The sequence below is a fragment of the Poecilia mexicana genome, unplaced genomic scaffold (assembly GCF_051168715.1).
Source record: "Poecilia mexicana isolate PSO_F unplaced genomic scaffold, ASM5116871v1 scaffold_23, whole genome shotgun sequence".
Lineage (NCBI taxonomy): Eukaryota > Metazoa > Chordata > Actinopteri > Cyprinodontiformes > Poeciliidae > Poecilia > Poecilia mexicana.
The window spans coordinates 13,810,103-13,882,191 of NW_028263392.1; the positions used below are offsets into that span (position 1 = coordinate 13,810,103).

General features: G+C 39.7%; 2 protein-coding genes across 5 annotated transcripts; one reads left to right on the forward strand and one right to left on the reverse strand.

Annotated features, from left to right (window-relative positions):
- Positions 1-3,703: 3,703 nt before the first annotated feature.
- ppp1r12a (protein phosphatase 1, regulatory subunit 12A) lies at positions 3,704-50,262 on the reverse strand. 4 transcript variants are annotated; one of them, XM_088003461.1, is made up of 27 exons: positions 49,929-50,262; positions 30,381-30,511; positions 25,558-25,676; positions 22,262-22,421; positions 21,058-21,202; positions 20,906-20,980; positions 20,725-20,816; positions 20,471-20,628; positions 20,254-20,381; positions 19,271-19,378; positions 17,790-18,014; positions 16,186-16,277; positions 15,920-16,033; positions 15,189-15,341; positions 13,734-13,895; positions 13,484-13,651; positions 12,473-12,563; positions 12,051-12,233; positions 11,787-11,955; positions 10,932-11,053; positions 10,762-10,827; positions 10,078-10,094; positions 9,873-9,990; positions 9,686-9,790; positions 9,564-9,611; positions 8,701-8,751; positions 6,578-7,409 (listed from the first exon to the last, which is right to left on the reverse strand). In XM_088003461.1, the coding sequence occupies exons 1-27, from the start codon at positions 50,163-50,165 to the stop codon at positions 7,272-7,274; spliced, it is 3,375 nt and encodes a 1,124-aa protein (XP_087859587.1). In that variant the 5' UTR covers positions 50,166-50,262; the 3' UTR covers positions 6,578-7,271. The 4 variants fall into 4 exon arrangements, with proteins under 4 accessions (XP_014843922.2, XP_014843940.2, XP_087859587.1 ...); XM_014988436.2 differs by lacking the exons at positions 6,578-7,409; positions 19,271-19,378 and adding an exon at positions 3,704-5,443; XM_014988421.2 differs by lacking the exon at positions 19,271-19,378.
- A 15,791-nt stretch (positions 50,263-66,053) lies between these two features.
- On the forward strand, positions 66,054-68,171 carry rps16 (ribosomal protein S16). The gene is made up of 6 exons (XM_014988467.2): positions 66,054-66,126; positions 66,218-66,269; positions 66,913-67,014; positions 67,487-67,583; positions 67,668-67,715; positions 67,986-68,171. Exons 2-6 carry the CDS (start codon positions 66,222-66,224, stop codon positions 68,129-68,131), a joined length of 441 nt encoding a protein of 146 aa, XP_014843953.1. The 5' UTR covers positions 66,054-66,126; positions 66,218-66,221; the 3' UTR covers positions 68,132-68,171.
- The last annotated feature ends 3,918 nt before the right edge of the window (positions 68,172-72,089 follow it).

The window sequence follows — 72,089 nt, forward strand, 5'->3', positions numbered from 1 at the left end:
GATGTTTGGTGAGATGGGAGTGTCAGGGCGCCATCTTTATCTTCTTGTGCTGAGTTGGCAGCACATGGAAGAGAAACATCCTTGAGTTTGCTAAATGATTAATCAACATTTGCATCAGGTCTCTTCTGGTCGCTCTGATGTTTCTAAATCAATAAAATCAGTTTAGATCTTTTAGAAAAAAGATTGTTTCCCAAACATATATTTTTTTTAGTTTTAATTGGATGGTATATCGGGTTTTTTTTGTTTGGTTCTTGGCTCTTTAAAATAGAAAAAAAACAAGATGTCTTACATTTCATTTTGTTTACAAAATGTGTTGTGTGTACACGTGAAATCAGAAGAGCTCTGCTCCCTCAGAACTGACACAAACTCCAGGATTCCTCTGACAGTGCAGGATATTCAGTTTCCTGCCGTTACAACTCAGCCTGAGTGTGAAAGACGTCTCTATATCCTGTTTTCGACATGCATCCACAACAATCTGCCGTTGCCTTGAATTGCATTTCTGTAACCAAGCATGTTTATCTTTGTTTCGGCGACAGACTCGAGTTGTCACATCATCCGGATGCCTCGATTTGTCATTGTTTGTCACTGGAGAGAAACCCTGCTGCTGTTTGTCCTCTGAGCAGCGTGGTTTTGTGCACCGAGTGTGTCTAAGTCTAGCATTTAAGATTGCAGCTGGGGAGGAGGTTTGTTTGGGATGATGTGCTTTCCGGCAGAGGAGACAGGGGCGAATGTGAGCGTCTCAGCGTGTGACTGTATTTGCAAAGGACCAATTTCACGTTCATGAATAATTTCCAGTGTAAAAAAGAGCAAAGTTTCTGTTTGTAATATTTGAGGGGGAAAAAACGTAGGGTGTGAGGTTGTGATGAGTAGTTATGGGTAGTGAGCATCTTCTGCAGGGAGCATGAGTTTTAACAAACAAACTGAAAGTAACTTAAGTATTTGCAATTTTTTCTTTGGAATGCAATTAGAATTATTCACAGAAAATCCCTCTATTAGCAGATTTGTTTTCCTAAGGCATATCTAAAACTAAATCGACTCACAAGTCATGAATTTTAGTTCCCAAAAAGAAGTTCTTATATTTAGTTTCATGCTCTTACCTTAAAAAAAAAGACATTTTATCATGTTAAACCTATAAACGTCAATAAAGTTTATTGACGCAAATGAGCATAACATGAAGTGATAGAAAATGTTTTTTTTTATTTGCAAATAATGTTGCATAAAAACATAAAAGTAGTTTGTGGCAAATTGCGATGTATTTCTAGCAACCATTAATTTACCTTCTTTTCCTCAGATGAATGCTTCTGTGAAGACCTTAGCTTGCAATCGAGGCATGTTCACGTCACAGACAAGACAAGAAGCAGGCTCGTTCAGAGAGGACGACGGAAAATCCAGAGGCAGGACACTTCACTTTATCTGTGTAATTACAGCTCACAGCACGGCTTATCCTCTGAACTTGGGGGTTCTGGATCCAAGCCAGCCTCAGCAGTGACAGCCATGCAACACGTAAAAACAGCAAAGGTGGCTCCTGTGGAACAAGGGGGCATAAATCACAGCCTGGTTCAGCAATGAGAGCTGGCAGCGGATGCTCACCACGGCTTAATTCATGTCATGGTTGTGTGTACACGTTGTCTGATTCTTGGATGCGCTTTATTTGCTTCAGACACGCCGTCATGTGGTGTCAAACAGTGAGGCGGAGCTGAACGACAAAGAGAGCCGAGTCTAAGCTTTGGTTTTCTGTTTGGAGACAGGATGTCAGCTGTCTGTTTCAGTATTCAGATCATATTTACAAGCTGCAGAGAGCACAAAGATTAAACCACGTCTACTGAAGTGCATAGAAAGTACACCACCTACTGGTGTAACACGGCATAGCAGCATGATACTGAAACCAGCGATATAACGACACTTGGGAGGATTCTTACTAATTAATTTATGCTAATTTTGTAATAACTGATAAGTACAAAAAAAATGTATTACCAACTGAATATTTATCAAGAAAGTAAAGAAAAAAAAGTTCTCTCCCTTAAGTGGAGGGAAGACACAACCCCTTTGACCTGAGAGGAGAAAGTTATTTATATATCATGTTAAACAAGCATTTAATATATGTCGATAAATGTGTTAGTTCAAACCATCTCTTGCATCATGAGGAAGCATCTTTTCCCCGAATGCAACGTCTTTCTGCCCAAAAGAGATTTTAAGGAGTAATACTGCCACCTTCCCAGGTTCCTTAAATATAACATCCTACAAAAAAATAAACACTTTAAAAGACAAAGACAAAAAAAAAAAATACATGCAAACATGTTTGTTTCACATCAGCTTATTAAATAACCAATAACCTTGTTACTTCCATAAGAAAGACTCCATCAAATCCTTCATATCCACATCTATTTGCTTAAGTTTAGATGAACAAAAATGCTTTAAGGTCTTACAGCAGGGGTCCTCAAACTTTTTCTGTGAGGGTCACATAACTTTTCCCTTCTGGGGGCCGGAGTCAGTTTGTAACAGAAAAAGTGAGACGATTGCAGGAGTGCCTAAATGTAAAAATTTCTTGTTTTCCTGAAAGCACAATAAAATAACCCTCTCTGAGTTCTTCACAGAAAAAATCCAGTTAACACTATTTATGACATAAATACCATATTTTCCGGACTATAAGCCGCAGATATCTCTGCTGCTCCAGGTTTTCCACAACGATGCAGCAGCAGCAGAAGGGGGCGGACACCCAACATCTGAGTCATAACAGGTCAATTGAATATCACATTTATTACGGTTGAAAAAGAAAAAGTTGCCAAGTTTAGATTTAACTGAACTGATTACTGTAGTTTCCGAACAGTAACTGGAACAGTAAAAGTGCTGATCCTTCCTGTCTGCTACTAGCATGTGCTAAATGAAAATGGGCACTTTATTCTTCTTCTTTAGATTTAAACAGCAGCTTGAATCAATTATTGTTGCACTACTGCCATCTATTGGATCCTAATATATATACCTCAAATTCTCATAATGATCCCAGCATTATTAAAAAAAAAAATTAAATAAATCTTCTTTTTCCCCTCAATGCTATTTAACTGATCAACAACATTCTCAAATTTCAATTCCCTATTAAAACCTAATTCCATTTTAATGGGCACTTTCTTCTATTTCCAATTTTGACTTCCAATGATTCACTTCCTGCTAAAGAGCCCCCTGGTGGTTGAAGAAAAATCCACATATAAGGTGCACCGGGCTATGAGCCGCAAGGTTCATAGCGCAAGGTTCAAAGTAGCGGCTTATAGTCCGGAAAATACGTATATGAAAAAAAAAAATCTAAATACTCTCTGGTATTGTGCAGGGGGCCGGACCAAATGCGGAGGCGGGCCAGAAACTTGACGCAGCCTAGTCAAGTTTCAAAATCTAGGTCTGGGCTTTGACTTGGCCATTCTAACAAGTTAACTCTACATCGCATCATACCAGTCTTTTCAGTTTTATTTGTGCTTTACACTTTTAATCCACCATCTTGGTTTATCATAAATTGTACATAAAACACATGCATTTTTTTTTTGTTGCAACACCACAAAATGTAAAATGCGAAAAAGGCAGTAACATTTTTGGAAGGCACTGCAGTGTTTAGTTTTGACTTAAACCACTGATAAAGTGATTCGTCTAATCAAGTTCTTGTTAAAAAGAAAATAAAAATATATGAACAAACATTAAGGAAATAAGACACGGGAACTTTCCAATGTACAAGTTTATTTTTAATGAACTCTTCAGTGGTTGGTAGTCACAGCACAGCTTGCATGTTTTAAGCCACACACCTATTTTACAAGATGACAGGAAAAAAAAAAGGAAAAAAAAAAAAGCCTATGCCAGAGCAGACAGCCATCAGTCCATCTGCAGTGATCCTTCTTTAAACTTATTGGACTAAAACTTCCTTAAAAGGCCACTGAAATGCATAAAATGTTGAGTGGAACAGCTGATGGTGTTTCGCTTCAACCCCACAAGACTCCTCACATGGCATCGACAGTGCATGTAGACATTGTAGAAAGGACTGGGTTAGAAAGATCTAAGATATCCGTTTATTTTTCATTTTTTCAAACATTTTATTTTAGTGACAATACCTTGCCTATAATACTACAGCTTTTTAAAAAGAATGGGAAACAAAATTAACAGCACTCGTCCAAGATACTGAATACAATGAAAGTGAAATGTAGTGAAGCGATTACTCTTTAGATTTCACTATTATGTGAACCAAAAACCAAAAAAAAAAGAAAAAAAAGAAGCCGTCCTGTTTCAGAGAGACACTCTACTATGTCCAATGTCCTTAAACTATAAAAGGAAAATAATTAAAACACACCTCTTTGTCCTCTGGAATTTGTACGCTTTTAATAGTAACAGACGGGATCCATAAACGCATGCCATGTGCTGCTCTCAAACAAAATACATACAGGTATATACAGAATCACTCAGTACCTGCTAAACAAAGTGAGAAACACAGAGTATAAACCGACTACAAACTTAAAATAAAAAGAAAAAAAAAGGAGTAGAAAGAGAGAGAGATTGAAGCGTCAGGAGTGAAAATCCTACCTGTGTTGGACTCATTAAAGCATTTTTGAAAAGAAAACAAAAGAAAGAAAGAAATGCGTATTGCACATACAGTGAAAGCTTAAACTCCACCAGAACCGCGAGAATTCAAACGTTTCCCTCTTGGAGGAAGATGCACAGAGGGACGAGGGCGGGGGGGAGGTGTGTGCTTCAGAGAGGGGAGGAAAACAAATAATCAGGATAAATTAGGTGAGACAGAAGCCGCAGGGAGCAGATGTCAGGCAGAAGTAGCTCTTAAAAAAAAAAGATGGAGGAGTGAAGGTGGGAGCCACACAGCACACAACACGTTTAGAGGAAAAGGAAGCAAAAAAAAAGAAAAAGAATGTGGCACAAGTAAAAATCAGGTGAAGGATAATATCTGTTCTTCAGTGATAGCTGAGAGGAGATCAATGCAAGTGTTTTTTATGTACAACTAAGGCTTATTGGTTAAATAGTTTTCAGGCTTCCCCGCCCACATCGCTCTCACACAACCCTTCCTGCCTTTATGCTCTGTAAACTCAGCACTTCTGTCAGAGCAGCAGCCACACCAATCAAGAGAACCACAGCCGAGGAGGATGGACGAACGGATGGATGGATGAACAGATGGATGGATGCTGCAGCGGTGGTGGTGAAGAAGGAGCAAAAGGAGAGCCGGGAGGAACTGAAAGCAAAAGGAGGAGTCTCGTCTCTGATGTCTGTTGCAATTAATATCTAAATGTGCAATTCCATTAGTCGCTGCCATGGGGGACTAGCGGGTGCAGAAGACCGGGCGGGGCAGGGCAGGGCGGGGGTGGGGGGTCGGTTTCTACTTGGAAAGCTTGCTAATGACTCGAATGAGCGCTCCGTTCTCGTCCTTTAGTCTCTGGTTGTCTGCTTTCAAGTCTGGGAGCATCTGAAAGGGAAGAACGGGGAAGACGGGGAGGCAGGGGCGAGAGAGAGAGAGAGAGAGAGAGAGAGAGAGAGAGAGAGAGAGCTTAGACGAGTCTCGACACGTTGTTCGACCAGTCAGGCTGCTGGGCAGTGCATTACCAGCAGCCTGAACAAAGCAACCTCAGGAATCACACGGCATCTCACTGTTTGTTTGACAGAAAGTAAAACAGGAATAACGACTTTGATCCGAGTCAAAGGGGAGAAAAGTAAAGGGCGAACACACCACAGGCCAGAGATCCTCAGAAAGCCATGCAGAATCTGAGCGGCTGCTCGCCAGCGGCCGGGAAATCACACAATCCTCAAATCAACTTCAGCTCAGGAGCACAGAACCGGCCGCAGACCCTACTGCTACAGCATGTGGACTGGCTGAGCTCCACAGTTAGTGGAACAAGATGCAACGTTAAATAGGTGATGATGAGAATCATAAACACAGGTTTGGATGTGTGGCGTAACAAACCTGTCATGTAATTCTGGGCTCCAAATATCCAACCTGGATCACAAATCCAGTGGAAACAGGCAGCGTGTACATCGGCATTTAAAAACTAAATTTCATTCGGATTTTGTCTTAATAGTGCTTTCAGGTCTTTCAGTGGATTTTAATGGAGATTCTGACTCATTTTCCCCGACAGTTCAAATCGTTCAATTATTCTTTTAATTCAAGAACTACTTTTTACATTAGAATCTAAAACCTTAGGACGGTTAAAACGAAAACATTTTAAAATAGACCGGTTTAATAACTTCTATATGCTATGAAGAAATGTTCAAACTATAACCTGACTTTCACTCTGTTCGGTTTGCCGTGTGCTTATGGAAATAATTTGCTTTCTGAGTTAGAGAAACGTTTGTATATTGAATAAAGTTCTCAGGTTTCCTCTGAGAAATAAAAACATTCACATTTAGCTTAGATGTTTTATTTTTTTTTTAAATAAACAACGAAACTAAGAGTTGCACAAGTATTAATACCGCTTTCATTTTTCCACATTTTGTCGCATTTCAGCCAGAATTTTACTGGGATTTTAAGTTGAAAGTGGTGCAAACTTATAAAGCTGCTTCTGTGTTGCGAACAGAAAAGTCACACGGCAAAGTCCCCCTACGCTTTTTTTTTTAAAGTTTAGTTTATTTTAAAACTGTAATTTTTTTCTTCTACTTTACAGTTAAGCACTTCTTCGTGTTTTAAGTCCCAATGAAATTCTCTGATGTTTCCCGTCTGGAATGTTGCAAAATGTGAAAAATTCAAGCGGTGTGAATACTTAACGTCCTATTTAAAGTGCACTGGCTGGTAGAGGGGTTCAGTCCGTGACCCTTCGGGTCAAATCAAAGTGATGCCACCGGTAGCTGCTTCATGCAATAAAACCAGAACAAGTCAAACTGATTTACTGAGCTACCTCTGAGGAAAGCATCAAACTAGAAACCACAAAAGGACACTTTCCTTTACAGCGCTTTCAAATACGTAAAAAAAAACAAAACAAAAAACTCACCTTCGCTTTTCTCCAAGTATCTTATTAGCATGTTATTACTATAGCTTGTTAAGCAGTAGTTTTCTGAAAGCCCACCGACAGTAGCGGACTGTAAAAGGAGAGTGTCCTGCTGGGAAAGGCAAACAGCCTCCCCAATCTGAAAACCAAAAGCTCTGGGGAGGCAGAGGAGGAGAAAACAGTCGGAGTGGCGGCTGGACACCTGCCTGTCTACGGGTGCGGGGCAGAGCACAAATGGAGCATGAGAAGAAAGAAGGCAAAAAGGAGGAGGAAGAAGAAGACAGAGGGAGGAGATGGTGGACAGACAGGCGAGGCCTAGAGGTCGCCGGTGGGCAGCTGGCTGCAGGCCGACTGGGAGAGCTTGGCCACAACGCGGGCCAGCGCCCGGTTCTCAGCCTGCAGCCGCTCCTTAACTTGCCGCAGGGCCTGAACCTGCTTTACCTGGGGGAGGTTCTGAAGGGAGGGCGGGGTGGAGGACAGAGACAAAAGGGGAGGAGAAAGAGGGTAAGAGTGGCAGAAGAAGAGAAATGCGTTAAGACCAAAAATCAACAGAGAGGATTAATAAATAAATCGAGAGATAAGACGGGAGCAGGAGGAGGAAAAAAAGGGACAACAGGAGAGGGAGATTATTAGAAAATGGGACAGATTTGGAAAACAGGAATGATTTAGAGCTTTCCGTTTCAGCATGAAGTTTGCAGATAGGATGGTAAAGTGACACTGATAAGATCAACATCCTTTCCTCAAACTGACAGGACAACACGCTTACCAGAACTTAGACATTTTTAAATCCTCCCTCTTCCTTCAATTCATTTTCCAAAAATACAAAAAGGAACTCAACTTATGTTTTTTTTAATTCTCCGTGGATATAGAACCATGGACAGTCGGCTTATTTAGAAACAGACCTCTGCGTCTTCCCAGCTTTACGAATTTTACAAGAAAGTATAGTGGAAGGAAAAAAACAGGGACAATTTAGGATGTTAGCCAAAAACTCCAAAAATTAAAAGTTTAATGGTTATGTATTGCTTTTCTAACTAAAATTTTAAAACAGGATTAAATGTTTGAGATGTGTCACTGTATGGAATTAATGTATTTTATTACTTGATATAACATTTTCATTAAATTCAAATTTCTCAAAGACACGAATGTGTTTTGTTTTAGTGATGCACCAATCGGTCAGTGATCTGAGCTGAAGTCTACGGCTTTGACCAGCAGCTGGCAGGTCAAAAACTGAAAAATAGATTTAATATGTGCATCAAGATTGAAAACACCCACTTCAGTAAACATAACAAAACAGCTAGTTCAAAAACTGGACAAAAATCATAACCATCTGGCCAGACCTGGGTTTTAATACAGCACAGTAAAACAAACTGACTGGTGATCGGAACCGGTCAGTTTTAGGTCGACTGGGAGATTGAAAAAATAAATAAATAAAAACAAGACTTACCCAACTGATGGAACATAAAATTGGCTATTTTAAGTATTACTGTGGTGTTCAAAAATAAAGTCAGAAGAAGCATAGACATCTAGAAAACTATTTAAAAACTAAAGTATGAACAGATATGTCAGCTGTTCACTCAGGCTGGAAGAGTTTCAGCAGATAACAGGAACATGCATCATAGTAACGCTGCTCTGTATTATTTTGAACAGCTAATTAGTGCGTCTCTAATTGCCAAATTCAAAACTTAGGAGGACAAACTCCTTCTGTAACAAATAACGTGAATTTATGCCATGCAACGTTTGGTACCTTGAGTTCCTCCTCCATCTCAGAAATCTTCCTTTCTAGAGCTCTTCTTTCCTGTTGGGACATAAGAGGCGGGTCAACACTGAATTAGAAAAAAAATAAAAAAATACAGACAGATTAAATGATGGTGGCAGATGGTGTTGGGTGATCGCACACACACACACACACACTTCACTCGCATGTCCTGTGAGGGGTGTTCAAGCAACAGCCAGCTCACACCTAAACAGGAAGTGACTGAAACTGAAGTCAACTTTCTACAGGCAGACGGTCAGGCTGCCTCAGCGACTGTTTATTCGGATAATTAAATATGGCTTCCTGAAGTGGATTTAAAATGGAGGAGTTAGAACACAGATTGGCTGGGAAAGAACTAATCAAACTAACTGGTATTTAAAAGCATGAAAACACATGCACAGGGTCTGCTGATGTTTCTTTTTTTCCAGCATAAAATTGGATAAATCCACTTCCACACGTTAAAAACACACAGAGATGGTGACCACACACTGCCACTAATGTTTAAATATAAGTGGAAAAAGGAGAAATAGTAAAAAAAAAAAAAAAAAGTGTAGTGTTCTGGGTGGAGAGCCTGACTGATGCCAGCTACCACAGCACAAAGTGAGCCTACAGGCAGCAGCAGAGAGCAGACTGTTATAAAAAGTCAGGGTAAGATCATACCACCACCCAGTTGGTAAGAGGGCCTGCTTGTTACCTTCAGACATAAACCCATTAGCAGTGTTACTGGGATGTTTCAAATAATGTTTTATTTTAACAACAAATTAGTCTTAAAACACACAGGAAACAGAAAGGATGGTTGATGGTTAACAGAGGAGTGACATAGAGGTGGTTTGGTGGAGTCGTTCTGCCATTACCCTTTTCTCCATCTCAAGCTGGGATCGGTCAGCGTAGCGTTCCTGCCTCTGCGTTAAAAACACGACATCAAACTTTAGTTGTCTTTTCTTTTAAAGATGATGAGCAGTGTAAGTGTGCATACCTGTGTAGCTTTCTCTAACTGTAACTTCAAGTCTGCCAGCTCCAGGTCAGTGTCGCGTAACTGGGCCTTCAGCTTCTCGTTCTCAGCTAAGATCTGCTCATAGAGCTGAGGGAGAAAACAAAAAGTCTCGTTTTTCAGGATTTCTGACATCCAAATTTAAATAAAAAACCTGAAAGTGGATGCTTACCTTTTTGTAGTCGGTGGCGTCGTCTCTATCCAGTCGGCTGGAGTACGGCCTTCGACTCTCACCATAACTACGGCTAAAAAGAGCATCGTTGCGATCCAAATATGAACTGCTCTCATTTCTGCAAATAAATCAAAACAGGTGACATTAGCAACCCAATATTGCAGCTGAGCAACAGCATTCAAAACATGGTGATGCTGCAACTTACCTGGACAATCTGTCACTCTGTAAGGAAACAAACAAAAGAAGTGTCAATATAAAAGAACTGAAAAAGAAATGAAATTAGATTCGTCTCACCTAATCAGCCTACGTAGATTTATTCAGGAACAATAAATGAAATAATATTTGCTACTTTTCAGCTCTCTGTGAGTAGCTGGAGAAGCCGTGACCTAAAGGTCTTCCTGTATCCAGAGATAAACACTCATTTCCTCTGGTAGTTTTGCTGCAGCTCCACCCATCGTAAGTGACGGCAAGCAGCTGGAGTTCCTCCTCTTCTCCCTGATGGCCGACTTCAAACAATAACTGCGCGTCTCTCTCTTCCAAACAGGAAGCTCACCCAGAAACTAATGAGTTTACAAAGCTGCATTTTCGGCCTTATGTTGCATCATTAGTGAACGGCATGACTAATTTAAAAAAAAAAAAAATTTCACTAACGTTCAAAGTATTTTCATTCCAAACATATTATGACACCAAAAACTGAAGCTAACACAGTGTGTTTGATTCCTAAGGTCAACTGAGTGACAGACAATTAACTAAAGATTTAAAGCAAAAGACAAGAATAAGAATAGAAGCCAAAGAGCAGAAATCAAAGACAGAAAGAGCAGGACTACTTTGATTTGACTGACAGGCTGGAGCTCTACTTTTGGCCCTCGGTGTGTGTGAGGTTAGTCACCTGTGGCTCTCCCCTGGTGCTGCCCTCCTCCGAGTCCGACTGCTGCTCAGGGTCATCATCTCCACCCTGGAATTTAAAACCAGACAAAGAGGTCGTCTTGGGTGTCACCATCAGAACATCAAGTGTCCTGACCTGCAGAGTGTAAAAATAAAAATAATAAAAAGTCTTACATCTTGAGTCCAGAAGGAGACCCCAGTGGAACGTCTTTTCTCCCGGGGCCGCCTGCGATCCCGTATGGAGCGGGGCTGAGACTTGTCCTCCCCTTCCTTCTCCTCGTCCTTCCTGTCTGATTCTGTCATCGGAAAAGACATTTTACATTTCTTCACATCAAAAATAAACCTTTAAGATCTCAATATTTCACCTCTAAGTGTATGTATTTATCAGAATTTTGATATTTTAGAATCATTTTCAATGTGAAGTGCGTGTCATCAACAAAGTTTATTGAACTATTCACTAATTTATTGATGCACCAAACATCCAGATTTCCTTAAGAAGTGCCTCTAAAGGCAGCTGAGGCATTCAGCGTGTCCGAAAATAAAACGGAAACACACCTGCATTTTAAAGCACAACATAAAAATATTTATCTGTACTTTATAATTACTGTATGAAAACATATTGAATATTTAAATACAGATGCTAGAAAAGACTTGGGCTGCAACCAACTAAACCATAGACTGTGGATTCAGGTGAACTAAAAACTTTTTTTTTCCTTTCTAAAAATCTGAAGAAATCAACTTACATTTGATTTTTTTAGCAGTGACATTATGAACTTATTGTATATCAAATATCCTAGAAGAGTCCAAGTATAATAGAATGGAAGACAATCATTCTTCTTCTGAAATATAGGAAATAAAACAAAGATGAATTCACAGAATAGTGTTTACGTTGATTATGAGAAGCTATGGTTGTTTCAGAAATGATGCTAAATAGTCTTATCTTATTTTTTCCCACAGGTTTTCATCCACATATCTTTGCCTCAAACAGTGTAGCTCTTATTTATTCTGGTGACTTTGAAGAGGACCGACCTTTTTCTGTGTCTCGAGAGGACCTGCTGTAAGATGAGGTGATCCCCGTCAGGCTGTTGGGCCGGTTGAGGGCGCTGGACCCGGAGGACAACGAAGAGCTGGAGTAGGGAGCAGTGGAGGCAGTGCTGACGGTGGAAATGGAAGAGGAGGAGGACGAAGGTCGATAACGCTGCGGGAAAAACAAGGCGTGGAGAGGAGAAATTAAAAATGTGTTAATTGCAGTCGCCCATCTCAGGAGAGTGATGACCGAGGTGAAGCAGGTACCTCTTCAAAGCTCCGGTACTTCGATCGGTAATCATCCTCCTTGGTCTCCGTCTCCTTCTTCTCCTCCTGCTGCTTCTCCTTGTCTTGCTTCTCTTTCTCCTCCTTCTCCTCTTCGCGGGTCTTTTGGGGACGAGTCCTGCCAATAGTTTTTTCAGCCTCTTGTAGGTCAGTAAGAGTCACACCCTGGGAAAAACAAGGGACACTCTCTCTTTAGAAGAACAATGCCATTAAAAACTGTTTCAGTCCTGCAGCAGCAAAGAAACGTCGCAACATTTAAACCCCGATGCAACGCAAACAGCTTAGGTTCATTTTAATGATAAAAACTCTGCTCCCGATCTATTTTAACATTGGGGAAAAAAAAAAAAAAGACACTTCCATCTGGTGAAGTAATAAAATGGAGTATAAAATCATTACTGGCTGACCTGTGTGGAGCGCCTCGACTGCCGGGCCTGTCTGGATCGAGCTTTCCTCTGAGACTCCGACTCCTCGTCTCGCACTGGTGTCAGGTACGACCTGATGCAGGAAAAAACAAAATCATTTTAAACTTAACTCTTATGTAAGGCGACTCTGCAGAATGAAAATAAAATGATTGTCCTCGTCATCTTGCTCGGTTAAAAAAAAAAAAAAAAAAAGTATTTTTTTTCCTGGCATTTCATCAGAAATGTGATCCAGCTTATTTTTCTTTGTACATTATGTCAAAATAAACCTATAAATTAAACTTGATTAAGCTACAACTGATCTTTTGGGAGCAGAAATGCACCTGAACTGCTGCAGAAAACGAAAATCAAACCAGGAAAATTTTTAAGTAATGTACATATTAATGTTGAATTCTTGGGTAATGTTGGCAGAAATCTCCAAGCTTTCTTAAAGCGGCAGTATTATGTTTATTCCAGCCAAATGGTGCCATTTTGTAGCATAATCAAGTAACTATGTTACCTTCAGTTGTACGACTTACTACTGAGATTAAATTCTAAGTCCATATCACCAACAATTAGACGCATGACAAAAAATTCAGAATGGAGGGAGAAAAAAACAAAAACAAAAACTAGCAACAATTCCCAGTTTAAAACTCAAACTCATCTGCAAAAGAGCAAATGGAAACAACAAAGCGTTGCGGTTGGCAGCGTGCTCCTGTTGGCCACACAGCGATACCAATGACCCTCGGCCTTCAGCCCGCCGTCCTTATATGGGGAAGCAGCTGGAGCGGTCCAGACTGTGGACCTGCTCCCACACAGACAGGTGGCTCGTTTCAGCGAGCCACTCTGCTAAAGCAGACTCTCTCCCTCAGCGTGTGTGGAAAAGGAAGCTACACAGAGGAAGATTCTTAAACTAGAAGCATCTAGATTGAAAACACTTCCTGGTAGAGCCATTTTAGACACATTTTTCAGAACAACCGAGCTGCAGAGGAGGATTAAAAGTGAAGTGAGTTTTACCTGCGTCGTTCCGGGCCGGTGCCGATGCCAGTGAGGGCGGTAGTGGTGGATATGGCGGTGGTGGTAGTGGTAGACGTGGTGGTTGTGGTAGAGCCAGTGTTTATAGTGGGGATAACAGCAGCTGAGTCCTTCTCCTTTTCCCTCTCTGCACTCTCCTCTGACCAGTACCTGTTACCACAGCGAGCATTTTACCAAGACCGAATAGTTTGTCTATGCAAGCTCGGGATGACCACAGGTGGAAGAAGTTTACCTGCTGGTGAGACTGGTGGAGCCGGTTCGGGTGGAAGAGGACCCCAGGCTGGAGAGGAGGCCGCGGTGGCCAGTGGGCGAGGTAACAGACGAGGAGGTGGTGGTGGTTGTGGAGGAGGTGGTGGAGGAGCTCAGGTCCTCGTGTCTTCTGCCGAAAGAGCCGCTGAAGGGACACAGATGTTACATAAGTGAACCGGTCTGCTTTTTTTCCCACCCGCTCTTTTATCCCCCCGTGCGTCATCTCTGTCCTGCTCCTTTGCCGAGGGTAGATTGAAGCCGATACGCCACATAAATCTGATGAGTTTAGGGTGTTCACCGATTCACCAGGAAACAAACCGAGTCACAGTGAAACCTGCACATAAAGTCAGAGCAGCTGATGCCTCTTAAGGGAAAAACCCAGCATCGGCCGCATCTGCGTTACTTAGAGGTCCTTATTACAGGACTGCTGGTTGGATTTTATTGCCGTTTGTTCTTTAACGTTATGAGCGAGAGAACAGGTCAGACCGAGACTGAGGAGAGTTTGTGCTTGGAGGGCTGAGATGACTCAGATTAGCAAAAATCTCCACTCAGTAGGGAGGAAGACTGCAGATCAGTTATTTTCATTTATTTTCAAAATGCATTTACAGTGCTTTTAAAAAAATATCCACACCTCACTTTTTTGTCCCCCACATCATCTTTAATTACTATAAACGTCAAAAGTATTTTAGTAGGATTTTATGTGATAAACCAAATAGTTAGTATTTGTAAAGTGGAAGGAAAAGATTAAGTGGAGATAAAAACCTGAGTTAATACTTCATAGAGTAAATTTACAGCTGCAACTTGCATGAGCTCATCAGTTTTGAACATCTACAGATTAAATTTAGCTCATTTTTGTTTATAATGTAGTTATCTTATTAGAGACCCTTCACACTATACTAACAAAGACTATGATTTTAAATCAAACTGTCACTTTAGCTGGAAGGTGAGATTCTGCAACTGGAATCAAGCCTTTTCTAGCCTTCAATAGGTTTTTTCCCCCAAAATTGCCTCAATTTAGTTCCATTCATCTTTCCATCAACTCTGACCAATCATTTAAAGTCCTACAAGTTTTCCCGTTAAAAAAAAAATCCACCCATTGCTTTTTTTTTTTTTACTATTGCTTTTATATTTAGGGGTATTATACTGAATAGTTATAAACACACAATCTGGAATTTATTTCAACATTTTTTTTGACAGAATGTATTGAAGTTTGAAGGCAAGATGTTGAGAAGTTCAGGGTTTTTGTTTTTTTTTCTCCTGCATTTAAAGTATTTAGACAAACAAAAATCCTTGAACTTAAGCTTCAGAGAGCTGAACAATATAAACTAAAACTCAAGAGTGTGAGACGTTGCCGCATAAACCGAGGGAAGACAGAGAACGTCCAGCGGAGCAGAGAGGCGGACAGAAAGGACAGCAGGGTGTGGAGGCAGCGGTGTACCTGCGGTAAATGCTGTAGGACGGGTAGTGGGAGGAGGGTGGCTGCCAGGGTTTAGTATTACAGGTGTTAGGATCCAAGCTGGAGGTTGACGAAGACTTGGCTGGCACGTCCCGCGTGCTGCCGCTCCGCCCCAGCGCTAGCGTATGGGACGTGCTAGTGTGTCGGCACGCAGGTGGCCAAGAGAGTTAGCGGTGGAGGTGCACACACACACACACACAAACACGGACAAACATTTACATATAAAACACACAAAACATGTTTAAGTCTATGAAGCTTGGACACACTGCTGCTGCATTCATAGCAAAACTTAATGACGTCTGGGAATAAAATAACTTTACTTTCTGCTATCTTTTCTTATATTTTCAGTAGGGAGACAGAAAAAGTTTCCAGATCGAAGCCGTTTTTAATAGATGGCTTAAAGCCATAACTCGTCGGGATATGAATGCAGCTTTAGTCTATGCTCATGTGTCAAACAGGAATATGAATTATCTGACGCAACAAACAGTAGCTGGGCTCGTTAAAATACAAAAAAGTGGTGCATTTTAACTGTGGCTTGACAGAACAGGCACAGTCATGCAACACACTGTGGCCGGGGCAGAGAGGCTACAAATAAAAGCATGTACATACATATCGGCTGATCTGACTATGAAAAGCAACTAGTGGCGATTGCAGCAGGACAGATCTAAAGGAAGAGAGCTGAGGGGAGGGATGGAGGTTTAGCAGGAGCTAACCTGCGCTGGTAGCTGGAGGTCCGGTTGGTGGAGGAGCTTCCTTCGCTGTTCTTCAGGTCGTCGTCCCAGCGTCGCCGGGTGTAAGAGCCGCTACGTATCAGAGCTGTGGAGTCCCTGCGGAGCCACAAGCTCTTTAAGTGCCCTTCCATTTCTTTACCTCATCATTTGCTTCTACGAACTTCTATAATCAAAGCATTAGTGCATTGAATTATGTGATTTTTTTTTTTTTTTTTGCACAGAGTCGCTACTCTGCTCCAGGGCTTCACCTGTTTTCCTTCTCGTCGATGTCTGAAGTACTGGCAAGTCTCCTGGGGATGGTCGGGGCCACGTACGCAAGCCGGGTTCCTTTGTCTTTCTCCTGTAGCAATCAGAACAAACAAGCATTCTGTTAGCAATGTAAAACAAAAATTTCTTGTTTTAAACATGACACAAAATTAAGTAAAAATATCTTCTTTTTAAAAAAAAGCATTAATAGCAAAAGAGAAGAAAAAGCCTGCGATACTCCCAGGTTAACACTTGTTAGGAGACACAACCTTCACAAAATTTGGTCCATTTATGGGATAAAATTAAAATAAAAGCTATTCCAGAAAGTTGGTGTGTACCGATACTTTTGCAAGGAACAGTAAAGGCTGGATTACACAACCACAAAATTACGCGTCTGACAAAATGAGTATTAGGGCTGAAACGATTCCTCGAATGATTCGAGTACCTCGATTACTAAAATTCCTCGAGGAAAATTTACCTGCCTCGAAGCTTCGTTAATTTATGTTTTATTAGTTAGCGCACCGTGTTCCGGCCGGGACTTCATTTGCGTTGCGCGGAGCTCTCACTTCCGCCTCTGAGTTGTTGACAAAAGCTAAGTCTCAGCGGCATAAAGTCCAGTCTTCAAGATTGGCCCGTGGGGATTTTATTGATTGATGATAATGCCCGACTTTTTATCGTTTTTGGGGAACCAATAAGCATCCTTAAAATGACTGGGGGAATGCCTGGAGTACGGCAGCATTTCTCCTCCGGGGCTGCTGGTTGAAAGCGAACGGCGGGAAGAGCGCTGAGGTGAGCGGATAGCCTGAACAGGGCGGGCGGCTGAGTAGCTGATGCTTACCGTGTAAATGTAGCTTTACCGACGAACCGCACAATAAATTTCATATCCCGGTCTGAAGAAACGGGTGGCGGAGCGCATCGTACATGGCTGGTAGATGAGTTTCTGAGTGTGACCAGTGAAGGTGTCGTAAATATCCCGTATTGCTTCCCCCCGTGTTCGTCCCCCGGTCTAACGGTTCGTCAGTCCGCTGGTCTATCTCCTCCCCTCCACCCCATCTTACGTTCGTTCATTCGCCCTCTCCTCCCACTCCAGGCGGCATTTCCCGTATTTTCAAACCCAAAGCGTGACAGGTTAGGTGGCAAGGTGAGTTTAATTAATCTATTAAACTCACTGAAGATTAAACTAAAAGCTGGATTGTAGACATTTTTATAAGCATATTTGTGAGCCTGCCTCTTTGTTATTAAATTCAATATAATTTCAGATTTTTCTATAACTTTTCTTCTGGTTAACTTAGAAAGTGAGCTATTATTGTTACAGGTTAGTTTTCTAAACTACAAAAAAGCAACTGTTAGGGATGCTCAAATATGAAAAATTGGACTGATATTGATATCTGATAGTAACACCGGTATTATGCCAGATTTACCAATATTTCATTTTGTAATTTTTTTTATCCGATTACTCGATTAATCGTAAGAATAATCGATAGATTACTCGATTACTAAAATATTCGTTTACAACAGCCCTAATGAGTATGAACGTATTTTCTGCTCGCAGTAGAAATGGAACGCTGGACTGAAAAAACGAATCGTCTAACTTGTCGCTCCCGACCTTTTCTTTTTCTTTGTTGTCCAGGGATGAGGTGAGGCGAGGGCTGGAGGCTGAACGCATCACGCCTGTAGTGTCCTTTTCCCTCTGAGCTTCCTTTGTGGCTGTGATCTCAGAGAGCGCGCCGTAGCTGCCCGTCTTCCTCAAACCCAGACGCCATGAAGCCGGAGACTCGTCCTTCCTGTCCTCCTCCACTTTGGTTGAGACCTTTCCGGCAGGCTGAACGACCTGTAGAACGAAAGGGTGACGCAGGAGCTTAGATTACACTGAAATACACATTTATGTTCATGACTACAGCGATATTCTTAGTAGTTTTAGTAAGCAACAAAGGGGGACCACGTCAAACGCTTGCTGATTAATTTATAAGTGTATTTATCTCCTTGCACCTCTTCCCATTTTGTCAGGTTACATACAAACATAATGTATTTTATTGTGTCAGACCAACACAAATCTGACTGCACAGAGAGCAACCTAAGACTTAAGACAGCTCTTTACTTTGACTGGGCCATTTTAACATATGGACATGCTTTCATCTAAGTCATTAGGTTAGAAAGGGAACCTCTACCCAAGGATGGCTTTGAATTGACCATCAGCTCCAGTCAGTTTCCCTAGCCATGCTAACTCATGTAGCATGATGCTGCCATCACCGATTACACTGAATTTTATTCACACTTTTCAGTGTAAGTCAGCTGAATACACACTTTATTTTTGGGGTAATTAAAAAAGAAAACCCATCTTGAATCATCATGTTTCTTTTTTCACATTTATATGCAACTTTCTCGGTCATAATATATAAAAGTCTTTAGTTTGTCATAGTAATGTGACAAAATGTGAAAAGCTGAAGGGGAGCAATTACTTATGCAAAACACTTTATGTTTTTAAGGATAAAACCCCAAGAAGAAAAAAGATCTTCCCACCATCTTTACGATTTGGCTTCGATCTAAGGTTTTAGCAAAGAAAACTTTGATTCCATACTATTTTAACCTCTGTCAAAGGATGAAAGCAGTTTAAAACACAGGAAACACACAAACACAACTTAAAAAAATATTAGCAGTGCATTTGTTGATTACAAGTGGAAAAAGCACCATGTAATGTTGATGAGTGAAAAGGAAGTTCAATCACTTGTTGGATTTTTCCACTAGGGTAGAAGCCATGGTTAAATATAAGTCAAAAGAATTCTGCGGGGAATTAAAAATTTTAGTTTTTACACAATTGTACAAATATTTACTTCATTTGTAAGTGAAAACATAATGGAAAGCTGGAAGTGATTGATGATGTGGCATCTGCAGGTCAAAAGCTGCCGTCCCCTGAAGACATCACAACTTACTGCTGCACAAAATTCTTTAACAGGCCAACCCCAGCAAGTGGAAAAATCCTACATCACATGGGACAGGTGGGGAGTTAGGGGAGACTTTAGTGCTTTGTGAGAGTGCACAAGTGCATGTAGGATGAGACAACAACTCTGGTGCACACCAATGCCTCACCATGGGTTTTTTGGGCACAAGAGAAATGCCAGTTTTGCGCAAACCTTGACGCCACAATGCAGGACAGCCTGGCTCCGCCAAAGGCATGAGAGGTGTAATGTAATCAAACTAAAAGGCGACCGCGGCAAGAGCCGAGGATGATAAAACGGGACGGACAGGGAGGAAGACAGAAAGGTTGAAAAAGAAAATAAGACAGAAGCAGAAGCAAAAGAGACACACTTTGTGCGTGAGGACTTCAAAGCCGAGTCGCCGAACTAATGGTGCCGATCAGGTGAAATAATTGCAGTGGCTCGGTATGAAAAATGCTCAATTGTCAATCAAGTGTGGCGTGTAAGAACCAGGCTTTAAATAAAGTCTGGAAGTTTAAGAAGCAGAACTACTGAAGCAGACAGGATGAGTTAAACTCAGTGACTGAGTTCAACACTTCCTGTGTCGATTTAACTTTTCCACACAGCTTTTGATTCAGTCAGCAGCGTCTGGCCATCCAAGACAGTTCAGTTGCTTTCCCTTAGTCACACAAGCAGCCACAGCAGCTTACATTTTGCCATGCTCAGTAATGCTAGAGGAGGAGTTGAGTCTTTTTGCCAGCAGAGGGCAGCAGATCCAAAAGTGGCAACAACACAATTGACCAAGGAAAATAAAATCTACAGCTAAAATCTGGAGCTTTTATAGGTCCAAATTTTCCAAGAAGTAATTCTGAATGGGAATTCCTTTTTGTTTAAGAGCCAAAGAAAGAAAGAAAGAAAAAAAAAAAACTTATTTAACTGATTTCAGTTAAAGAGTGAATTAATATCAGCACTATGTTCAATCCAGACCACCTGCATTCACACACAGTGCCTTGAAAAAGAAATCACCCCCTTAAACCAGCAGGATGACTGTTGGATCATGCCTGAGCTGCAACTCTGGACTTCCTTAAAGGGTTTATTCAAAGAAATCTCAAAAACTAAACTGTTTTAATAAGAAATTCAGCCGAGAGGTTTTACCTTCTTAACTGGTGAAGTGGGCGTCGTCACCTGATTTGCTGGACTCGTCGGAGACGACGTGCTGACGGCGGCCGGGGTCGTTGTCGTCGTCGTGCTGCTGGTCACCGCTGCCGGAGGCTTGCTCTTGTCTTGTAATAAAGAACATTTTTAGCTACGTCATAATGACAAATATTCAGCAAAATCTCTTAATTCACGTTTTTCTTTTTGTGAACATCACCTGCTTCAGTTTCAGACTCTGAATCTTCCTCGTCCTCCTCCTCACTCGAACAGCTCGATTCGTCCTTCTTCCCCTCTTCCTCTTCGTCCACCTTCTCCGGTTCTAAGGTCTCGATGCGCGGCGCGGTCTTTTCCGGCTCCAGAAGCAGCGTTTCTTTGCTGAAGCGGAGATTAGAGCAGAAATGTGATCCTTTCATGTAAATATTTGCACAGATTTATTTTTCCCCCCCTCATGTTACACCCCCCCCCCTCTACCTTTTGAATGGTTTCAGTGATTGGTTGTTGTCCCCTGTGGTTGTCACCTCAATCAAAGGAGACTTCTTCGCGTCCTTCTTCTCCCTCATCAGCTGGAATAAACACAAGAAGAATGACAATCGGTCTCAGAAGCTCATCCAAACTCATTAAGCTTGAACGAATTATCCAGTCAGTGACTCACCAGGTTTTGTTTCTTTTGTAGCTCTTCTAAATATCCCAGAACATCTTCATCAGCTACATCAAAAGCAGTCTGGCCCTGAAGGGAAAGAGGTAAAAATAATTCAAGTGCTGCAGAAACACTTGCGCGAGTAACAACAAGCTTCCAATACCCACCATTTTATTAACGAGCTCCATGTTGCACAGATTCTCCACGAGTATTCTACACGCCTCCTCTTTGCCCCAGTGCGCCGCTGCGTGGAGAGGCGTCCAGCCATCATAGTCCTTAATATTTATGTCATAACCTGCTTGGATTAAAAGCCTGGGCGACAGAAAGAGTGTGTGAATTAGTGAATGTTGATAACTGATACTTTAAGCAGCTGCCAAGAACGACACAACCTCGAGTCAGATTAACAAAAATCTCTGCTTTGGAAAAGTAGTTCATGATCACATGCAGCAAAATATTTAAGTAGAATCGTTTGTGACGCACCAGGACTGCACTGTAATTGATCTTCACTGTAAAACTATTAAGCAACTTTTATGCAAGATACAAGTCAATAATTATTTAATATTAATAAAAATGAACTAGTTTCACTGGTAGATTATTTCCCTTATAATTTTGGAAAAACATCTTATAAGTAGGAAAACCTGCCAGGAGAATACAAGTTTCTATAGGTTATTCAAGTTGTTTTTAAGTTAATTTTGTCTTATTTCAAAAGCTCTGAGATATTTGCACCTGAAACTAGACCAAAAAATACTTGGTAAGATTTTGAGTTTTTGCAGTGTTGAATGCGTTTTTATCCTAATCCTGATTTAAGCTTCTCCACGACTTTATCCCTGACCTCTCTGGCATTTCCAGACCTTTATTTGGAGTAAAAAGGGGTTAAATATAAATGCAAGAAACAAATTTGGGTTTGTCCATCACATAAAATACCCTAAAACATTGACATTTGTGGTTGTTATAAGAACACGTGACCAAGTTTAAGAGATATAACTGTTTTGCGAGGAACTCTGTGAAAACGTCCTTTTTAAACTTTGCAAACTGTTTGTTTTATTTCAATTGTACTGCTGAAGCTGGATGAAGAGCAAACCGACAGCTCAGTGTCACACAGGACCTAGAAGAACCACAGGCAGCGGCGTTCTGGCCGTCATCCCGGAGCCGAGGAACAAGTTGCTGCCGCTCCGATGCTCACGCGGCGCAAAGTGTATTAACAACCCACAGAAACCATGTCAAAACAAAGCAAAATGATAAGACGCAACTACGCTGGGAAATCTTGTGTTACGACCGCTGTCATAACCCAACTTCGTCCCCTTGTGCTCCTCTGAATGCACCCGGTGAACCAGCGTCGTGCTGCAGGTTGCTACATGCAGCGATGCTTACTTTAAAACCTCCACGTATCCTTTGGCGGCGGCTACATGGAGCGCCGTTCCTCCCGACTTGGCGTGCCGGGTGTCTTGAATCTGACCGCTGTTCAGCCATTGCCGAGCATCTCTCAGCATGATGCGCTCCTCCTCTTTTCGGGCTGCCTCTATGTCCAACCCTGGAGGAATGAAGACAAATGAAACTGTAAAGACTACCTGCATTCGGAAGAGAAAGCTGCTGCCTCGCCAGATATATTCCCAAAGTGGAAATAGTAGAATAACTCTTGGCACTTTTATCAACATTTCCATACATTTGATTGCATCTGGCTGATTGGCAAGCATACCAGAAGGATGTCTCACCTGGCTTCATTTACAGTTTGTCAGGTGATGTCAGTCGAACTTCTACAAACGCGCGCACACACACACACACACACACACACACACACACACACACACACACACACACACACACACAACAAGCCACAGTTTCAACCGTAGGCATCACTGTAATTAACTTCAGCCAAGTCTTTGTGTTATGCTGTATTTCAGGCTCTGGAAGAGGAAAACCAGACCGTAGATAATTATAGCGCCACCTCCGAATACAAGGGTTTTGTTGAGTACTTTGTTGTGCTTTGGGGAACAGTTTGTGCCAATATCCAGTAAATTAAACAACACAATAGTTGCAAACACAGACGCTGCTTAGCTGGTTAAGTGGGTCAGTATGTCAGTGTTATACAATCCATACAAGGAAGCGGTGAAAACAGCCCCGACTTAGTGTGACACCTGGCTGAAACATGGCCTGAAAACTCACTGCTGCGTGCTGCGCTGATTTTCCAGCGGAGCCTCAACTGCATTACATAAACAAAGACCCAAGAAGTGTTCTGGGGTCGGAGCCAAGCTTAAGCTCATCATAAAGCTTTTTTGCTCCATTCTGATCAAAAGCTAAAAAAGGAAAGCCTGCGACTGCATGCTCGGGTTGGCAAATGCTCGGTTGAGGAAAAACCGACATTTTAAAGAAAGTGGAAGGAGGAAAGTTAGAGTCATGCCATCTTATTTTACTTTCCACTGGTTCGGAGTTTGACTGCATTCATATTTTCTCAACTTTACAAAATATCAATGTTTTATAATTCAACAAAACAATTAGTGAAATAAATGGTCTCGTCTGAGATTGAGCTATTCTGCAACCTGAAGCTCAAGAGCCACATGTTGCATTTAAGACTCCACTGTTGATCTCAATCACTTTGGCTACAAATGCTAAAGCATTAGGCAAAGTTTTAAGATGTAAAGTATTTATTTATTTTTAAATCAGCTTTGGCAACTTTTCATAGGTGTTTTAAAGTAACATATGCAAAACATTTCTGTATAAAATTACAATAGCAGTGCAATAATAACTACTAAGCAATTTTTTGTCTTTGTTGTAAATTATGTATTTTGACATTTAAAAATAAATGATCAGACTTAAAGTAGTTACCCTTTAATTTAATAGAAACAAATTAAATAGTAGGTTCTGTTAAGGTCATTTGTTTCTCTAAACAGATTTTGTTTATCTGAACCAAAGGTCACTGACCTCTGCTCTGGGTGCAACCACATGGTAGAGACCCATTTAAAATGAATTGCTGTACAAACCATCACCTTGGAGACAGAAAACAGACTGCTATCCCACAAAAAAGATAAAACCAGGCATCATTTTTCTATCACTGCAAAGTTTTGAATGTTTATAACAAACTCTTACTAAAAGCAGTAGAGATTACCCCAACATGATAACATGGAAAAGTTCAAAAATGTCTATGCAAGGCACTGCATTCAATGTAATTCACCAGAGCATGACAGCAAACTGATGCACATCATTTTACCTAATGTAGAGAACCAGGACTGACCGGGTCAGTCAGCATCCTTTGATCTCTACTGAAGCAGACAACACAGTCTATAAAAAGCATGGAGCCTAATGGCCTCTAAGCAGCAACAGAGCAAGAGCTAAGTGGAAAACTTGGCACTCCAAAGCTGATTTTCCTTAAGTGAGAGAAACGAGTCTATCTGACGTGAGATGACACAGATCGCAGTGAAATACTGAAATATTTGATGATGACATGAAAACGATGCCACTGCAGCATTAATCTCCAGATTTCAATTTGAAGATGGAGCTTTGGGAGTTCCCTCTACAGAATCGAGGACAAGTTTTCTAAGCTGAGCGATTCTGTTGGCCCCTTGCTAACAAGTTTAACTCTGTGGTGTCCATCTGAAAACAGAAAAATCAAACCACAAACGCAGGGAAGTGTTACACAACAGCTAGTTGCATAATGCTGCCTACTACCTCTAGCATGAAAAGAAAAAGAAAAGAAAAGAAAAGAGCAACTGCCCTCAGGACAGGATCACTGCGAGCTTTGTCATGAAAGCAGTTTCTGCAATCCTGTTTTTGTTTTGACAAACAAAACTTGGATTTTGCTCGCCGAGATCTGGACATTGCAAACAATTTAGAATTATTTAATAATAGGGGATTCGGCTGAGGGTGATCCAATACTTAAGGCAAATAAAGATGCTTTAAGTATCGCATATAGATCTGTTGAGGTGGAAATGTATGCACATGCAATGCGACTTGTTGACCGTAAACAAACAAATTGATTTATCCAACACAGTTGATGCCTCAGACAATGAACCAGGTCTTTTTGTACAATACAAACTGATGAGCGCCCCCTGTGGACAGGAGCCGGGTGACACGCTGGCAGACAGCTGCTCTCCATGAAGGAGTGTCCCGAACAGAAATAGTAAAAACTCAACTTTTCACTTTGAATCATCACATGACGGTGAATGACACAGATGGATGACTTTTCTATAACGAGTTAGTTATATTAGGGAGCCAGGAAAGCAGCAGGTGGCTGACGCACCGACTCTTTAGCTCATATTTCAAAACACAGACTTGCATGCATGAAATACCAAGAGGCTCCTTCAGGATGCCATTAAAATTTAAGTGCATCATTTGATTCTAGACATTATGTAATAAAGTTGGTTCCAAATATTTATACGTTCATATCTTCTTTTAGATTCAGTTCTGTGTTTCGAAATGGCGCCATTAACAAAGACTGTCATGAAGGCATTTATTAACTTCAATTCAAATTGTTTCGATGCAATCCAATCATACAGCAAGATTCAGATCCATTCACACACAGTCCAATAACCCCATTACAATACAGTCAAATGTAGTTAGTCATACTTTACCAAATGATCAAGATATTTGCCAACAGCACATTTTTCTAAACTGAGTAATGAGAAGTTTTGGCTCATCCCACAGGGAGTTGGGGGATGGACGACATACTGTACCTTGTCGGTTAATCTCGTTTTGTAGAAGTTCCTCCATTGGCTCCTCCTCAGCAATGTCCAGAGGCGTCTCCCCCTCACTGTTCACAACTCCAACATTAGCACCTTGGCTGATCAGATACCTGCAGGGGAGAATTTCAGCAATTTCATTCCTCAAAACAATGTGAAGGGAATCGTTAGCTCCTAAAACCTCTGAGGAAACTGGTAGATAGGAAGGAACCTGATGATTTTTGCTTTTAGTTCCAATGCCGGTGGTGGAGCTCACGGGTGCGTATTGTTTTACAGGTCAGGTAGATATAACACTTATAGAAGAAATTGTAATCAATCAATGCAGTTAAATAATCATAACTGTGCTAAAGGAGCATTCATACAAGTACACAGGAGTAATGCATGACATTTTATTCTGCAACAGGGTTACATAATGAGCCAATAAGATGACAACGTTAGATTATGAATGTTTAGAAATCTATCTGCCAAAGAAAGAAAACAAGTTTGGTACCAAGCATGAACCATAATCAATGGAAACTACATAAACATCCAAACATTACATGCATTTCCATAATTGCAAAGAATAATAAAGTGACACAAAATGGTTCAAGAAAGGTACGAAAGGATTCACTCGGAGGTAAGAAATGGGAGTAGAAAGTAACAAAATGGAAACATTTCAATCATTTTATTATCTTCACCACTGAATGTTGGATTCTGGTCTGCCTGGTCACTCAGATCTTAACAGGTGTGGGCATCAAATATGGTGGTGATCCATTAAAACTCCCAATTATGAATTTGGCATAGTTTCAGCACATAGCGCCTTAAATCACTGCAGTAATTTGCTGTCTCCGTAGTGCATGCATTGACATTGGGATGACTAGTCCAGTCCAATACATTGTGCGGCTCTAATATTTATTAGCCAAGATCTTGATTTAATTGCATTTGTTTCTCTGGGTCTCCTAAGGCTATGAAGAAAGCGCAGCGGCTTTAAAAAATAAAGCATAAAAAGATGAAGTCAGATGAAGCAAATGTCATTTTAATTTCAAGGCCTTCTTTCCTGCAGCAACTGAAGACATTTAAACCATTAAGCCTCTCTAGTTCAGCTGCCTCCAATTAAAGCGGTGGTCACACTCAGGCCTTTCTCTTTAGACCAACAACCCACTTCAAACACTCTTGAATTTCACACAAATAGAAACTGACCAAGAACAATTACGTCAAATTTTCAACCTTTTTGATTGGACGTTCTGTTCCTTTTTTTCCCCCCCCCCAAGGTTGGCTCAATAGGTTCTGTGGTTTTGTGGTCTGCAGTCTCACTGAGTTTCGTACCCAAAGCCTGCATTAGGTTGACCTTGGTGAGAACGGAGCCAAACAGATCTGGCTCTGTTCATTGACTACAGCGATTGTAAAAGAGGATGCTGGGATTTAAATGGACCTACTGAGAGCTTCCAGCCTACGTCAGGTTGTAGTTTCTCCCTCTGTGACATGATGTCTCCATTAGTCACCCATATCGGCACAGCCACTTGACATTTTCCCCGAAAATGTTAAACAAATGGCTTCTTGTTTTCTGTTACGCTGCCTCTTGCTGGTGTGTTCCTGAGGATCCACTCAGAACTGACCAGTTTTAGACCAAAACGAAGCAGAATTTTTCAATATGTTATTCAATACGGTATGTTTGCTTCTCCCCTGCCAGCTGCAGTTTTTGGAAAAAACATATCAGCCCAGAGCTAGACTTCTGAAATGTAACCCTAGTAAAGCAGGTCAACGAACACTCCCACTATGCTGAACAATGAGTACTACTGAGCTCCTTTAGCCCCTTCAGCCCATTTAAATATCTCCAGATAACATCTGTGTGTTGGTTTATGCCAACATGAGCCATCTTCTTCGCTGACAAATACAAAAAGGGCAAGAAATACTATAGTGCAGCTCTAAGTGTAGAGAGCAACCCTAATCTCTTAGAATTCAACAACAAAAAAACAAGGGTTTTTATGTCAAGACACCAGAACTGGTAAATATTGAAGGGGAGTTTAACAAATAGCTATAGGAAGGTTACTGGAAGCGAGAATGCAAAGGCTTTAAAACAACCCGTTGACGTTCACTGCTGGCTGACAGACGTTCTCCGTCTCATAAAATAAATTCTGCGTTAAATAGTGGGATTAGCTATTTGTTTTGTTGCTAACAATTGTTTGAAATATTCAACGTTGAGCATACATTTCCATTTTTGTGGTACTAAGAAGAACATTAATAAGAACCATTAACCACAGGGAGTATTTCTAGATTAAGCAAAACAGGCACCGCTTTGAAACTGAAGGAGCACCAACCATAACTCTGGATCAGGTAATTATTATTATTTTTTTTAAATTAGAGTTGGCTGATTTAAAGCATCGTCTTTGCAGAAGTGATGGTGGTGCTGCTTTAGTTTCCATAACCCGAGTGTTCCCGATTTTGTGGCCTGAAATATTTTCAAATTAATACAAAATTAGCATGTGGCTGAAAATACTCTACAATGCTAAAACACATCTGAACCGCAAAGCCCAGCTAAAAAAGGAGTCACCCCCTAAATTTAACCTAGTAAAGATGAAAGAAACTCCTGTTGGAAAATTACTGAGGTGGTTATTTTGTTTCAGCTGGCAACAAGTCATTCAACCCTCACCGACACAGGGAACTTTGCTTCATTCTTTGAAGAGCAATCTTACATGGTGTGAGAACGTCAGGATTCAAACTTCTATCATGAGTGAGTACTTCAAGGTCAAAAAGCACATGAGTTTCACAGTTTGGGCCTAGAAGTGATGGTTTAGAATTTTGAAATGTTTTCTTGAAAAGGTTATAAGCTGTTATTTTAATCACAACAAATTACTGTTGGAGTCTAGATTTAAAATATACTCAGGATTATTGGACCTAGAGGCTAAAGCTAACAGCTAGCCAAAGAGGCGACCAAAGCAGACTTTAAAACAACTCCAGTTTAAAGTCATAGTCATACTATTTGATTAATCTTTAAAGAGCCCTGTTTGCATTATTCAGTCATTTACACATAAGACAATTATTTACACCAGAAACAAATAGGAAACAATGTGAAAAACACAAATATTCTACACAAAGTGAAGAAATGAGTTTAACACCACCTTACTTCTATGTGAGGGTCTCGCTTGAAATGCTTCACATGTTCTATTCTTGGACTGTTTGACAAAATCAGTGGTATCACACCATTTACTTCCATTTCCTGTGCAAATAACTGCACAGAGACATTCTGGAGCAAATGGTAGAAGATGGCAGAAGTCTGCTGTCATATTGGTTAGCCGTTAGCTTCAGCTTTAAGAACCTCAATTAAAAAGCCCTGAACTCTGACAACCCAACACTAACACATAATCTCTATGGAAATTCTAAGCAACTCTGGATGAAAACAGTTTTTTTTGGCCTGTTGTATTGGAAATCAGTCTGAGGAAGCCCATTAATGTTGAGTAGCATAATATCTATTAAGTGTTAGATTTGTTTCAATCACCACTATCACAGAAGGAACTTTATATTTAAATATTACACGTCACGGTACAAATCACTATCATTTCTAAATTCCTGAGAACGTGAGGGAATTGTGTCACAATAAATGATTTATTATCTAGACGAATGCCTTTGTTATAAGTGAATAAATAAATTGCCGCTGCTTTTGAAGAATCTCTGGGGAAAACAAAAGCTTTGTTTGCAGCTGGAAGGAGTTTGTATGCACTATTAAATGCATTAGTTATTTTTTCCATGGGCTGTGTCTTTTGGCTTCAATCAAGCACTGTTATTAATTTAGAAAGTAACTATTAGGGAGAAATAAAAACCCTACAAAAAAGAAAAATTGCTTTTAAAAGTACGACCAGGTGAGGGGCCGCTGATGGTCAATAAATTTGTCCAACTGTCCAACCCTAATCTCTCCATCCAACACCATATCAACATCTTCCTTTGTCTGAAAATATTTTAACATTCTCATCTGAAAATGCAACCAGAAGTGAGTCAATAGAAAAAATACCCGACAGTAAGCCGTGTTGTGCTGTACCAAATGTATCTGAAACATGAAGACCAAACCACATTCACTACGTTACTGTCATTCAAATGCAAGAAGCATTAATGTTCAAGTTGTTTTCACAGGCATGAACCGAAAATGGATTTGACTTAACTTTTCTTAGGTACCTTTCTTTCCCTCTACTGTGGACTGTCTCTAGTTTTCCTTCACTACTGAGAGCAGCACAGCACACAGTAGCCAGCTTTGCAGCTAGAAGCTGCCAGTGGTGGCAGATCCATATAAATATATAAACTTCAGGCTTTTATTTTGCTGTTATGCCATTTTGATCAGAAAAACGGGCAGAAGAGAAACAAAATAAAAGAAAGCCAAAGACACTGACAGGTTAATGGTATGTGAAGATGGTCAGAAAAGGTCAGCTGCTTGCCTATTCTTGTCCGCAGCTCAATTGTTAATAAAAAAATACATGTTCTATTCCTAATACTCAAGAAGTGTAATACAAAGAATTTACCAATAAAAGGTAGTTGTAAGCACTGTTTTGTTAGATTTTGCTAGCATCAGCACTGATGTGGTAGAATAGCATTGAAAAATATCTTAGCCGTTTTGTTCTGTGTGTTTTCGTAGTGTTAAGGAAACTCAGACAAAACGGCAAAGAAAATGGTGAAATAGTCAGGCTCAAACTGAACTCATGGGTCAAACCAGTCATCCATTTTTGTTTGATCTTTAGATTAAAGAGTGCAGCATTCAGTGTAAAAACAAGACAGGATGTAAAGGATGAGTAAGCAGAACTCAAATCTGATAATGTTTCCAAGAAAGAAAGAAAAAAAAAAAAGATCCTTACTCTGCTATGTCGAGGTATCCACAAGAAGCTGCAGCATGGAGGGGGATCCAGCCCTCGTTGTCAGGCTGGTTGACGCTGGCTCCGTGTTCCACCAGGAATGTCACCATGTCAATGTTGTCATCTATGCAAGCCTAAAAGAAAAGGGGAGCAGAATGAGACCACAAACCTCTCCCCACACACACACACACTTTGACGTGAGTTTATGTCAGTGGGAAAGAGCATTTGAGTCCTGCTGATGGATTGCTGTGTGTGTCCAGAACTGTTGAGGAATTTAGGCAGCTGGAGCTTTACCAAAATGCCTGCACATAGCAGGGCTGCTTGAAATACCGCAGAGTGTAACGCTACGCTGGCTGATACAGCCGTTGACGTGTTGTGTTTATATACTGATAATTTATGAAGAGAAGGGGAAAAGTGGAATAGGTCAGCTATAAATGAGAGCCAAACGTTTTGTCCCAGAAATTCATGTAGTTTCACCCAGATAAGTTCTAAAAATTAAGTTTTATAATTATCAATTCAAATATAAATATTACCAACTCATTCATTTACTTTATTATTGCACTTTTCATTAAGGTATTGGCTCCAACAAATTTTAATTAGTATAATTTGAAAATTTGCCTGATTATTTATTGGATCTTATGGACATGATAACATACATCGCCCAGCAGATGTTTTTCATGTGGAGAAACAGACTGTTTAAGTAATCTGAAAAGAAAAAAAAAAAAAGTAAAAGTAACTAAAATCTCTGCCAAAACAGCTCCATTCATTCAATTAAAAGCTGCATGTAAACTGCTTTGTCACCCCTGGAAGCAAAACGCGCAAATGTCTCCTTTGAATGAAAATGAAATCTGTGAAAACCACCTCAAATTAGACAGCAGAGCCGTTCGAACTGTGTCCTAACCAACACCACCCACAAACCAAGCTGCCGCACAAACCAAGCTGACAGTGACAACACAAGTGATGCCCACGAGAACTAAAAAAAAATAGCAAGTGTGGGAGCTCTAATTTAAGACGGATTTAACTCATGATGGAGGCGTTTCGAGACAATCTCTATGATGACTAAGAATTTGCACAGAGTGAGCAGGTCTGAGATTCTGACGTACTTTTCATTAACTGGTAAGGGTTATGAAATGCTGAATGGAAAAAGTATGGTGATTTTATACTGGTTTGAAAAAATATATATACAAACGGTGTTATGTTTTGCACAATTTAGTTTAAAAAAAAACAAACAAACAATGCATGGTTTCTGTACTGGTGGAAAGTTCCAATATCAGAAAAGACCAGTGAAATTTTTATTTTGTATAAAGAAATCCCTTTCAATTAATATATCTTAATGTCAAAGATACAGTTTGCTGTGCTTTACTTTTAAGAACAGTAATAAACAATAATAAAAAAAAATACAAAAGAAAAAAAATAAACGCCTCCAACCCATGACCCCTTGGCTGCACTCTGGACCATGTGCCTCTCTTCTCGGGTTGCTATGACAACATAAGCGTCCACAGGAGAAACAGACACATGAACACATGCCGGCCTCCTGTTCAGGGCACACTACTATCCGAGTGGAATCCTTGTCCAAATTTGGATCGTTTTGGGAGCACTCTCCCGCGCTGAAGCATTAAAAGCCTCGCTGCGCTTATCTGACAGTAACTGTGTATTTGTGTTTGATGTGCATGATATTATAATTGAGATTCATTTCTGTGGTCCGGCTGTACGTAGGCGATCGGTTCCTAAAAGAGAGAAAGCTGGAAGGCTCAGGGGGTTTTTCACAGATGGTACGTTTTGGATTTTAAGCAGGTTTTTCTTTGTTATAAAACAGAAAGTGATGATTAATTAATAAAAGTTGAAGTAGCCTTCGAAATAGAGGCAAGACCTCCAATTCACTGCACATTGTACTGTTACAATTCTACAACTATAAAAACAACAAACCCTGGTGATCTTTATTGATTTCAGATGAGAATATCCAAAAAGATCCAAACTCTGTAAAGAGAAGTGTTGATCAGATATTTTTCTTCATGGTTTCTGGTAAAGAGCAGCAAATTGTTCAGTAATTGAAGGAAGAAAAGTCCCATTAAACTACCACCAGTATCATTAAAAGTCAGCATTAAGGTCTTTTTCTGAAAAGTTGAGTTGGCTTTACACCAGGCGTAGCAATAGACACCTGCCAAAAAGTTCCACTTTTGACTCATAAGTCGGCAAAATATTTTCCCACATGAAAAACGTGGATCAGGTCTGGAGTGGTTTTGGTCTTTAAAACGGGAAGGATTCTCATTCTTGAACCGTTCTTGCTAAGGCATGTGAGGAGTGTTTTAGATGTTGCTCTGTGTTCCTTTTGGACCACAGAGTCGTCAATCTGCTCCTTGGGTAATTTTGCTAGTTAGCAAGGCACGCCTGGAAAGAGTCAACACTTTTCCATGCATTCTCCAAAGCTTTGTAAGACTTTCCACACAGATGTCACTGAAACTCGATGAAAACCAACTAAAGAGGGAAAAATAAAAAGATTACCGGTACTTCTTTTTCAAAAAAAGAGCAGTAATCTCTCACCCGCCCACCATCTGAGCATGGTTGGTTGGTGATTATCCCCGCAAGGTGGTTTGGTTAGCTTTTAACTCTAAAATGTAATCCTAATTTGAAAACTGGTTTGTCGATATTAAGCCTGATTACATTTGATCATCTGAAACACTTAAGTGTTACTACAGGAAAAAAACAAAACAAAAAACAAAAGGGCAGATACCTTTTTACACTCCCATGAGTATTATTCCTGTGCTATGTGTTATGTGTGTGCTTTCTCTAAAGTAATTTGATTTGGAACAAAGACAGGTAGCCTGTTGAGACACAGAGTGTGCAACAGCAGCCAAAACGGAAAAGGAAAAGAAAAAATAAAAACATTAATTCTCTGCATAGTGAATGGGTTACATCTAGGGCTGAAACGATTCCTCGAATGATTCGAGTACCTCGATTACTAAAATTCCTCGAGGAAAATTTACCTGCCTCGAAGCTTCGTTAATTTATGTTTTATTAGTTAGCGCACCGTGTTCCGGCCGGGACTTCATTTGCGTTGCGCGGAGCTCTCACTTCCGCCTCTGAGTTGTTGACAAAAGCTAAGTCTCAGCGGCATAAAGTCCAATCTTCAAGATTGGCCCGTGGGGATTTTATTGATTGATGATAATGCCCGACTTTTTATCGTTTTTGGGGAACCAATAAGCATCCTTAAAATGACTGGGGGAATGCCTGGAGTACGGCAGCATTTCTCCTCCGGGGCTGCTGGTTGAAAGCGAACGGCGGGAAGAGCGCTGAGGTGAGCGGATAGCCTGAACAGGGCGGGCGGCTGAGTAGCTGATGCTTACCGTGTAAATGTAGCTTTACCGACGAACCGCACAATAAATTTCATATCCCGGTCTGAAGAAACGGGTGGCGGAGCGCATCGTACATGGCTGGTAGATGAGTTTCTGAGTGTGACCAGTGAAGGTGTCGTAAATATCCCGTATTGCTTCCCCCCGTGTTCGTCCCCCGGTCTAACGGTTCGTCAGTCCGCTGGTCTATTTCCTCCCCTCCACCCCATGTTCGTTCATTCGCCCTCTCCTCCCACTCCAGGCGGCATTTCCCGTATTTTCAAACCCAAAGCGTGACAGGTTAGGTGGCAAGGTGAGTTTAATTAATCTATTAAACTCACTGAAGATGAATACATAAACTAAAAGCTGGATTGTAGACATTTTTTATAAGCATATTTATGAGCCTGCCTCTTTGTTATTAAATTCAATATAATTTCAGATTTTTCTATAACTTTTCTTCTGGTTAACTTAGAAAGTGAGCTATTATTGTTACAGGTTAGTTTTCTAAACTACAAAAAAGCAACTGTTAGGGATGCTCAAATATGAAAAATTGGACTGACATTGATATCTGATAGTAACACTGGTATTATGCCAGATTTACCAATATTTCATTTTATAATTTTTTTATCCGATTACTCGATTAATCGTAAGAATAATCGATAGATTACTCGATTACTAAAATATTCGTTTACAACAGCCCTAGTTACATCACCCATTAGTACCGTCTGAGTTTTCACTTTTACATTTCCAAAAACAATTACCCAAAGCAGAGAAAATCACAGAAGCCTCAGCTTGTTCCCTTCAACTTGTCATAATGCGTTTCAGTTTGTATTTTAGAATATGAAGGGGATTATCTATGCAGATAATATCTATGGAGTTGATGATGGCGAACGTCCCTTAAACCAGTCAGAGGCCTTCCTGTGAGGGCCGCTCCAGGCAGCTACCATACTAATTCCTTAATGGCTGTCATGTTTTGTGGTCGACAATAAAGTTTGGTGTCGTAGCCTGAAGGGAACGTTTTCAAACATCACATCTAAAAGCCTGCGATGTGAAAATTCTCCTACATGTAGGAGGCAGCACACGTTTCTGCATACTGAACAGACCTAATCCAACATTTGATACCTAGCAGCAGACAGTCATTACACACTAAACAAAAGGGTATCCAGGTAATTAATTGAATTCACACGGGGAAACTCATTAGCCAATCAACTCAGCCACTGACATAAAGACGTGTGCTAAGCCTGCACACATCAAATGTGACGCAAGTCCTCTTCCTACATACGTAATGCTTTAAACCTGTTTGGGTGGTGTCATTCAGAGAGGAGGCGGCGAGAAGGCAAGCCAGCTTCAAACATACCAGTGTGCGCAAGAGAAAGCAGGAAGAATAGCTTTTAAACAGAGTTTAAAATCATCATTTATAGTTGATGCATTTTCTTAAATGCCATGTAAAAGTGTAATAGCCTCTACTCAGCCAGCTGATGAGCAGTGAGGGGGCAGTGCTGAGCCACACAGCTGGAGAAAAACGTTTTCTCCTGACTGTAAATGAAATAATTAGTCGTACTACTCTGTTCTGTTTATATTGGATCCATTTATTGATCCTTTATAAAAAAAAATAAAAAATAAAAAAAAAGGAGAAATAGCTGAAACCCCCCAAGCATTAAATGCACCGTAATTGATGTTGTCACTTAGTGAGACAAACAAGCTGCGTTCCCGCCGCTAGAGCTGATAAAAAACCCTGTGCATAATGGAAGCTGACACTTCTGGGAAGTTGATGCAACAGCAAAAATAAAATGAAGCACTACGCCAAATCAATGGACACAGGAAGCTCCATTTAATTGGTCGATACAGTTTAATGTGGGCTGGGTGACCAACCTCTGAAAACAGCCCTGCTAATCCATTAGGGTGCACACAGGGTGGTTATCAATGCAGCAGCAAAATAAAGTCAGAAATGCAATTATAAAGTAATTTAATTAAAATTTTTGGAAAATGTGCAAATAAACATGCAGATAGGTTTCAACAGATTTGCTTAACTGCACTTTAAAAATATCCTGCATTTTAATATGTATATAAGTGTTTTTAAATGCAAGTTATTACCATTTTGCTATGGTTTTATTGAAATAACCCAGGTTTGCTACAACCATACTTTCTGTAAACTTGTCCTGTTGGAGGCCTGAATGTCCAGACCAAACATTGATCTACACAGAGATATGCACAGATTTTTAATACTTAATCAGTGAAAAGCTCTCCCATCTGACTGATGTCGGACACAGCCATGGGATTATCTTGGAGTGGATCAGAACCAGGTGAATGCAGAAGGTACATAAGGAGTTGTATAATCCTAAATTAATAAAATGGGATTGAAGTGGTGTCGTCCACTAGAGCCATAAAACAAAATGGACAGCGTCACTCCACTGGGCACCAAACAGACAAATGGGTGGTTGTTTGGCCCTACAGCAGAGCCACACAAAGAAAAACACAAAGCGAGGGCATGGGTTCATGTTTTGTTTGACTACATTAGAAATGTAAATAAACAGAGAAAATCTCATTTTAAAACACAGCAGGGTTCCATGGAAAGCCCACAATGCATTTCTTTAAGCAAACCCCAGAGAAACAAACAGCAGACCAATGTTAAATGGAGAGCATCTTGCTAACTTTAAGGATTTTCCTTCTAATAAACGTGAGAGGATGTAAATGCCAAGAATCCCTAAAAAGCTTTTGCGACTTTGCAGGAAAAAATAAAAATCCCTCCACAAAGCAAAACAACAGATCTCATTTAGAAAGGGGACAGGTATTGCTATTTTGGGTTTATTATCTAGGAGGACTTTGTGAATAGAAGTCCAAATTTAACATGAAGGAGACACTTTAAGACCCCTCCCATCCTTGACTTCCTCTAGCTGCTTCCTCAGATGTTCAGCTCAAAGCTCACAGAGATAGCGGTTTGTGGGAGCTTCTTCCCCTCTCTTTACAGCAGCAGCAGCAGCCACTGCCTGTAGTTATGGCAGAATCACTGTCATTACTATAGAGGAGACATTAATAACTGGCATTACACAACAAAGATAAGGTTTACTGCATATCAGCATTATACAACACCGATAACAGAGCACATATGGATACTAAAAAATGACTTGACTAGGGAGGAAAAAAAGTATTCATTGGGAATATCTATATCCAAATAAAGTCTAGGTGAGTTGGTTGCTAAAGGTTCACTGAGAAATTGGCTCGTGTCCGGATCGGATGATCTACAGCGCGACCTGCCCTGATAAGAGATTAGAGTCAGGAACCTTTTGCCTTCACTGAAAGCAGCTGGTAAGCACTACCTGCTAGCAAGCGTTGATGGGTAATGCTTACTTCCCATTTCAGTATGAGTGAGGGATCTAAAAATGAAGTTTGACGATGCATAAAGCTGTGCGTCGTCAAAGAAGAAGCTATATAAAAAGGAAACAGTTTTCTAAAATATGCCAGTGGTTCACCCAGGTTGTGAGAGAGCAGGACTTAAAAGATATGAGGAGCTTTCAACTTTTATATCCTAGAGCTTCCTAACTTTAGAAATAAGACTCATGTTTTAGAAATGCTAGCCATACTGTCAAAATATTACTCTCATAAAAATACGAATGTCCTAAAAAGGCTCATGATAAGATAAAATGTCTACCAGCAGGTCAAAGCGTTAGAAAAATTGGGGTTCAGAACTTAAACACAAAATTCCTATTGGTGCATGTCAAGTTATTGTGTTACATTTAATAAATTAAACTGAAAGAATAGTTACCAAAATACTGGACGTAAGGGGAAGCTGTGGGAAAATTTTTAACAGTTTAAAGTTCTAACACAACCACAACACATTTGTACCATCTTTAAAAACATGATATAAAACTAAGTGATACATTTGGTTAGAGAAATTATATTGTTTAGCGATTAATGATTATCAATACCATTTTATACAATGGAAAGTTACAGTCTGGCAGATTTATATAAGCTGCCATTTTAACACTTAGAAATTCAATGCCACTCTATTCCTGTGGTTTTAATGAGATGGGAGAAAACATTCTGCAGATTTACCTCCATTCACACACTGACACTTTTACAATCACTTCAGTTAGTGGTTTATTCTATGGATCAAAACCTAAATAATAAATGAAAGTTTTAAATAACCTTATTTTAATTCGATTAATGAATATTTTATTATTTCTGCAGACCTATGAATAATTCTTGCCTTAAGATCTTCAGCACGCTATACTTTTGGCAGCACATTTGGGTGGAATGGCATCGCGTAAACAGCATTTCTTACTCAGGGTCATAATAGTCAATACTCAACCCTAACTGCTGTGATAATGTATTTATGACTGAAAAGTTTAGAGGAAATAATCATTCACATGAGCTTCATGTGCATATAAACATGTCAGAAAGGAGGAAGAGGATATATAAATTTAATGTAATTAATCCAACATCCCTATTTTTGAAATGTCACCTTTCTGTTAAAAAAAAAAATGAAAGAAATTAGAGATTAGTCTCCTCCACTCCCTGCAGTAGTAATACTTCTTTCCCCAAAGCTACCTTGTCAGTCAGAAGCGAGGAGCTGGACTAGCATACCAGTGTAGACATTCCCAGATAAGTAATACTCCTAGCCTTGAGGCTTCAGGCCTCTGTGCTCCGGCCCCGCCTCCCGGCCTACGTCATTGGCTCAGAGGCGCACAGTCACTTCCACAAAAGGAATTCCTTCTTACAGCCTGCATGCAAGTATGACTGCATTATGTCTCTGCGTTTGCATATTTCTGTGCGCCATCAAGGTGAGCCAAGCACTTTTCCAATGAAAACAGAATAAAAGCACACAAATATGGATTACTGGGCCTCCTGTGATCAGAGTGCGAAGGTTTTATTGGTGATGTGGTGAAGCCTACATCTGTAAGTGTGAGTGCATTGACTCCTGAGACAAAGAACTCGCAGCTCCTGTGCAATTGGCAGGATTTGGGAGGCCACAGGGTACGAGGGGGGGAGGGACGGAAGGCGCTGCAAGGCGACCAGCTGGGTCCCTTAACTAGATGAGCTGTTTGGAGATGGAGCCAAACTACAAACACGCGCACACACACACACTTGCAGCCTTCGCCTTCAGCACTCCAACTGCTGCTGCTACCGAGGACAACCATATATGGCACTGGGATTCCCATGGAAAAAAAAAAAAAAAAAGACGACCAGTGGGGGGGGGGGATGCCAGCAAGATTTTAACTGTACATTTCATCTCGGCTTTCGCTCAGCGGCTCAAACAAAACCCCTGCTTCAGAGCCAACTATGTTTCCATGTGAGGGGTCGAAAGGCGAGAGAGAGGAAGAGAGAGAGAAAGAGAGAGAGAACAGCACAGCCAAGGTTGAGGGGTCAAATAGTCACACAGATACAACTTCTGTTGACGTATTCACTAACAGAGCCCTTGTGCGGCGGCTTCTGCAGCAGCAGACAGGGGATGGAGACTCACTGACGGAGCCAGACCACAACAACCTTCCCTGGCATTACGTCGCTCCTCATGCCAACAAGATCAAAACCCAGCAGGTTAAATAGATGGCATGGACGCCTGAGCTGGCCTCGCAGGGCTCCAAGTGATCATCAGCAAGGATTACTACAGATCTTTATAATGTTACAGAACCACAACTAATTCAAGAAAGAATGTAGCAGTGAGGAAAAATGTAAACAAGGACGGTCAGTTTCTCTTAGGCATGGGCTGGATGTTTAGAAAAAAAAAAAAAGACACAGCAAGGTTTTTATGTGGTACAGCTTGAAAAAACGGAAAAAAAAAAAATAATTTTACATCCTAGAAAAAGTCACTGGGGAACCCGGTATTGCCCTTCCCCTACCTGTTGCTGCACAATGTCAGTTACTTAGCTGAGAAAAGAAACATTTAATTCAGCTGTTCGAAAACAGGTGGGCAAATTTATTGAACGAAACTTGCTTTTCCTGTATTTTTGCTTACGTCTATGCTAAAAAAAAATGTTTCCAACATATTTGTAAAAATTATTATTTGAAGCAGCAGAAATAGTTACTGTTCTGTCAAAAAAAAGCGATCTGATAATTCCTCTTCATTAATCATTTGCATAAATATTGATGCCAAGTAAAGTGGACAATGTGATAAATTTGTTCCCAATCAAAAAAAATAAATAAAGTGATGAAGCTGCACTATGGTTTGGTGGGGAGCGCAGACAGATGTGTGAACCAATACGAGTGTCCATGTTCTGCTGCTGTCAGTGATTAAAGCTGAGGGAATGGAGAAGCAGGCTCACAAGCAGAGCCTCAAAGAGGAAATGAGAAAAATAAACAGCCACTTCCTGTTCCTCTCTGGCCTAAAATCTCCAACACAGATCCCTCCTACCATGACCACCTTCGTGAGGCAGATGAGCAGCAAGTAATACATCTCAAGTTTCAAACGCCGAAAACAAAAGCGCATAATTTTGCTTTCCCTCTTGCTAAATGCATATTTAACTTTGCTAAAATGTTGAGAGAAAATTAATTTGACAGAATTATAAACTACAGAGTTTGATCATGACAATATAAGGAACATAACTGACGAACTATAAAACACGTCTGCCCTACATAGAGATCATAATTTATACAGATTGCATGCTGTTGAATTTTTAGTGTGCTGTACAGCAGCCTGAGTGCTTTGGGACATTAATTATTCATTTTATAGTCTGTTAACTTCACAGCATGATTGACCCCAGTGACCTCACATTTATGCTCTAGAAAGCATGGAAACAGGTCTTTGTCTGAACAAACTCCAATCATACAATGCATTCAAAGTTTCCTCCCTCCCAACTTGTGGTAAACATTTGAGCTTTATTATGATCCAAATTATCAATATGTCTTACGATGACATGCAGATGGAGTTGCAATAAAGATATAAAAATAAAAAAAAACACCCACACTTTGACATGAGTAAAATCCACATTCGTTTCTAGTCCTGGGTTTTAAAATCTAGCAGGTGTAGCAATGACCAACAGTTCAAAAGAGATGGAAGAAATGTTCTGTTAAATTGTGCGCTTCCTGTGTGTCTCCTTTTGCTGGCAAAAGATGCAGCTGTTTTAAAGAGTGAACAAAAAAAAGCGCTTCCACCGACAACAAGTGGACACGTGCGTTTTCCCTTAATTGTGCTGGAAGCTCTGGAAGACAATGAGCAACTCGTGAGCTCTGGGTCCAGGTGTTTTCACTTCAAAAACCAGCTCATAAAAACACACTCAGCGTGAGACAAGCGACTGCCGCCAAGCTAGCAACAGCAGAATGGCTTCAAGAAGACCTGGCTCAAGTGGAAGACAGGCACACAGTGCCACAGGGTAGGAAAAAAACAAAAGAAAAACAAGCTGAAGTCATCCTGCAAACATTTCACAGCAGGTCAATATCATGCTGCGTTTGGAAACGTGGATGCAGCACGAAACGCAAGTGCTGGTAATTAAATCGGTTAAAGCACCTAAAAAGATCATTCATTAATTCATCTAAAACTTGTAGACGAGGAATTGAGGTTGCACATTTATCATCGCTCTCAAATGCCCTAGTAATTAAAACAAGACGACTATGTGGTATGAGTTAAGAGGATAATTAAGATCGAGGAAGTTCACACAGACTAACAAACATTAACCAGACAGCTGTTGGTGGTGTTGAGATTGGAAACAACTTCCTTTTCATAATCTAGTATAATACAGTACTTGTAGGTTTGAGGATAAGTCATTTTAAATAGAGATGAGCCATTCAGATGACAGTTCATATCCAGCTGCAGTTTCACATGGAACTCCATAGTAGGGCTGTTGTAAACGAATATTTTAGTAATCGAGTAATCTATCGATTATTCTTACGATTAATCGAGTAATCGGATAAAAAAAAATTATAAAATGAAATATTGGTAAATCTGGCATAATACCGGTGTTACTATCAGATATCAGTATCAGTCCAATTTTTCATATTTGAGCATCCCTAACAGTTGCTTTTTTGTAGTTTAGAAAACTAACCTGTAACAATAATAGCTCACTTTCTAAGTTAACCAGAAGAAAAGTTATAGAAAAATCTGAAATTATATTGAATTTAATAACAAAGAGGCAGGCTCACAAATATGCTTATAAAAAATGTCTACAATCCAGCTTTTAGTTTATGTATTCATCTTCAGTGAGTTTAATAGATTAATTAAACTCACCTTGCCACCTAACCTGTCACGCTTTGGGTTTGAAAATACGGGAAATGCCGCCTGGAGTGTGAGGAGAGGGCGAATGAACGAACGTAAGATGGGGTGGAGGGGAGGAAATAGACCAGCGGACTGACGAACCGTTAGACCGGGGGACGAACACGGGGGGAAGCAATACGGGATATTTACGACACCTGCACTGGTCACACTCAGAAACTCATCTACCAGCCATGTACGATGCGCTCCGCCACCCGTTTCTTCAGACCGGGATAGGAAATTTATTGTGCGGTTGGTCGGTAAAGCTACATTTACACGGTAAGCATCAGCTACTCAGCCGCCCGCCCTGTTCAGGCTATCCGCTCACCTCAGCGCTCTTCCCGCCGTTCGCTTTCAACCAGCAGCCCCGGAGGAGAAATGCTGCCGTACTCCAGGCATTCCCCCAGTTATTTTAAGGATGCTTATTGGTTCCCCAAAAACGATAAAAAGTCGGGCATTATCATCAATCAATAAAATCCCCACGGGCCAATCTTGAAGATTGGACTTTATGCCGCTGAGACTTAGCTTTTGTCAACAACTCAGAGGCGGAAGTGAGAGCTCCGCGCAACGCAAATGAAGTCCCGGCCGGAACACGGTGCGCTAACTAATAAAACATAAATTAACGAAGCTTCGAGGCAGGTAAATTTTCCTCGAGGAATTTTAGTAATCGAGGTACTCGAATCATTCGAGGAATCGTTTCAGCCCTACTCCATAGTAGAAACCAAAAATGTCAAGCTCAAGCCCTGCAACTTTTGGATGTGCCCAAATTTGAGCAAGCCGAATCAATTGAATGACACCAGTGGTATAAACCTTTAAAGCAAATCCCAAAAGGTTTTTACATTTTTAAAAGCAGAACACCAGCTCATGTCTGTAGAATCAGGTGTGTATTCTAGTAAAAAAAAAAAAAAAAGGACATTCATGTCTATTCAGGAAATTCTTTTTATGTTTAATACACCGTTTTTGGGTTTCTGATAAAGATAATGGTAAAACAGTGAGGACATATATATACATACATATATATATATATACACATACATACATACATCTTTTCTACAACTACTGCTGCTGCATGAACACAAAACGTCTTTTACATGAACAACATGACTGTCAAGTCACTAAATCACTGAATGAGAATCCAAACATCAGACTGCCAACAAGCTGCAACACTGCAGCATGTTTCTGCAGCTTGCTCCACCGCCATCTTCAACGTCAAAAGTCACATAAGCATCCACCTATAGCTACAATTAGCTTTGTACATCCACACATTTTCACTGAAGAACATCTCTCATGCATTTCAAAGTCCTGTATTAGATTGTCAGTCAGCACAGATCTAGACTGTCTGCCATTCTAACAGGAATGTCCTTGAAACTGAACCATTCCATGCGTCTCTGAATGTGTGTTTAGGGTCGCTGCTCTGGTGGAAAGTGAAACTCTACGCCGGGACGAAGTGCTTCGCAACCTTAAATGGGTTTTCTTCAGTAGTCTCCTCTATTTAGCTCCAATCCGACTTCCTATCAACTCTGGCCAGCTTCCCTTCATCTACTTGAAGCGATGGGGATGGTGTGTTCAGGGTGATTTGCAGAGTAAGTTTTCTGCCACACGCAGTACTCAACAAGTGACCGGAGCTCCTTCTTCTACACGTTTGCTCTGAAAGTCACTTTTCTGCTTTAAAGCATATTAAGAGCCACTTAATGCAGTGTAACGGACAAGTCACTGTTCCTACAAAATCTACAAATGCATTAAAATTTCAATTTAAAGTGGGACGCCGTCTCAAGACGATGTGCAAGGAACCACTGATGTGTCACAATCAGCAAGATGACCAGACATGTTTGCAAAGTGTCGGTGTGCAAATGCCAAAAAGACTTCCTGATGTTGATTATGGGGTTGGCAAAGAAGTGGAATGAAACTGTGAGTAAGGCCAGCTTGACAAGGAGACACCTGCCAATTACACAGAGGTAAAATATACATGCTGTTGGGCTCCGTTTCTTAAATTAACATTCTCAGTCGTGGAGCCGGCTCTCGTGATTCTTTCAGACTGGAATCCAGCGCAGCATCTGCCTTGTAGAGCAGGTTGGAACATTTAGACGGGGAAATTACATTCATCTTATTTGAGAGTGGAAGTCTTCATTCCCATTATAGCAAATATCCTTCCTCTTTTTGGAAGTGTGTTGCTTCTACTTTTCTTCATTTATTTTGTAGAGTATTAATATGGTAAAGCTGTTTGATAGCTATACTTAATTTCGCCGTGGTGGCTGAATGCAAAATAAATACATCAAAAAGGCCAAGAAAGCATAGACAAATGTAATTTCAAAACACAATGAAATTCAGTTGTTCTTCGTCCAACTTTGAGCCAGACAAAGAATAAAATCTAGACTGTTTATATTCAAGACTATAAATTATTAAACTCCATCTTAATTTATTCAGCAATTTGTTAGAAATTTATGAGATGAACTAATGGTTGTCATGGCCAAGAGTCAGTCGATAAGAAAATCCCAAGAAAAAAAAAAAAAAATCTACTCGATGACATACAAAAGTTAAATAAAGGGTTCTTCTCAAAAAAGTTGATTTTGCCGTCATCATACATTATCAGATGGTGCAGTTGGTCTGCACTTTACACAATGCTGCTATTAGAGATGCTGTTTGAAGGTCTAATCTGTGGATTAGGATAGGCCATGGTCAATCATTGGCATTTTTTAAAAAGGGGAAAAAAAGGGAAAAATGTCAATGATTGAAAAAAATAAATATAATCTTTTAACCTTTATCTGGTTTTAACTTTTAAAAAAGTTGATAAATCTATATCAGCCTCAAATTGTGAGTTATTAGTTTTGATGCATTAACTGAATAAAAAAATGTATATTTTGTTGCTGATCTCTGATCAGAACCAAACCAGATGATGTAATAGCACAATGCAGATGTCATGTGCAATACTGTGAAGTCTTTATCCAGCACTCTTCAGATCTCTAATTCGTGTCGATTGTCAAGTCGGAATATCTGACAAATTTCAGCAAACGACATCTTTCAGCCGCTAAGGTGCATTCATCTAAAGCTAAAAAAGAAGGATGTTCTGCCTCAGGCGGTGACTCTGGAGGAGGGGGGGTTCATGAGAGGATGTGGCGCTGCTTTGAAAGAGGACAGCGACGCATCAGAGGCGTTCTATTTTACTCCTCTCTGTGGCAAACTGCGAGCCTGGAGGCACAGCCAAGAATATCAGGGCCAGGCCTGCAGTAACGCTCACAATTATGTAATGTGTTAACATAACTGATGCTCATCTGGACCAGGAGAAACACAGCCGTCTTATCATCGTTCGCCACATGCTCAGAAATGCTTCCATTACCGACTCGTGAGGCTGATTCTTGTTTGGAACTGCAGCACTCAGCCAGACGCTCGCTCGCTCGCTCTGCACAGTCTGTTATGCAACTCCCACTCGGTCCATGCAAATCCACCAACACGAGTCACTGGTAGCCTTCCGAGCAGTCGTCATAGAAACGGCGCAAGATAATGTTCATAGACTTTAAGGCTGTAATGAGGGTGTGTAATGTCAACAGACACAGGCATTGTAATGTCCAACTAACATGTTGAGCTTAGCCGAGCCCTGCCCCCCGCCCCCATTCACTCATTCACTCACACACACACACACACACACACACACACACACACACACACACACACACACACACAAGTCTTTGGGATCAGCAAAGTATGACTGCAGTTGGAAAGTTCAGCTGTGGGTCAGTGTGGAGATTTTTCGAACGTGAAGGAACAAGCCTCCATTCGCTCCACTCTGCTGGTGGAGCTTAGTGGGCAGAATTCAGGCCGGCCGGAGAGACAGACCAGACAGGAGGGGTAGAAGTGACAGCTGAGGAATGTCTTCTGTGCTCCCTCTTTGCTATGGTTTCCAGCGACCGTCATGTGAGGAATGCCCAGGGTAGGACAGCAGGTCTTGGAATGTTGCCCTCCGAGACCAGTTTAGCCGATGGAATAGTAATCTGTAATCTCTACTCATCATTGGAATATCTCAGGACAAACTCTCAGTTATCCACCTAAAGTGCCTTGCCAAAGTACTCATCTCCTTTTAATTTTTTTTTTTTTTTAAAAGGTCAAATTCAATGTAGTTTACTGAAAAACGTTATGAAACAAAGCATTGTATAGTTGGGAGGTGAAAGGAAAGTAATATTTATTTCTTGAAGGATGGGTTAAGAGTTCTCATGGCTTTCTTTGCGACAGATCAATGCAGTGATCAGTCATCTGTCAAAACTCTAGATTGGCATCAGTGACAATCCACGAGGGCAAATCTATTCAGTCTAGTTCTATGCTTTGTGCTGAGTAATGTCATGCTTTATTTATTTTACATTACATTCAAAATTACTAATTGCACTTTCTGAACCATTTGAAAAAAGGTTTGTTGCAGTTTATTTTTACATGCTTAACCTAAGTAGTCAAATTATTATCGTCACTTTCTCTATTGCTTATTCTACGTTGGCTGTTGTACTCCTACTTGACTGAATAAATTAAATATGTGTTGTCTTTACATATTTGACCAACACTGTGAATCTATTGGTGTATTTAAGTGTAATGTACTGGTGCAGGGTTACCAAATAAATGTGTAATTCAGTACATTTATATCTGTGTTTAACCTCAGACATCGTTACCCGAAGTGAAAAATAAGAGGATTGGTGCATCCCTACTGAAAAACAATATATTATTTTTCTTCCACTTCACAAGCATGCACTTTAGCAAGGCATTGTACATCTGTAGTTTATTGATGAAAATAGCAGCTTTAATCAATGCATCAGCTTGTTTACAAGTCCTTCACTTGCAGCAAGTCTGCGATTTGGACAAAGACATAATCTCCTGCCTGAATGACACCAGGCCGGCAGTGCACAGCAGTGCTGCAGACTGAGTCATACCCAAACTTAGCATCATATCCTGAAACCCAGTTAGGAGAACTTGTGGTGGTGGCATTTTTAACCCTGAACTGCTCACCAGGAATGGCAGAGATATTGCAAGTGTAGAGTGGGCCATTGTGAACCTGACACACAGACGGAGGCGGAGGTCAGAACATTTCAAAGGATGTCCTACAAATATATTACCATGTAACAATAAATAAGAGCATCACCGAGACGATGCAGCCAAAGTTTTGCTCATCATTTTTTGTGTGTCAATAAAAAACACAAAATCCCCACAGCTAAGCTCTGCTGTGCAACTAAAAGCTCATCAGCTTCTCACGTCTAGAGATCATTCAACAGGAAGAGTCAACAGCAAATTGTTCCTGGCTCCAGCTCTTCCCTGGACACAGGTCCAAATAACGACGTTTCCACCTGACGAGTTTGAACAGGGGCCTTGCTGATTCCAGATTTTATTATAGAAAACTCAGAGCAATGAAAATTGCATGTTAACCAGAACTATTAATAAACACAAAGAGAAGAGATCCTGTGAGAGAAAACATGGCTTAGACTAAAAGGTATCCATATCAAAAAACTGATTTTACAACAGCACAACAGAAACCTCTGAACTTAATGACTTCACACCTTCTTTCCAAGACTTAAGACACGAGCAACCAATGGTAATGAGTAACCACTGAATCCAAGATCATTTTAACGTAGAGCCTCCATTGTTCCTTCAGAATGGGGCACCTTAGGAATCATTAGAAAATGATTCCACAACTACAACTGTTTTCATTTATTATTTACAGTAGCTGCTTGAATACTATAAGTTTATTTCAAATGCAACAAGGCAAACAAGGCAGCGTACTGAAGGCAATGTATGTTGATTATGTTCCAACATTTGAAAGTCCAGAATGCTTCAAATTCCATTTCCAACCCAAAATCACCATTTGTACAAATCTTCTCTCTCCAAGCAGACCATAATATTCCCTAAATGTGCACCGAAAGTATAGCTGCCCTATTATTAGTACTGGATCAGCGGGGCTCCAGAAAGCTTGTAAATAAGAAGTGTTGCATTGTTTGCCTTGAAAAGATTTGAATCACATGGTAAAGAACCTCCTGATGTCACAGAAAAATGACTGCTGGCCAAGTCGGGCTAAAACGGGCAGCGTTGGGAAAATTCAGTTAAGTTATTGACAAATGAGGAGAAATTAATCTTTTTCAGACGTTCCAGAAGGGCTTCTCCACTGTACCAGCCTGATAATCTGTCCCCAGGTTCCCTCTCTGTCTCAACCATGCCGGTGACAGACAGACAAAAATGAAACTGTAGTAGTGGTATTACCTTCATATGCACTGATGAGGCATTTCCTAGCCATGCTCCACATTTCTTTGACGCCCGACTTAATGGTTTCAAAATTTTACATTAAAAACTAGTTGACTCATAACAGAAAAAATGTGCAGCAGCATAATGCAATAATCTAAACATTTCTCTTGTTAAACATTTCACTTAACAACAACTTAAAACCAAACCCGGCTGTAACTTGGGTGCGATTCTACGGCTGCAGTTTTATTCCTGTCACTGGATTCAGTAATCCAGTTCACTTACTTATTCGTTATTTGTCTTTACAAGCTGAAAGTTTTTAAAATCTGAGATAAAGTTAATACATTCAGAACTGAATTGGTTATTCATTTAATTCCTGTTACATTGTATAACCAGGCCTCAGCATCACACTGTTAGTCTTACAGCAGTCATGTTTATGTACATGCCAAAAATCAACATATCATTTAGGTTACAATTTTTTTTGCATGTTTTAAAGTAAATTAATGCTTTAATTATCGAATAAAAATATAAAGCGAGGGAGAGCTTTACATCTCATGTTTGTGAAACGATCACCAAATAAATGCGTTCAAAACTGGTATTAAGGCTGTAAAAATGTCGGTCTTCACTTTATTTTAATACAGATCTTGAATTAGAAGATCTGTACAGCTTTACGACTAGCAACGTACCCGGCTATATGTTACCAACAGCTAGATCTGCATATAAACTGACGAAGAGGACAGTACGTCCATTGCCGAATGGTCGATCGCTTATTTTATACTTTTACTGACGTGTATTTCTACTGATCCGATTGCTTAATTCTGCCGCAAAGTCTAGAAATCCTGCAAGTGCTGAGCGAGGCTAGTGGATGTAGCTCAAGTGATTAGCGGGCAAAATGTTAGCTTGGGACTGATGACATTACAGCCAAAACATCCAAAAGCCAGCACTATAAACTTTTTGTTTAAGCAGACAAACAGAAGAGGGTATAGTTGTTTAATTTTAGAGGCCATATGTATAGCTGAAGTAGTCAGTCAGCTCGGCTAATGAATGAATTAAGCTAAAGTCCAAAGCCGCAAGCGACAGTTATATTAGCATGCTAACGCAGCGCTAGCTTACCCCTAAATACATTAATTTCTTTCTCGATTCGCACATGGGTTATGAAAACGAGTGTTAAAGCCAACTACAACCTTCCGATGAAAATACTGCAATGGTACTATTGGTGTGTAACAAAACACCCAAACTAGCCGCTTCTTCCTCTCCAGAGAGTAGTCACCGTCGCGGCTCTGGGTATATCAACAAAACGACTTTTACTGTTAGCCAGGTAGCAACTCTTCACCGCTGAATGCCTGAGAAAATCCATCATTAATGACAATTCCTTCTGAGGTGGCTAGTTTAAAGTATTCCATATGTGATCGGCAACCAATACTTTCTCTAAAGGTCAGAAACACTTTTCAAAGTAGTTTTTTCACATGGGCTTTGAATGTGAAATGCAGCAGAACAGCAATTAGACTGCACCCAAAGGTTTAAGATATGTAGTCTCAAAGTAGTTAAAAAAGGTAAAGGAAAATCGGTCCAAAAGGGGAAGTGTGTGAGTTAATACCCATTCTGCAAATTGTGAACATGTTGTACATAAGATGATCAAGCTCAGGCAGCTAATGGCTTCAGTCCTCTGCGTCGAAAAAGACGAGTCTGCTCGGTAGGTAAACAACGGGATGAGAATGGCTTCCATTTGACAGGTGTTCCAGGGCATGCAGTGGCTCAAGTAAAGGGATATTTGCGTCTAAAGGAACCAACTGTGCCAGTGAGTGATATTACAAACAATGGCAATGAAGCACAAACCTGGTGGAGCGCAGTAAGACCGTCTACATTGGCGTAGTTGATGTCAGCGCCCCGGTCAAGCAGACGGAGCACCTCCTCGGTATCACCGCTTGAGCAGGCGGCCAGAAACACGGCGCCATCATCGAACTTCACCTTCGTCTTCTTCTTTTTCAGAACAGGAGGCTCCTGGTCCGTCTCCGAGCCCAGCCATCGCTTTAACTGTTCATTCCTTTTCTGCTTGGCGTCCGCCATCTTCATCCCCCTCCTGTCTCGGGCTTCTTATCGTGCTCCGAGAGAGGGTATACTTTATAGAGGCACTATCCCACAGCGCACTGGGGCGTGGGAAGGGAGGGTTGGGGAGGAGGGGGAAAGAGGCGTCTGGATTGTTTTCCATAACCTCGCGAGAACTGGTTCCCAGGAACTGCAGTACAAAAGGACAATACAATTTCATACTGTATTATGTGTCGTACACATTCACTGGAGAACAGGTTTAACAATTCAGAAAATGTAGTAAATATAAATAAATTTAAAAAGTACAATTAGTGAATAATATTTAAATTCCTTCCTCTTTTTTATGCATTTATTTATTTACATTCCTGGTGTCATGACTAAATACACAAGCGCTGCAAAATTGTAATTTTCTTAATTATTTTTTAATTGTAACCATGCTAGCGTTTCTTTTTTATTACTTAATCAAACAGATTCATCAATTCAATATTCTTCAAAATACATAGTTGATGATCTGACTATTTTTATACAAACTAAAGTACATATAAATGTTATGGTATGTCCGGTAATAGAATAGAATAGAATAGAATAGAATAGAATAGAATAGAATAGAATAGAATAGAATAGAAATAACCTTTGCTGACCCACAGTGGAAGAAATTTTGGTGCCAATGTATTTTATCACAGGTGATAAAATACATGTAAAAAAAATGGAGACTGAACGCCAGGAACAAACATAAAATAAAAAAAAACATAAAAATAATACTGTGCACTAACAAATACCATACTCAATATAAAAGTAATGTTCAGCAGGGTACACTGATTTGGAGAAAGAAACATACAAGATGTACAGACTAGAAAGGGAAAAAAACACAAAATATATGAATATAATATTCTTTGATCTAAACTATTCTATTGTAGCTCTGACTGTATATTTATATAAAGGTTTATATAGAAGTTGTACCTCCACCTCAGTTTCAGGTCTTTTGCATTGCCTTAGTAATTTCCTCCAGTATTGCCTTGTGTTTACATTTATCTTCTCATCTCCCACCAATTTGTGGTTGTATTGTGGCAAAATGTAGAGAGACACTGCTTTACAGCTTATTATGGTAAAACAAATTATTTGAATATCATTCCTTACAAAAAAGAAAAAAACTGTGCCTGTCTTATATTTTAAGTTATTTTTATTTTTATGAGTGCTGCGCAATGGCTTGCAACCCTTGGTATTATAACTCTTAAAGATGTTTTATTATTGTAAGGCGTGATGCTAATTAACTGTCAACACTGAGGTGGGTAGTCTTTTAGTCTTTTATCTTTTCATTTCAGGAAGTGGAAGGAATTTTTTTTTCTCTCATGCTAACCAAACAAACTTTCATTGTCAAGATATTTTCACTTCGGTGCACGCATAAATGCATCAATGACAGGGCTCTACCAGCTTTGTCCCATGCAATCTATTTGTTTCCATGTCATGGAAACGCGCTGCTTTTCACAGAGAGAAATAAAATCCATCTCACCAGAGAGCACCTGCAGGAATTTGATAAGTAACACTTGAAGAGCTTGTAATGTCTGGAGGACTAAAGCACCTTGGTGGTCCTTCTCAACCTGGAGCAAAAACAAGGTGGTCAGGCATAAAGTCTTTTTTATTTCAACACAGCCATCTGTTATTGTTGGCAGAGAACCGTGTATACTCAGCAGGAGCTGCAGTATTACCTTCTCACATGTAAGTTGAGGGTATGAAGTGTGGCCCTGGTATTGATTGTTTTTTTCCTCTCTGAGGAGTCATTACAGATGATAATGATGTTATCTCTCTCTCAAAAGTGAATGTACATGATTAGATGCCACCCACCAAATGTGGACCTGACATCCTGGATAAAAATCTGTTCAAGAAAAAAAAAATCTGAAGCATTTATGCAACTGTGAGCCATTCATATAACATTATTATTTTCTCATTTAGGCACAGAAATTGTGTGACTGTGAAATAATTTTGGTAATTTAATTCGGCAAACGTTAGGAGGAATGGTTAGTAGAGATGGAGTGGGGGAAAGGCTGTGATTCCCCTGAGTCATAAGGATGTGAAACATCATCAGTTTCACTGTCAGGTTGTTGTCCAGAGGCTTCAGTCAGTGTTGTCCTCAGGGAAGTTTAAAGGCACACCTGATAGTGAAAACTGAGGTTTTCCAAAATGATTAACCACAGCTCACTGTGTTAGCATAGACTTAACAATTAAGCAAAATTTGGGTCCCATATCCTGTAATGCATGCATAGACTTTATTTCATTAATGTAATTGTTAAATATCTTGGAAATTTGCTATTTATATATGTATAAAAAGAGACTACCTGCTTCAGTAGAAATAAAAATTAAATAAAGGCAAGTTATTCTTTACACGAACAATGAAATCCAGTACTGTGAGCCAAATCAAGTCTATTTGATCAGACTGTGGCACTACTGAGCTATAAAGGTAGCCATGGTGGCTTTAATGGTTCCAGCTTGTCTGCTTTACTGGGTGTATCATCTTCGATGCCTCATGAGGTTTAAGTCAGGCGAGTCAGCTGGCTGGTCAAACACAATGATATCATGGTAATTACACACCAAACTCTTCAATTGGTGTCAAATAATGACCTGCAGAGTCCTTAAAAAGGAGGTTATTTTTGTTGCTTGCAAACATTTTTCCTTTCACTTAACTTTCCATTTGTAGGTATAAATCAACAAAACAATCAACAACTCAGTGGCAGTCCTGGAAAAGCTTCTTCAGGGATCCTGAACAGGCGTCAGAATCTGTTGACAGAGATCCAAAAGTCTCTGGCACAACTTCCCCGACTCCCATGATGCAAGGGGAGGGACAAAGATCTGATGGAGTCTACACTTCCCCAGATGCTGTTGACAGAACATCTTATAGTCCATTTCTCTTCTTTGTAGGAGTGTCATGAAAAGAAAATCATTGAAAAGAAAAAAGCCATTTGAAGAGCCATTTGTAGTTGACCATTAACCATAAAAGGGGAAAAGCAGAAGCACAAAAGAAGGTGCTCTTGTCAGACAAGACTAAAGACCCTTTTTCTGCCCTGAAAGCTTCCAATCTCTTTTACATATACCAGCATTCATGGATGGATCCTGTTTATGCATCTAGTTGGACAGCTTCACTTATATAAGTGATACTGTATCAGCACTACACTCAATGTTTGAGCACATTAGTAATTGCAAGAATCACAGACTAATCTTACGCTAAGGCTGTTTAAGATTACATTTCCAGGTAAATAGGGACTTGCCGATAATCATTTCAAACAGTCAGTGATGTGACACATGAGGTTTTCCCAGGTAGATTTTAATGTCTGACGCAAACCATGATCTGTCAGCACCCGCCGCTTTGATCTCCTCTGACTGTTGCTCCTATTCCCTAAAAAAAAATAAAACTCTGTGGAAGTGACTCAGGTTTGTCAGTAACAGAAAATTATGTCTGCACTCTCTTTCGGTTTGTCTGCAGCATCAGAGACGGTCATGTGTGTTGATTAACAGCAAAAACAGAATGTCTCAGTGTTGGCACGTTCACAACCGTATGACATCAGTGCCAGTACTGATGTCTGAATTCTCAGAGGAAGCTCTTGTTGACTGGTTAGGTCGGGTATTTCTTAAGGGAGATGCTTACAAGTGTGGTTTGTGAAACCAGATGAGGTGTGCAAGTCAAGTGTGGAGTAAAGACAGCTGGTGAGGGGGAGGCTGGTTGTTTGTCTCACTTTGTAAATGTACAAGGGTGCGTGCATTTTTATTTGGTCTACTGAGGATTAGTCAGTTTCAACCAGGCCCTTTTTGGGAAGTAGAAGATGGTATTGTCAAACAGTTATGGAGTCATCTAACCCAATAAACTGATCAAAATCAGATTCTTACAATACTAATTTACAGTCACCATAATGTTTCAAGGGTTCTGCATAATAGGAGATAGCAAAAATAATCAGTTTTTTATTAGGTTTTCACATACCAGAAATTACACGATGTTGTTATTCATTACACAAAAATAAAGCTGACTGCATGGCCTCAACACCACAAAGCTAGTTCTGTAGTGTTTAGTGGGGCTACCTTCTGTCATTTCATTGGTTCGGCAAACATAACACCTGCACAAATTTCATAATAGAGGCTAATAATGTGCAGACCACCACATTTGACATAGTTAGGATCCTCATGTTGAAGTTGTCACGTGAAAAACTCAGATCAACGTCAGTTCCCAAGAGAAAACTGCATTGCTAATGGTTTTGGAAGCAGACAGAAGGGATCTGTTCCTGATGACCTCATGGGTGACAAAGCAAGAAACGGTTCTCCTTGAGTTTTCTGTTGTGCAAACTACTCGGCAATGAACTGAAGAAGTCACAGCAGCAGCCAAAGAAGAAGCAAGTTGTCTCTGTTTCAAGCTACCAGCGTGTCAGTGCAGGTGACCCAGACAAATAGCACTCAGAGACGGGTGACTGGTGAAGTGTGGACACCTCAGTCCCATCTGAGAGAAGCCAGACACCACACTTACATGCTCCCATGTCACCCAAAAGCCTGTTGTTGGCGCCCCTGACGCTGACACACTCATCTCCCTTACCAACAGCCTCTTTATCAGGTCATATAGAAATAGTCATGCTTTGATGTTATCAGAAGACTTTTAAAAAGTGATGTTGAGAATTAGGCAGATGGGGATTCATCAGGCCTTCTGACCCTCTCAGTCAGACACCATGAGGCCTGTTTTTATCGTGCCACAAAAACGATTTTGAAACTGTCCCTCACGTAAAAAACCGCAAAACAGACCACTGTAGCAAAAATGTTTTTGTTGCTGACTACTAAGGAAAAAAATCTTTCACAATTTTCCCACTTGTTTGGAAACCATTTGGATAGTGCAAATATACAATTTCCTCACCACAATCAACATCGGAACGCCATAAGAAACTGAACCATGTGAACCATGTATACAATCACTACTCTCAAATTATTCTGGTCAGAAGCTTTCATCTAGTGATCATAAGTGTCGATGTCATTTAAGTTACGCCACTATCAAGCATGGTTGTGGTAACATTATGATAATGGTAGTTGATGACGACAAAACTGTGTTTTGGGGGAACAACGCTAACAAAAAAGGGGTTTAAGTCTGCATATACTGTATAGTTTTCACTTTAATTAAATTTGAGAAAATCCACTATGTATCCAGCTGGACTTTACGTTGATCTTTCCAGCTGATTTACGCGCCCAGGCCTTGGTTCCTGTTTCCATGTGGCAGCAATTAATGTTGCAAATGCAGCAGAAATTTTGAGAATAATGCACAGACATGAATTTGTGCCTGCAAACTTCAGTCAGAATTTAAAGAAAAAATATGCATGCATGTTAAAGTCTGTTTGCACTGCGCTAATATGCAGATATAGCCATCCTGGGATTGAGCAGAATTGGAGGAGGATTACTTGCAGACAACAGCTGAGCTCTAACCCCCGAACAAAAATAGGGCCATTGCTTTCACCCAGCAGGGCCTATATCACCAGAGCATCACTTGATTCTGCTTATTCAGTCCCACACCATTATGCTGGCTGGATAACAATGGAGGTTTGACAATGCTAACTTGGTTCAAGTGTGTGGAGGCTGTGTTATGTCTGGCATTTGCAAATGAGCAGAGGACTTAGTGCGTGATGCAGACACGTTTATTTCGACAGTGCATGTTCCTTTAAGACCAAATGAGTGGCGAAAGCCTAATAACACTGGGCTATTTGAGTGACCTTGTTTCCTGGAGAAAAAAGGCTAATAATAGGGCAAAATCTGGAGCTGTGGTGGAGCTTGTAATAGGTTAGAGCTAAAGGCTACAATGAATCATTTCATCCACACAAACCATAAAAAGAAAGAACATCATTTTCTGCTGTCGGAAATATAAATCGTCATTGATGCAAAAACGAAGAGGAGCGTATATCTGTATCCCCATGATTGTAGTGGAGGCTGTGAGACATATTTAGTGCAATCTTTCAAGTCTCCAACAGCTCTCTTGTGCCCACATGCATGCTCTGAGTAATTATTACTTATGTCAGCAGTGGACATGAAGTGGTCCTTGTCCAGACTGACTGTCTTAACCTGGTGAAAAACAGTAAGCAGGGCAATTTTGTTGAGCTCTGATCATATTAAATATATGTAATTTGGTTATGAAAACCACAAGTTTGTAATTGAAGATGATGTACAAAAATTTTTTATTTAGACTAAAGTGGTTTTGAGGAAAATAATTTAATAGATATTTAATACAAATATTTAATATTTTCATGTCCTTTCAAAGATTTAGTCTTGAGTAAATTATGTTGCACAAAGAGGTGGAAGTAGAATATAGTTCTTATTATCTAGATACTGCTCATATGTTTACAATGATTTGAAATAAAGAAAACGTAAAAGCACTTTAATGCTGATTCACTAGATTGACAACTATAACTAATAGTTTACAACAGTAACAAATTTTAGATAGGATTAAATTGCATTTAATTAAATCCTAAATTAATTTCCTTACTTACCTTACTTAATTTCGCAAAATGTTGAGGTATTTATTTTATTGCTTCTTTGAATATATTCATGTTTATTCTACAAGCTCGAGTAAAGAATTTAAAACATAAATTCAGCTACAGCCATGAATGTTTTTCATTTAGCTGATGGTTTGATTAAATAAATATAGGTTTAGTTATCTAACTAAATTCAACACAAATTAATAACCCTGTAGGCTACCCTATGACTAGTAAACTCAAGAAGAGTTAATAAAAAGTAAATAAAAAGTTTCTGAAGCTTGTCGATCAACACTTGTTAAAATATTTTTTTGTTTTTATATCCAGTTTGTGAGTGAAAAAACATATTAAATCTAATTAAAGTGCAGCTGAAACAGCAGCTGAAACAGACATTCCCATACTTTACAGACATTCCCATACTTTGTATTGTTCCACTGCCAATACTTATCTCCTAGATCTCCTCAAGGCTTTGGTTATCCTGTTTTACAGTTCTTGATTTAGCCATAGAGCCCTGTGCACTCATTATTTCCATTCACCTTGATGAAAAGGATCATGAGCGGAAAAACAGAGCTGTGTTTGGTGTCTAAAGCCTCTGCTCTGTCAGCTTTAAAAATACCACTTACACGCTGTGAACTGAACTCAACCCCGTGGATGGTCAAGGTTTGTACGTCTGAACAATTCATACCCTCAGCCCAACGGTCACAGATCGTCTCGTCTATCACGAGCGGTACTTCCAGGGTTATGATTCTGTTACCAGGTGCCATACGTCTTGTTCTTTTAATGTGTTAATCTCTCACAACCTTCATATTCCTAACACTTGCTGAAAAGATATCATTGGGACTTCATCAAAGCCAGCAACAATTAGTGTCAGCTTAAAAGAACTACCCCCAGTGAAGTGAATACTTAGAATACAATTGTAAAGGAAATTCAAAAGTACTTTATGCCATGCGTCTTTATCAATCAGCAGACAGCCATTAAATCTGCATTAACTCTCTCTAGTTACACAGAAAATGACATCTGGCAAAGCTCCAACGCCATACTTCAGAAAGAAGGCCTGAAGCAGCAGCTTTAAATAGATAAGCATTACTTGTGCTGCTCAGCTGCAGTGAAACCACCCACATATGATTATAACCCTTTATGCAGCTATCTGGCAGTATTATCTGTACCATCTACAGCAAACCTTTCTATGTGCTTCAGTATATGTTTCAAGATAAACAGAAATGGATTCTATTTTGTCTCAATTAATAAGTGTGAAATATATCAATGTTTTTTCACAAGGTGAAAATCCCACTTCGCTTTGTGTTGATTTTGAAACTGTGGCGAACAGAAACGAGTGAAAAGGTCAAGCTCCTTCACATTTATTTCTACCATTGTCTTATAATTCGTAAAAAAAAAACACGTTTGTCTTGCAGAAACTAAACCTCAATTAGAGGGACAGTCTTAAAAACTGGGTCAAGAAGACAGCTGCCAATACATAATCCTCCATGAAAAGTTTATATTTTAACACAGTGGATGAAGTCCTGGACACATTAGTGGCAGTTATTGCACTGGCTGACTGTACATTTTGACTCAGCAGTGTTATCAGTTAGGTGTCGACCTCACAAGAAGGTGTGGCAATGTTGCAGCTGACAAGGTGAGAAGTGACACTATCACATATGGGATCTTTTAAAAGCTCCACTTTGGTCTTGCAACAAAGAACAAGAGAATGGAGAGTTCCACGGGAGTGGGACCTACACAGAAGGTGGGTTAAACAGAAATGACTCTGGGTCAATTTGGTCTTTTTGTAGCCCGTTTTCTACCCATGAAATGCCAATTCAATTTGTTTTGGTTTCTTATCTCTGTTGTTTTCTGTATATTCTCATTATATATTTCAGAGAAGGGCCCCTTAACAAACCAAAATAACTCTTAGCAATCTCCTGTTGGTAGATCTATTGAGTCATAACCATATTTTCTAACCACAAGTAGAATAAATAAGAAGTTATTTTTTTGTGAAAATAGTTGGTTGTCATCAACAAACGTCAAATTTCATCCATAGTCTATACTTACTTTCCTGCATAAAATGACATTGTTTCTAAAACTGTTTTTGGTGCAGGACAAACCCTGCACTCTTTAAGAACTTTTAAGATAAAACTGACAATTTGGCATTATTTTTGATGCTTTCAAGACATACATTTGCACTTTTATTCCTATAACAAATTCTAAATAGATAATCTTATGTAGAATAGGATCTGTACCAATAATTTGAATTCAGATCCTGATGCATGTTGGAAGATCAGTACTGATTGTTATGCTAGGCTAACAGTAAGCTGCAAAAGTTGATATGTTTTCAGAATGTTTTGCATTCCAGGACTAATTTAATTCATCCTCACATATGTTGTAAATCTATTTGACTTATTCAACAAGTTACAATAATCACATGTATAAATAGACAGCATATGTCTAAAACTTTAATACTTTCTTCTTATATTATCGATTAAAAAACACACCGAATTTAAACTTTCTAATAATGGAATGGAACAGAAGATGATTTAACTACTGAGTAACAGAAATCTTTATCAAGAACAAATAATTTTCAAGTTTGGTGCTATTTTCAGTTATACATGTATAAATAAAATGTATACATGAGTTTGTTTTTTATCAGTTTAGTGATGCTAAATAAGTCCAAATTCTTATTTTGACATCCATTTCAACTGATAAACAAACAGAACAAACACAAAAAATGTTTTTCCTATCTTCCTATCTTGGATTTGATAGGAAGTCCAATCCAAGATAAACGGCCAGATTGTTTTCAAAAGGTTGTGACATCATCATAACAACCTTCGGTGGAGGGCCAGTGCTAAAAATAGCAGAGAAGTCAAAGCGGTGGGACATATATGTCCATGAAGTGTGCAGAGAACATTCTCCAGATAACAGCAGATGGCTCTTAGATCACCACCATCGAGGTGTTGGTGTTCACCTGTAGAGAAGTGAAACACTTCCAATGTGGTTGCTGTATTCAACAAGGGGATGTTCTTTTCAGCGTTTGTAAGCATAAAGTGGTTCTTGATCTTAATTACAAATGTTACAATGGAAAAAAATATTGTTTCATCCTCGAGGCCAGCAGCTGTGCAAGAAGGATGTCGACCATAGTTACACCCCCGTGACTGAGCATCAGTAACTTTACTGTACAGTGCGTTGGGAAAGTATTTAAAATCACCCATACAATGGGAATGTTTAGATTGAAGCATGCATTTGTTACAATGACCTCAGTTGGTTACACTCTTAACCAACTGAGAGTTGCAAAAGACTACTTCTGCATCTCTTGTTGCTAAGGCGCTGCAGCATTTCTGCTTTTTGTGTCTATTAAAAGGAACTCAAGAGCAGCCCCACGTTTCTTTTAGAAACAAAAATATATGCTCAAAATGATGGTTAAATCGCACAGTATGAATACAGAATACACTGAAAAATCCCCAAGTTCAGGAAATCCTGAGTTTCATAACAAGCTTTTCCCAGCTGATGATGGATGGAAGCCCTATTTCGGCTGAATGAAGTCATCATCGTCGTGTGTTTCGCTCATGTGCTTGATGAGCTTGGCCCAAGCCTGGCTCTGCTGCTGGGCTTCTCCGCTTGCTGTGGGGAGGGAGGAAAAAGAAAAAAAACAAAAAACATAAGGAGAGTGTGTGTGTGGGGGGGGGGACAGAGTCCACGACATCATCTCTCCAGACCTTTTATGGAGCTCTCCAGCGGAGGGCTAAGAGAGCTGGCCCACTTTCCCATCAGAGCTTCCCAGCCCCATCTCCTCTCCCTCAGGGACCCTGGAACACAGTGTGTCTGAGCAAAGAGATTCAGCGTGATAGGAAACACAATACAGATGTGTTTCCAAATAACTGAACTGATAAAGGGAAGGAGTGGTGATGCAAAATATGAGCAGGCATGACCAAGCTTGATCTAACGTCTGACAAGAAACCGCAAGTTGTAACTTCATGTTGTCATCGTGTTTTTGACTTTTAATTGAATCCTGATCAAAGTAGGCTGGAGGTCTGTCTTCCAGATCCCATCTAGAAGCAGGGAGGAGGGAAGAAGAAGAGGATGAAGAGTAAGACAGGCTTTGGTGCAATGATGACCCTACAGATGTCATCCAGTCCTCACCCCACTGCCGTGCCTCATGCATGAACCCTGATCAGAGTCGACCCACACCCACAGACGAACACTCGCTCTGAAAGGGCAAGACAGAGAAAAATACGTAGGGGGGGATGAGACCGAGTGTGAGATGGAACAAGAGAAGAAGGAGAGTGATGAAGCAGATAATGTGGGCGAGCAAAACACGTGTGCATGTCAAAAAAAGAGACAAAGAGATGGATAGAGGGGAAGTACCAGTACTTTGTGAGACAGCATGAACGAGAAATGAAGAGGCTGTTATGTTTGCAGGTTTGGTCCAGCTCTGATACCAGATCAGCTGATTGAATTCTGTTTTTTAAGGGAGGCCTTGAGCCCATCAACTTGCTCCATAAACACAAAGCCTCTGAAATACGTAACAGGGCTTTTAGAGCAGCTGGATGTGGTTTGTTGTTGTGATAGTTAGATTTTCAGAACAGTCCATTCTAAATCTTTCTCACAAAACAAGAGCTATTTATGTAATAGGAAATGACATGCACCTATAACCCAAAAGAGTTTCTTATGCAGTTTGAAAATGTTTATCTGTGGAACTTAAAATCTCTCTTTCCAGGACGTTATGACGGTTGGACATTAAATAAGCTCTACATTATTTATTTTCTCATATTTGTTTGAACACACAAATGTTGCACCTTCAGTTGCTGGATCTGAAAAACTGAATCAGTGCCTGGCCTGTTTTAAGTTGTTATAAGTAAATTTAATCTATGTAAACTTGTGAATTTGAAGAAAGGTGTAAGAAAAAAATTGCCTGAATAATTCTCTTTTGTATTATTCTGACAAAAAACGGTTATGTATCTTGTTTTTATATCTAATTCAAACTGCATATTGTGTATGTTGGAACTTTTTCTGGCTAAACTTTTCCTGCTGGTAGAAGAGGCTGCAGCACTTGGCCATTACCTGACATTCAGACTCCAGAAGACCTCAGGGGAGCTGACAGATGACGGGACAGCTGCACGGTCTTTTGCTATGCGACAAATGTGAGCTAAAATAGCAAATTAATGAAACAGGCTCAAGTTCAGACTGGGGCTCAACAGCAGGCCATGTTATTTTGCTCTGAGTTGTCAAACTGTTCAATAGACATCAATTTTAACAGCTGCTACGGCATAATTATGCACGGTGGTAACTCTTAAATCTGTGAAAATGCTACAATTGCTGCATTGGTGGGCTACCTTTTGGTAAAAGGTTAAAATATCGCTCAAATAGTGTGAAGGATGCTGAACACCACAGACTATAACACAGACAGGATTTAGTGAACCAGAAACTACGAAAAAATATCCAGTTGATTCAAATAAGCTCTACTTTGTTGCACCGTAAGAAACTTCTTCTGTTTTGAAGAGAACTGTAAACCTTCCAAGCAGTTCACAGTTAAATAAAACAAGCCATTTATGGATTTTCATGCGAGGATATAAAAGGTAAGCTCTGTTGTCATCCAATCCTCCATCCTCGCAGATTTACGGCCCTCACAGCCGTTTCTCAGAGAAGACACTTTTCTGCCTCATGAACCCAGAACTGTTTCTCCCCTGTTGCCATGGCGTCCTCACCTCTGTGTACCTCGCTAAACCTTCAGCTGCCCCTCCAGGCCTCACTGCCTACCGAGCTTAGCAGATCTTCTTCTTCTGCTCAGCGAAACTTCAGCTACCAGCAACCTCTTTTTCAACTGCCGTGAGGCCTATTATGGTCAAATGAGACAGTATGGCTGGCCGGGAACAGCATCTCCTGCACTGTAAATCTGAAAGCGTTGCCTCATGCTCAGGGTGCTGTGACAAGACAAGGTCCAGAGGTCGCGCCTCCAGGTGATGTGTTTCCATAGGGCCGTGGAGAGGAAATGCACATATATGGTGTGCTCTTTATTTATTGCCAGCTCTTTCACTGGATGAGCGCAGACTTTCTCCTCCTGCAAGCTCTGCAAGTCTCGTAAAGCCGCAAACTCAGGTCCCCGTGCGAGATTTCGGTGTCTGATCTTTTCAAAATGCAACAATTTTTATCGACTGTATACACAGAGGATAACCTGACGAGTGGATGCGGAGTTTTCATCGTCTGTAAACCTCAAACCTGAACAACTCAAAAGCCACAATCTCACAATGTAAATAGCAGAGAGCTCTGGACTCTGTACAGATGAAGTTGGCAGCTGGTAAGAGAAAAGGGCTGTATGTTTTAGCAGGCTGCCGAACACAGCAGGAAGTCGGGAATGATACAGCAGCCTCAGCATGCCTCCCATTCAGACAGTGATTGTGGTGGTGGTCGACTGGTTCCCGACAGGTTTATGTGGAAGCTTATCAAACATTACTGGGTTCCCAGTTTGGGTTTCTTCCGTCTGTCTGACTCTTATGTAGATACTGGCAGTCTAGGTCCAAAGATACATCCCCTACGTTCATCTATTGGCTTGTAAACGTTCATGCATGAACTGAAAAGGAAATAGCTAAGCCAAACGAGAGAGTTCAAGAAATGAGCAGATGGGATCCTCCTTATGATGACCCAACAAAGCCGCAGAAAGGACAGAAAGGATCCACTTTTACTGTTATTTATGCACTATTTCTGCCCATAAAACTCTGGAAAGAAAGCTCAGCCTAGTGTCAAACCTGCGATTCGGGAGAAGCAGTACAGCTTTCGTCCTGGATCAGTGCACCAGATCTTTGAGGAGTTTACGACCATGTCCCCTCGGATATTTTGACAACAAGAAATGTTAAGGTGGTTGCTATCAGAGTTTGTTGTCGAGTTTTAAGTGATGTTTGGCTACAAGAAAGGGCTGTCCTTTGTCAGCACAACTGTTTGTGGCATTCATGGACACAATGTTAAGGCGTAGTCTTAGCAGGGAAGGAGTGTAGTTGTGGAAGCTCTTTAATTTTTGTAGATGATGTGGTTCTTTTTGGTATCACAGCGGTCTTTCATTTCAGTCTCTCTTCCCCCCCAAATATCACTTGAATGACTACTTTCTAGTAATACTCACCTCAATGTGGATAAAGCGTTTTAAAATGGTCTGGAAACACTGTTAGTGGTGGTGATGTTCTTGACAGGAAGAGGAGCCCCAAGTCCAATTCTGCTTGAGGCCACATACAAGCTTGGCCCAGCCCTGCTTTATAGGCCTACGCTTGAGGCACATAAAGCCATATAAAGAAACAGGGAAAGGACAAGGACAGAGAGTTTAGCTGCTGAGCGCTCTCTGAATCAAATAAACACAAAATATGTATCTGGAGCAACAGGAAAGTGCAAGAATCGAAATTGAAAGCGCTTTTTAACATAATTACCCATCCAGAGGAGGCAACTCCAGAAACAGAGCAGTCTCTGACAATAAAAGAAGCCAGGTGCCTGTTCACCCGTGGCTGACACCATAAACACCAGTCTCACTCAGTAAATGTCAGACATAGGTAGGTACAGCACAAATGACTCACGTCTCTGTATACAGATTCCCAAGATGCTGAATGACCCAACCAACCCACCGCCTCCAACAACAAGATTGTCCTGTTAGGCTGAAAAATATTTTTTTTGCATTGAAACACAGAACACATCTTAAGAGAGATTAGAAATATGCCACTGTCACATTAATCAAATTTAAAACAATCTTTACATATTGCCAGTTTATTTCCTTCCTGAGATACATAAAGAGAGTTTGATGTCATACCCTACATATGAAAAGCAGTAAGTCGTTCAAATATTGCCCATGTTTGTAGCCTGGATTTAGCCTTATAAAAAATATAAATCTATTTTCATTTTTCCTTATTTAAACTTCTAAATTCCTCAGATGTAGCATTGCACTCCTAGCAGAGCTGGATCCTTTGATCTCTGAAGGAAAACGTACTTAGGGAGGGATTAATTGTAACTGATGATGATTTATTCCAGAAAAATTATCTTGTTTTTGCCCAGTATCATGCAAGCAAGCATGGTGTTCCACTTGAAACTGATTAGATTCAACTAACCTACACCAGAGGGAGCTGTTGTCTTCTAAATTATGAGGCTAAGTTTAGACTGAGCACAATTTTATATGAACAAATCTTTATCAGATGGTTTTATAAGCAAAGTGGAGCTTATCAGTGTTCCTAGAAACTTCTAGCTTAAGAAACTAATGTTGTTGTTTTTTTCTGATAGCAAGTTGAACTTTTTCCCTTGAACTGGCAGAAGACAAATGGACCGACTTTCTCTGTTTTTTGTTGCTTTGACAGTTATTTTTCTTTTTTTAACATGGTGGCACACAAGAGGAAATTATATCTGTTTCTGCTCACCTTAAGGTTTTTAATGTACTGTGCATAATCTAAATGGTTGGTGCAAAGAAACGGTAACTTTGATAGCTAACAACATTTTGGATGTGATTTTTGTAGTCTGAGGTTCATAATTTTTTGCTGTAAAAGGGGTCATGCGTGATCTTTAAATGTGGCGGTGCAAAAAAGATTAAACAGAGGAGACACAGCACATAAACTTTAAAGATACTTAAATAAATAAATAAATAATCTCACCATGCCTACTTTAATTAAAAACAACATGCTGAAACAGTGTAAACTTTAATTGGTTGAATGATAAAATGATAGAAAATTGAAAAGAATTTACATACATTTTTACATAGATGTTATACCACTATTCTATTTAAATTGGTGTTCTCTTTAAATAATTTGCTGTTTACCACCTGGCAGATTAGTGATTTGTTTCCCTTTGCTGTTGTGTTGAGCACCTTCTCTCTCTGGGCAAATGTGGGATATTTTCACTCACAGATCAAGGTGAATGCATTATTTTATATAAATGCATTGAGTTGCAATTAGGTGAATTAATGTGCAATTGTATTCTTATGATATAAGCATGGCAAACTGAATAAAATAATCAAAATACCTTTTCAGTATTATTTGGTCTAGTTCCTATAAATGTGATGCTTAGAGTTATTTATTTATGTTTTATTCCACTATGTTTCAAATTTCACTATTTTCTAACAATTTTTAAAATCCATCAATAAACCACATTTACATTTTCATTTAGATGTCTGTGTACTTGAATCTGTTTACCACGTGCTCTATTAAAATCCCATAGAAACAAAATTTTAGTGTCATACTCTATCTTCCTATAAAATATGCTGTGATTATTTACATTTTAATTATTTAATAAATAAAACATGAAGCTTTATTAAAGATCTCTACGATTTAAGTTGTAATAACAGAAAACCCTTAGGAAGTCAAAAGAAGCGGCTCTTTAGACTGAAGCAGCCGAATAGTGCAACCACAGAGACGAGGCGGAATTCCCAGTTACAAAAACGTAAAGTGAAAAGAACTGTCGAAAATCTACCCCAAAGCTCATTCAATTGTCGTGAAGTAGCCCCTGATGCTCGGCGTGTGAAACCCCATCGGTCTCTTCGTACGGCACCCTAGCTGAGAACGGTGTGTTACTCCTATTGAACGCCCCTCAAATCATAAAATATACTTTAATATATTGTTTTCTGAAGCGGGGTTTGTTTTGTTTATGTTTCAGAAACATGCCAGCGAAAGGTCCACTGCAATCTGTCCAAGTGTTTGGACGTAAAGTAAGTATTTTACTGAATTTAACACACATGTGGTGTGGTAGCTATGCTGCCTCGCTAGCGGACTTGAGCTAATAGTATCAAACACTAGCCTCGATTTACTAAATATTAGCTGCTGTAATGTGATTGACTTATGCTCATATGTAACTAAAAACTTTTATGATATTATTCGTCATAATATCATATGACGAATAATATTGTGCAGTGCCCATTTTAAGCTAATGATGGATTGTCACCGGTCAACAAGGCTAGCTGCTTTAGCTTAGCTCGCCTTGTTTCAGGTTTTCTTGTAGCTTATAAAATCAGTGTACACGAATCCACATACAAATTGAAATGGCTATGCTTGCTCATATAAAGTTAAAAATACATGTTTCATATTGTTAGCCTGAACTTGTAAGGGCGGGCTTTGTACAGCGCGAAGATATGTGGCAAAAATGCATGAGTGGTCCATAGTTACTAATGCATAATAATGTGTCAATTTGGTTTGTCCACAAACCAGAGTCTTGAGCATTTTTATTAAAGATACTAATATGTTTCAGTGATACTGACGTACTTCCACTTTAGTATATATCTTTGGCAGCTGGATTATTATAGCTGACCATATTTTTGACCTGTTGACATGGTGATCACTTGTTTGCTTTCACAGAAAACGGCCACAGCAGTCGCCCACTGCAAAAGGGGGAATGGCCTGATCAAGGTGAATGGCAGACCCCTGGAGATGGTGGAACCCGCCACACTCCAGTACAAGGTGAGTATCTCAGAGAATGAGCAGTTCATGGCTTTACATTTTTGTTACAGTGCGAGGAAATATTGATTTAAATTTGATTAATTCTTGAAATACTTGTAGAAAATGCTTTAATTTGTCTTTACCCTTTCTTTTTTTTTTGCCTAAATTCCAACTGCTTTTATTCTCAGTATTGAGGAATCAAAAATATTAACTGAATGTCTTTTGTGTAATTCAATGAAATGTTTGTATGTTGTCAAATACTTGGTTGGTGCTATTGGAAGTTCCTAGTCTATTGCAGTTTGTTGTCCTAGTAGAAATGTTTGTAATTTTATAAAGAATGTGTAATTAGCATTTACTCGACTATTCACCGATGGAAAAAATTGCAGATTTATCTTTTATATTTATGCAACAGGACAATCAGGCCCTGCGTTTTTGTAAATACGGTTAGTCTTTGCTCATTTAAAATATCTTGTCTTATTGGTATCATTTCTAGCTTTTGGAGCCTGTGCTGTTGCTTGGGAAGGAGCGATTTGCTGGCGTTGACATCAGAGTCCGAGTGAAGGGTGGTGGACACGTTGCGCAGATCTATGGTAAGCATCTCTCTGTAGTTCTTGAATGCTGTTCTTGCAGGTTTTAAGACAATTTCCTTAATTATGTTTCTTTTTTTTACACAGCCATCCGTCAAGCCATCTCCAAAGCCTTGGTTGCATACTACCAGAAGTGTATGTATTATTTTTTGGACTGTTTTTTATTACATTGCTGATCAGACAAGTTACTCTTGTTCTAAATTGGAATAGGAACATTCATTTAAAAACAGGAATGTGAATTAAACGTCTGTCCTGTTGAGGAAACTTATTGCTTGGGAAAATAAATTTCTGCTGTTTGGACTTCAGCTGGAATCTCCAGCTGAAATCCAGTCAAATTATGTGTTTTATAACTTAACACAAAGTTGTTTAAAATTTGTAAGCTGGAGTGCTTCTGCTTTGCCGCAGATGTTGACGAGGCCTCCAAGAAGGAGATCAGAGACATCCTGATCCAGTACGACAGGACCCTGCTGGTTGCTGATCCACGTCGCTGCGAGTCCAAGAAGTTCGGTGGACCTGGAGCCCGTGCCCGCTACCAGAAGTCCTACCGTTAAGCGCTCTGTACATTTTCTTAATAAATTGGAGGAACACAAATGTTTGAATTTTTCTTAAGTCTCTGAATTCTCACTGCATTATGAAAAAGTAGGGTGCTCCAGTTCAGTTATGTCAGATTCATTATGTTTGCTAAAGAAACAGATGGAGCATAACTACAGGTATGTCACAGAGTCACCAGAGCCACGTAGAGCCTCCGTAAGAAAGGAAAGTTTTTAACTCCAGTTTTAGAGGCGGAGTGGCTCGACTTTGTGGAGCAGGTTGAACACAAACCTTCATGTCTGAAAGCTCTGCTCCAGCAACAAACTGAGATGAGGCCAAGTTCTTAAAGCTCACACAAGGTTTTATATTTCAGAAGAAAATTAAACGGATTGAGTGGGAAAATATATCCTATTCTTTGCTTTGTTGTTTTTGTTTTTTGGTTGGATAAGGTTGATGCTTTTCAGCTAATCCTGAATATTTGGATTCAAAAACGAGTAGGTCATCGTAAATTAAGATGTAATCGTGTTAATGAAAAAGCTGAATTCAGTTTCTCAATCATATTGCAGTACATAAAATCAGTCTTTTCTACATAAACAATTTACAGATGCTGACATCTGTAAATGTCAGCATCTGACATTTACATTTTGGGTTATGCATAACTTTGCATAACCCAATGTATAACAGTATGATTTTACCATCATACATTTTCCTTCCACAGAACTTTCCAAGCATATACTTGGGTTGGGTATAGCACTCTGTAAACAGCCATGTTGTAAATATCAGTGGCCTTTTGTGGTTCTCTGTAGAGTCCCAAAAAATGTCATGTCATCAGATTTCCCCATGATTACAGGTCCTTCTCAAAAAATTAGCATATTGTGATAAAGTTCATTATTTTCCATAATGTAATGATAAAAATTAAACTGTCATATATTTTAGATTCATTGCACACTAACTGAAATATTTCAGGTCTTTTATTGTTTTATTACTGATGATTTTGGCATACAGCTCATGAAAACCCAAAAGCCACAGCATAACATTTCTGTATAGGAATCCTTTTTCAAACAAGACTGATAGAATAGTGTCTTTTAATTATTTAGTTTCTTTTTTTTTAGCTGTAAGCCACAGTCATCAAATAACACCTTAAATATATCACTTTGTTTAATTAACTTTTCAAAATTAGATTATTGAGGTGCATCTATATGTTGAAAGACAGTTTTGGAAGTACTCATGTTATAAAATGTGGTACCTGTAGCATATTTTGCATATATTTTATTTTAGAATGCTGCATATAGTTATTTCAAGCTTTTATTTGTTTGATTGAATGATTACATTCATGATAAGATCTGAGTGTCTCCTCAGACCAATGTAAAAAACTAATGCTTGAAGTAAGGCTTAACGTTTGCTTCAGGGTTATTGAAATATCAATTCTAACATTAAAATATGACTGAATTTACAGCAACCTTTGGAATTTCCAACACATACTCTTAGGATTTTTTTATTTGGAGTACAATAGGTATAAATTATCAATTTTTTTTTGTTAATTATTTGCAAAGCAGGAATGAAATTGCAACGCAATTCTAGTTTTAATATTAAGAGTTCTGAAGTCTTACCAGCAGGGGGCGCTGCATGGCTGTGTAAAGAGGTGATGTGAGCCTTAAGAGTCTTGCACATCTGGAAGCCATTAGAAAATGTGTTCAGCTGGCTCCTCGCCATCTATGAAAGAACAAATGCATGCATACTATTAATATATTTATATCTATATAAAATCGCCTTTTGGTGGGAAAAATGCAAATAAATGTACTTGCTTGGTTTATTGGGTGATTTACAGGGTAATGGTGCCAAAGCTTTGCTGGACTTTTCTTCTATTTGACCAGACAATTTTAGTTCAAATTGTGGTTAATATTTCGGTTTTACATTGTTAAGATTTTTTGATAAGACCAGAACCTCAGATGAATAAAAAAAAACATCATGTAATTGAGGCAGTTTCACAGCAGCATATTAAATTATTCAGTTTTTAGGAGAAAATGATCTGCCTTTGGTTAGAATTAGTCTTGATGTTTTACTTAAAATCTTCTCCCCATAACTGCAGCTGATGTGCGAGCCCACACTTCTTCATCACAAAAACAAATCCCAATGAGGAGGGCTCGGGGCCCAGATGTTGTTCGGCTTCTCTGTCGGCCGCCTGCGTTAGCCGTTCCCACTCGGTGAACTCCCGGGGAAAGACTGGGCCTGTTTACGGCCCTCTAATAATCAACCCAGCAGGGAGAGCCCCACTCCCCACTGCTACTGTTGTTTACTGCTGTTTACTTTCTGCCCCTCCTCGCCTTCATCACCCCTGAAGGCCGTGATGTTATGCAGGGGACATTCTGCACCTGTGAAAATGGCTGCAGGAAACCAGGCCTGGGAGCAGACGGTAAATTGATGCAGCGTACCGCAGGACTGAAGGAAGGAAAAACTCCTCTGAGTCTTTGTTTGAGCACATTATTGAGTCACTGAGGTAAAGGAAAGCTTCATTTCCAACTGACTTAATTATAGAATTATAGAACTGGAATAATCTGGAAGAGCGGCTCCTTAGCTTATGTGACATGTTGCAAGATGGAGTTATAAGACTATTATTCAGTGCTTTTTGTCAGGAGACCAGAAACCATCCCACTCTGACCTTTTACAAGACTTTTACTTGCAGAAAATGTCAATATACAAGCTGAGCATGAAGCTCATTAAAATATCTCGCTCATCATGAAGATGTATAACTGCATAATTTATGAGTGTTTCACCCCGTATTTCTAAATGGACCTAATAATGAGGTGGAAAGGACGGAGGATATGTCTTGCTTTAGCTCCCAACAAAGAGTTTAACTCATAAGGCATTATGCTAATTGCTTATTTTGAAATAAATCAAATTGCAAGTTACACGAAACGGAGAAAATGAAATTAAATATCAGTGTTGCCGACTAATAAAACATGCTATTAACATTTAGAAAATAAAAGTAATTATTTTGGGTAGAAATTGGGTTGTTTAACAGCTAAATTACTAATAAATTATTTAAAGTCCAACTAGCAAACTTCCAGTTCACTAGAGATATGAGTTAAAAACAATCAGATAATATAAGATTTCAACAGCAGAAAGAAACAAAAATAAGATGTTTTTTTAGTCACAAGCTGTTTAAAATGATCTGCAATCAATGTGATATAATTTAGTTCAGTGTTGTCTTTTAGTTTATCTAATTCTAAGGTGGTTCTAAAGATAACATCAATAAAATGGCTTTCTTGTTTTTTTTCTAATAAAGTTAAAAACATTTCATAAATATCAAAATATTTATCAGAATTTGACAGGTTTCTTGGAAAAACAGAAGCACATGATTCTCACAGAATTTAAAAATATTTTTTATGACTCAAAATACTTCCAAATCATTTCCAAGTGTCCAAGGCTTCGTCAATGCTTGTGTTGCCGTCTTTCTTTGCCAACTCCATCAAATGGCTGAACAAATTTAAGGCTATTCTTTTTTTAAAAATATAAAACTGCAACAATCTTAAAGTGTCCAGTTTTGCACAGGGCTCCATAATTGTAAATCTTTGCAAACGCCAAACAGCAGTGTGTCAAGTAGCATTAATATTTCAGCTTAACAAGCTGCATTTTCTACAAAATGTTTTGGATACACTCCACTGAAAAATCCCCAAATAGGCAGGTTTTCCACAAATAATTTGCAATCACGTTCCACAGAAACATCCACATATAGGGGCATCTGCAAATACTGAACTACAAAAAGGCAGGAATTCTCCTCTGTAATTGTTTTTATGTCGGTTTAGCTTTTGCTTATTGCGCTCACTTTGTGTTACGGTGGCCCAGAAGGTCAACAAACTGTAAAAGCCACAATGCAACAACAAAAGCTGCAACAGAAATAACACCTGACTGGACCAGCATCTTACATAAGGAATTCACTGTTAATTACAATAATTTACAAGACTTTCATTGCTGAGA

Coding starts and splice junctions, on each gene's coding strand:
- rps16 (XM_014988467.2), top strand. CDS start 66,222: ATGCCAGCGAAAGGTCCACTGCAATCTGTCCAAGTGTTTGGACGTAAA. Junction 67,015..67,486: donor CCGCCACACTCCAGTACAAG/GTGAGTATCTCA, acceptor TATCATTTCTAG/CTTTTGGAGCCTGTGCTGTT. Junction 67,584..67,667: donor ACACGTTGCGCAGATCTATG/GTAAGCATCTCT, acceptor TTTTTTACACAG/CCATCCGTCAAGCCATCTCC.
- ppp1r12a (XM_088003461.1), bottom strand. CDS start 50,165: ATGAAGATGGCGGACGCCAAGCAGAAAAGGAATGAACAGTTAAAGCGA. Junction 18,015..19,270: donor TTGTGCCCAAAAAACCCATG/GTGAGGCATTGG, acceptor TTCGTTCTACAG/GTCGTTCAGCCTGCCGGAAA. Junction 8,752..9,563: donor AGCTTGAGATGGAGAAAAGG/GTAATGGCAGAA, acceptor ATGTCCCAACAG/GAAAGAAGAGCTCTAGAAAG.